At 39.9% G+C, this 72,089-nt stretch overlaps 1 protein-coding gene across 1 annotated transcript; it reads right to left on the bottom strand.

The window, feature by feature from the left end:
* Window positions 1-39,616: 39,616 nt before the first annotated feature.
* Window positions 39,617-70,919, bottom strand: SMIM13 (small integral membrane protein 13). Its single transcript, XM_043969965.1, has 2 exons — window positions 70,240-70,919; window positions 39,617-43,665 (listed from the first exon to the last, which is right to left on the bottom strand). Exons 1-2 carry the CDS (start codon window positions 70,313-70,315, stop codon window positions 43,469-43,471), a joined length of 273 nt encoding a protein of 90 aa, XP_043825900.1. The 5' UTR covers window positions 70,316-70,919; the 3' UTR covers window positions 39,617-43,468.
* Between the last annotated feature and the right edge of the window lie 1,170 nt (window positions 70,920-72,089).

The raw sequence follows: 72,089 nt of genomic DNA, 5'->3' as shown, positions 1-72,089 counted from the left end.
TCTAATTTCCTAATCCAAAAAAAATGAAGGTAATAATAGCACCTACCTCCCAAAGTTGTTGTGAGGATCAAATGAGATAATAATTGTAAAGCATTTAACACAGTTCCTAGCATGTAGTAAGCATTATGTAAATGTAAGCTATTATTGTTATTATATATTACATTGCTCTTGTTTGTCCTTCATACTCAAAGAGGACCATGATAACAGGGTGATAGAATGACTTGCACTGAATTGGATTTAAGTGAGGGAGGCCTCTGCAAAGTTACCAACCTCACTCTCTTCTCCAGAGCCATCTGGGTCCAGTGGTAAGATATATACATCAGGATGATTGGAGGTGGCCCTGGATGTTTGAGGCAATTGGGGTTAAGTGACTTGCCTGGGGTCACACAGCTGGTAACTATTAAGTGTCTGAGGTCATAGCTGAACTTAGGTCTTCCTGACTCTAGGGCCAGTGCTCTATCCGATATGCCACCTAGATGCCCCTATTATGTGTAGTATGTATTATTGTTGTTGTTGTTATTTGGGTGATGCTCGAACAAAGAGAACCAAAAAAGAGAGCAGCCAGACAAAATATGCAATGGATAGAATGCCAAGCCTGGAGTCAAGAAGACCTGAGTTCAAATCCAGCCTTAGACACTTACTAGCTTTGTGACCCTGGGCAAGTAATTTTTCCCTGTTTGCCTCAGTTTCCTCATCTGTAAAATGAGCCAGAGAAGGAAATGGCAAACCAATCCAGTATCTTTGCTAAGAAAACCCCAAATGGAATCATGAAGAATCAGAAAGGACTCAAACAAGTGAAGAACAAGATGAGTAAAAAGAACAAAGAGACTCATGAACATCCCCAATAATATGCAGCGAAAGGGGGTAGTCATCAGTGTTAAATGCTACAGAAAGCTTGAGAAAGAAGACTGAGAAAAAGCCATAGAACTTGCAAATTAGGTACATATCCAAGAACTCTCACTGGGCAGCCTCACTAGAGTATGAAATCATTTTGATTGTAAGAGATGAGAAGTGAGTGAGAGAGAAGAGGAAGTAGAAGTGATGGCATGAGGTCCTTCAGACTTTTGAATCTGTCCATTGCTCCACAGATAAGGCAATCCAGTCTCCTGAGAATTTAAAATTCAAATCTTATTGTTATTCTGCTCCTCATTCATTAGCATTGACCCTAATCCTCAACAAAAACAGGATTGTGTCTAATGGGTAAGATGATAAGGACAAAGTCAAGATCTAGGTCTCCTCTCAGTCAGCCATTATTATAATCCTACTATAGTAGTCCCAGGATCCTCTAAGGACCACACAACCTTCTGAAGGGAAGGAGCTGCAGTATATGGGATACTGAATATTATTGTTGCTGTTCGATCTTTCCAGGAGTGTCTGACTCTTCTTGACCCCATTTGGGGTTTTCTTGGCAAAGATAATAGTGATTTGCCATTTCCTTCTCCAGCTCATTTTACAGGTGAGGAAACTGAGGAAAATAGGGTGAAGTGACTTGCCCAGTGTCACGCAGCTAGTACTGAATATAGAAGTAAAGACCAAGAGGGAGGTAAATCTACAAATGAACTACAGTGCCTGCTGCCTAAAAAGCTGCTTTCAAGCCACCTCAATTCCTCACAGGCTCTTAACATGTGGATACAAGCTTCATCTTGTTGTTAGATGAAAGAGAAAAAATTGCAATAATTAGAGACTAGTCTACAAGGGAAAGAAGCTCTCTAACAGAGCAACTAAAACAACTGCACCCCATGGATTCATCATCTTTCATCTTGCCATTCCCAATTATTAGCCTCTAAAACAAACTCCTAATTCAGACTATGAAAAAACTTGACCTTACAAGATGACTTAAGGCACTTTCCAATAGCTGCATTTAAGTGGACTGTGCATTTACTGAAGCATTTGCTTCTTTGTGGACAGTTTTCCAAGGGGTAGCCAGTGATGATGTTATATAAAAATTTGCTTTCAGTTTTCTCTGGTATGACTGACTAACAGCCAGGTTACTGTCAACCATCAAACATCAGTGACTCCTCCCACAGAACTTAATATCCTAAACTATTTTATATGCCTCCTTTGTGATAGAGGGGATCCTATCATGGTTTCTTTAGAAAATCATCAGCTGTTATGACCCAAACCCCCATTAAAGGAATTTTACATTTTCCAGAACAACAGTCAGAACACTGAGGCCAACACCACCACCAATTTTCCCTGTCTTTAAGAGGCCCATCCAAGCTGATACCCCAATCCTAAAAGCCAAGGCAAATGGACACTGGGGATATGGAAGGATGTAAAAATAGAAATGGATGACTTGCTAGGCCTTCGGCGGGGTACATTCTAACTGTCTGTCTAGACACCTAGTCGACACACCAAAGAAGAGTCTAAAATTTGACAAAGGAAGGTTTTATGAGAGCCCCCTAATTGTGTTTGCAAAAGGAAAACCAACAAGGCCAGGCCACAGAACAGAGGACCTGCTATTGTCTCTGAGAAACAGTAAGAACAAACCTCATGGGGAGGGGGGTGGGGAGAGGCATGTTTTGAAGAGGAAATCATGTCCCTCTCTGCTAGGGAAGTGAATGAAGTGACTGCTGAGTATTTGTAGTTCCCAGGCCCTTGTGAGTCTTAGAAGGGGCCCTATAAGGTATTTTATTTTTATGTTATTTACCTGCCAAGCAGATGACCAAGAGGCAGAAAAGACTGCTCCTGGGGACCAGTGACCATGCACAGGTAACCCCTAGAATGCTCTGCTGGGGGTTTTTTGTTTGTTTTTATGTTTTTGTTTTTTACGGGGCAATGGGGGTTAAGTGACTTGCCCAGGGTCACACAGCTAGTAAGTGTCAAGTGTCTGAGGCCGGATTTGAACTCAGGTACTCCTAAATCCAGGGCCAGTGCTTTATCCACTGTGCCACCTAGCCGCCACCCCCCGCCACCCCCCCACCCCCCCCCCCACCCCCCCCCGTGCTCTGCTGGTTTTTGTTCGTGACTCTGGGACAGTGTGCAATGTGTAGAGGTCGTGAAACAGTTCCTTAGAATGGGAACAGGAAAACCTTCATGATCACCCCCAACCTACCTCCCCTTCCCTCTAAACTGTAATCTGGTGAAAAATGAAAAGGGATAAAAGTCAAGAAACCTAAGTTCTGGTGTCAAATTTGCCACTAATTTGCTGTGTGGTCACATGATCACAGAATGCTTAAAAAAAGGGGAGGAGGAAGAGGGAAGGAGAAAGAGGGAGGGAGTATTGAAAAATAATAACATTAATATCACACTTTAAGGTTTGCAAGACAATTTAAAAATATCTAATTTTATCTTTACAACAATCCTGGAAAACCAGCGCTATAATTATCCTCATTTTAGAGATGAGGCATAGAGGTTAAGTGACTTGCCCAGGATCATACATCTAGTATAGGAGGTAAGATGGGAACTTAGGTTTTCCTGACTCCAAGTGCACTGTTCTATCCACTGTGTCACCTTGCTATAACTATTAAGCATTTACTATGAAAGAAGTAATCTAGGCAGTCTGCCCTCAAGAAATTTCTCTTCTACTGGGGAATACAACATAAACATTTGTGTACATATATGCACACATGTATGTATATGTGCATGTGTGTGTCTATGAAGTGTTGTATATGTGTGCAATAAAGTATGTATACAGAAAAACACAGATAGCCATTGAGAGAAATTATTTCTCTCTTATATTAATAACCACTTATTAAATTAGGACTAAGGTTCGTTCCCTTTCTATTTCCTCATTCAGAAATAATCCCCTTGTCGGTTATTCAGCCAGCATCTGAAGGACATTGCTGATAATTATATCCGACTGTCTCCTCAATCTTGTTCAGACCCCACCCAAGTGGGCAAGATTAGTTTTGATTAAAGAATAAAAATGTTAATCTAAAGACTAACCTAAAGACTTTAATTAAAGACTAAAAAAATTAATCTAAGCGAATTCCTGCCCATTGTGTTCTACTCAGGCTTGGAGTGGGGAGGAGTAATTCCTTTGTCTAGATTGCCTGAGGCTGGGGGTGATCTGGAAGTAATATTGACATAATCAAAGTCACATTCTTCCAGCTCCTCACTAGAACAGGTGCACCTCTAGTTATAATATTCATCCTCTCATTAATTATTAACCAATAAGAGCTGATTGACACCTATAAAGAATACCCATTTTTCCAAGGGCATATAAGCTTCAGGAAGCCACCGTGATCAGTCTTTGGTTCATGAGAGATGGCCAAATGACCAATCATTTTATTATTTGCTAGCCATAATTAATGATTAATCACCCAGAAATTATGCCTCTTGATTTTTTCATTCATCACAGTATGTGTATAAAAATAAAAGATTCTCTTCATATCTCTTTGGGCTCTACTCCTGACTCTCTAACCTTTTCTGCCATGCCCCTGTAGGTCTTTCACCCTAGAAGTTCACTCTGTCCCTGTGGCCTCCTCACCTTCTCTGACCATCTCACACTAGGAGTACACTCTGCTCCTAGGTTCTCTTCCTCTGACTGGCCAGTTCCTTTCAGAATCTCCAGTTTAAGGAAAATGCCCAGGTCAGAAGGGGTTTATTTCTCTTAATTTCTCTCTTCATTCCTCTCCCAGCTCCCTTCCCACCTCTTCCAGTTTCCTGTTATATGTCGTCTTTACCCATTAGAATGTAAGTTCCTTGAGGTCAGAGACTGTCTTTCTGCTTGTATTTATATTCCCAGAACTCAGTACAGTGCTATTAAACATGTTTGATGTTCTTCAGTTGTTTTCGATTGTATTTGACTCTTTGTGACCCCATTTGGAGTTTTCTTGGCAAAGATACTGTAGTAGTTTACATTTCCTTCTCCAGCTCATTTTATAGATGAGGAAACTGAGACAGAGGTAAGTAACTTGCCCAGGGTCACACAGCTAAGTGTCTGAAGCTAGTTTTGAACTCAGGTCTTCCTGACAGCAGCCCCAGCACTCTATCCACTGTGCCCCCTAGCTGCCCATTAAGAACACGATAAACTTCTTTTTTTTTTTTTTTGGTGAGGCAATTAGGGTTTAGTGACTTGCCTACAGTCACACAGCTAGTAAATGTTAACTGTCTGAGGCCAAATTTGAACTCAGGAGCTCCTGACTCCAGGGCCGGTGCTCTATCCACTGCGCTGTCTAGCTGCCCCCCAATAAACTTTTAATGGATTCTTGTTGACTTGATATGGTATTTGACATGGGAAAGAACATTGACAATGGTCGGGAAGAGGAGAAAAACAAGTCTTCATGGAGGAAATGACATTTGAGATGACCCTTGAAGGAAGATAAGAATGCTGAGAGCAGAACTGAAAAGAGAATAAATGCCAGGCATGGGGGGAAAGATGATGTGAATGCACAGATATGATAGATACTATGTTGAATTCAGGGAACAAATAGTAAATCCAGTTCAGCTGCAACATAGAACCTAGGAAGGAAGTGATATGAGATAAGGCCAAAGGGTGTGTTGGAGTAATACTTTAGAGGACCATAAATGCCAGGCTAAATAGTTCGGGCTTTTTTTGTTTTGGTTTGTTTTGGTTTTTAGCAACAAACATTTATTTTATTTTTTCCAGTTACATGTAAGGGTAGTTTTCAACATTATTTTCATAAGATTTAGAGTTCCAAATTTTTCTCCCTCCCTCCCTCCCTTTCCTCCCCCCTCCACAAGATCACAACCAGGTTATATATGTACAATCCACAAGTGTTCTTTTTATCAGTTCTTTCTATGGGGGTACATAGTAAGCTTCCTCATTAGTTCCTTGGGATTGTCTTGGATCATTGCACTGCTGAGAGTAGCTAGTCATTCACAATTGCTCATTGAACAATACTGCTGTCACTATGCACAATGTCCTCCCAGCTCTCCTCACTTCACTGTACATCGATGTTCATTAGTCTTTCCAAGTTTTTTGGGGATCATCCTGTTTGTCATTTCCTTTAGCATAAGACCATTCCACTACAATCATATAGCATAGCTTTTTCCATCATTCCTCAGTTGATGGACATTTCCTTGATTCTCAATTCTTAGCTTTCACCAAGAGTTGCTATAAATATTTTTTGTACAATTTTTCCCCCTTTTCTCTTTTTCATGATTACTATTGTTAACTTTTTCTTCCATCTTATTCCCTTCCCCATGATATTTATTCTATTGTCCATCTTCTTTCATCCTATCACTCTTCAAAAGGGATTTGCTTCTGTCTGTCCCCTCCCCCACTCTGCTCTTCCTTCTTTTGCCCCTCACTCTTTATCCCCTTCCCCTCCTATTTTCCTGCAGGTTTAGAGGGATTACTCCACCCAAATGAGTGTGTACATTATTCCCTCCTTGAGCCAATTCTAATGAGATTGAGGTCTTTGAGACAATTCTGATGAGTGTTAGGCTCATTTTACAGCCCAGATTAAATAGATTACTCCACCCAGTTGGGTGTGTGTGTGGTAGTCCCTCTTTGAGGCAGCTCTGATGAGTTTAAGGTCTTTGAGCCTTTTCTGATGAGTGTAAAATTCATTTACTGCCCTGCTCCTCTCCCATCTCTTCCCCCACTCCATAAGCCTTTTTCTGTTACTTTCATGTAGGATTTTGCTTCTGCCCTTCCCCCTCCCCCAGTGCATTCCCTTCACCCCTCAATTTAACCCTAAAGATGTCATCACCTAGCTAGGTGACACAGTGGACAAAGCATCACCCCTGGACCCAGGGGGATCCCAGCCAAAACCCAGCCTCAGACACAAGACAGTCGCCCACTGTATGACCCCAGGTATGGCCCCCAGCTCCAATTTTTTATGGTTCTCTAGAATCTTGTATTTGAAAGTCAGATTTGCCATTCAGTTCAGGTCTTTTCATCACAAATATCTGAAAACCTTCTTTTACATTAAAGTCCCATTTTTTCCACTGAAAGATCATGCTGATTTTTGCTGCGTAGGTGATTCTTGGTTGTAATCCCATTTCCTTTGCCCTCTGGAATATCATATTCCATGCCCTCCGGTCCTTTATTGTAGAAGCTGCTAGATGTTGTGCTATCCTGACTGGGGCTACACAGTACTTGAATACTTTCTTTTTGGCAGCTTGCAATATTTTCTCCTTGACCTGAGAGCTCTGGAATTTGGCTATAATATTCCTAGGAGTTTTCCTTTTGGGATCTCTTTCTGGAGGTGATCAGTGGATTCTTTCAATTTCTATTTTAGCTTCTTCTTCTAGAATTTCAGGGAAATTTTTCCTGAGAATATCTTGGAAGATGATGGCTTTCAGGTAGACCAATAATTGTCAAATTATCTCTCCTGGACCTATTTTCCAGGTCAGCAGTTTTTCCCAGAAGATATTTCACATTGCCCTCTATTTTTTTATTCATTTGGATTTGCTTTATTGTGTCTTGGTTTCTCATAAAGTCACTGGCTTCCATTTGTTCAATCCTCATTCTTAGGCAATTATTTTCACCAGAGAGTTTTTGTACCTCCTTTTCCATTTGGCCAATTTGACTTTTCAAGCTGTTGACTTTTTCTCATGTCTTTCCTGCATCACCCTCATTTCTCTTTCCATTTTTTCCTCTTGTCTTCAAAGTCCTTTTTGAGCACCTCTATGGCCTGAGACCAATTTTTATTTTTCTTGGAAGCTTTAGATATAGGGGCCCTGTTGTTGACATCTTCCTCTGAGGGTGCCCCTTGGTCTTCCTTGTTACTGAAGAAACTTTCTATGGTCCTCACCTTTCTCTGTTGGCTGATCTTGCCTTTCTTTTACTAGACTTTTAGCTCCTTAAAGTGGGGCACTGTTTTCAGGCTGCAGTATCCCAAGCTTCAGAAGTCCCAGGTGGTATGATTTAAGGAGGATCAGGTTCTTCACTTGCCTGGCCTTTTCCCCAGTCAGTAGATGACTCCAGACCAACTTGCTAATCAACCAGTTTTGTGTGTTGTGGTTGTTAGCTCTGACAAGCCTGTGCCCCTCCCCAACCTGGGCCCCTGCTACTCAAGCCTACCTCCTGGTTCTCAGCAGCGTTGAAAAATCCAAGTTCTGCCTTAGCACCAACATAGACCCCTGTAGTCTCCCCCCTGCCCAGGGCTCAGCTCTGTCACCAGACTGTGAGCTTAGTTCCAGATGACACTGGTGCTTCAGCTGATTCAGAGGCTCTGGGGGTCTGATTCTCTGGTGAGGCCTTCCTGGGAGTGGATCTGTGTCAAGGTGACTGTGGGGTTGGGCTCGACTCCTGTATCAACACAGCAGCTCCCTCCTTCTGCCCTTCCAAGCCGTTCTTTGGCTAAATAGTTTTAATCTTTTCCTAAAGGCAAAAGAGACCCACTAAAGGTTTCTAAGTTAAGTAGTATTTCGGTGGTTTCATGTAGGCAATGAGTGTATGTAAAGGTGTATGCATGTGTGTGTGTGTGTGTGTGTGTGTGTGTGTGAGAGAGAGAGAGAGAGAGAGAGAGAGAGAGAGACTCATTAAGAGAAGGTGGGTCACTAAGATGGGTGGATGGATAGATGATAGATAGATAGATAGATAGATAGATAGATAGATAGATAGATAGATAGATAGATAGATAGATAGATAGACAGACAGATTAGTAACCAGCCTTCTGGTAATAAGCCTCTCTGAATTTAGTAAGACTATATTTCGAACAACACAGTCCATTTTCAAGCCTACTATATATGTGGGCAGCTAAGTGGCACAGTGGATAGAGTACTGGGCCTGGAGTTAGAAGGACCTGAGTTCAAATCTGAAATTAGATACTTTCTAGCTGTGTGACCCTGGGCAATTCATTTAACCTCTTTGCCTCATTTTCCTCATCTGTAAAATTAACTGGAGAAGGAAATAGCAATCCACTCCAGTATCTTAACCAAGAAAATCCCAAATGGGGTTCACAAAGAGTCAGACAGGGCCGAAAACAACATACTTGAAGCCTTCCCAGCCTGCTGAGGCCAGAGCTTACATTCTAGTAGTAGTTTTCAAAGACTCAAGGTCCCTATCGCATGCCACTCTGAGGCTTTGGGGGATGCTTTTAGTGGATGATAAACTTCAAAGAATGTTTTAAATATGTGAAAGAAATTGTCAACAATTTAAACTGGAGAAAGGACTGTGTTCCTGTGTGCTTGTATTCTATGAAAGCATTCTTTCACAAGAACAAAACCACCAAAAAAATGAAGGATTGCTGTGCTATGGTTTTTCATTGCTCAGTCATTTCAGTTATGTCCTGCTCTGAGTTACCCTATTTGAGGCTTTCTTGACAAAGATACTGGAGTGGTCAGCCACTTCCTTCTCCAGGCCAAGCAGACTTGCCCTGGGTCTCACAGCTAGGAAGTGTCTGAGGCCAGATTTGAACTCAGGAAAATGAGTCTTCCTGACTCAAGGCCAGGCACTCTATCCACTGCACCACCTAGCTGCCCTCCTAATTATTAGAACTGTCAAAATTAGAATAGGTTGCCTCATAAGATAATGAGTTCTGTAACACTGGAGGTCTTCAACCAGAACCTAGATAACCATTGATGTAGAGGACAGTAACAGCAACATTATGTGATGATCCACTGTAATAGACTTAGCTCTTCTCAGCAATACAATGATCCAAGACAATTTCAAAGGACTCGTGATGGTAAATGCTCTCCACATCTAGAGAAAGAACTGTGGAATCCGAATACAGAACAAAGCATACTATTTTCACTTTTGTTGTTGGTCTTTTGTTTCTTTTTTCTTGTGGTTTTTCCTTTTTGTTCTGATTCTTCTCTCACAACATGACTAATGTGGAAATATGTTTAACATGATTGTACTGTATAACCTATATCAGATCGCTTGCTGGCTTTGAGAGGAGAGAGGGAAGGGAGGAAGGGAGAAAATTTTGGAACTCAAAATCTTACAAAAATGAATGTTGAAAATTATCTTTATATATAAATGGGAAAAATATTAAAATGATATTTTTTAAAAAGAGAATGATGTAAATAGAATATATCTGTTCAGGTATGTGTTAGACTAGAGAACTTTTGAGATCTCTTCCAACATTGAGATTCTATGTAGAATTATTAAAGTGGCCCTTCTTTTTCCAAAATGACCCACTTTGTATTGGTTCTTGGATTGTGTCTAGCCTCCAGCTTTGAGATTCAAATGTTATCTTTTTCTCTTTTCTCAAAAAGATCATCTGCCCTCTGGGTATGGTTTCCACTTCAACACCAAAATCTTGGTTTGTGTTACAGCCCATTTCCCTAAAGTTGTGCTCTCAAGGAAAATGGACAACTGGGCAAAGGCCAAATTAGAGTATCTGTAAACTGATCATGAGTCTCTCTCCCTTACCTCATGAGCAGCTTGCAAATTAGAGCCCAGGTGAACAATTTTGTACCTGATCTTCCTTTCCACCCTAGCCTTGAAATTCCCCAAAGAAGAAAGTTCTGACAGGTAACACAGTTTTGTTTTACCCTTCAATCTGATACCAAGAATGTAAAAGTTGGGACTTTTGTTTGTTTTTGCTTTGATCCTATAGTGTTTGCATATTATCTAAATTTCATGAGATTCTCAGGAAAGAAAGTTGGCCCCACAGTCCCTGATAAGAACTCACATGTCGAGATTTACAAAGCATTTTCCCTGTAAGAACTCTATGACATGGCCAGTATAAGTATCAGCGTCCCCATTTTACAGATGAGGAAATTGAGACTTGGAAAAGTTAAGACTCACATAGATAGCAAGTTTTAGCACTAGAATTTGAGCCCAGGTCCTTTGACTCCATGTCCAGTGTTTCGTCCACTATACCATAATAACTCACTTAACTCCTCTGCCCATTCCTCTATCCCTAAGTTAAAGACAAAAATCAAAACCAAAAGTTGCTAAAGTATAAACAACTCCTCCCCCAACCAAAATTTGCCAAATTAACCAAAATTTACTACCTTATCTCCTATGTACCTCTGATAGGAAAAAAAAAATCCCCAAAGCATCCACTGACTTTCTGGTCAAGAAAAAGAAAAGGAAAAGAAAAACACCAAAGGTAATAATATCGAAATTTTGTTAAATATTTGAAGTTTCTTTTAAACTTCTAGGCCCCCAAACTATTTTTAAGCAATTATTCCTTAACACTGACATACTAAAGTCAGGTGAGCTGGTTCACACTATTCTGCATTCTATTTTCACATAGGTCTTTATGCACAAACAGGCCCTAACATACCAAAGATTTTATCAACACAGTAAAGAGACTAATTCCATGGGGCACCAACCATAAAGTCTTGGTTCATCACCTTATACTTACTCCTCTACAGTTATGTCTACCCTATGTCTTTGGAAACTCACCTTTTGGCCCAGAAAATGTTACTCCTCTCCCCAGAAATCATCCAGTCATTCTCTAATTATAGCATATGACCTTTCGGCATGTCATCAGAAGATCTTTCCTTATAGTCATGCTTTTTTTAACCAACCTAAGTTTTCTAGGTTTCTGATGGACAAAAGAAAATTCTTAGCATCCTTACCTCTCTCCCCAACTACTGTAACATAATTCCAAACCAGACTGCTCCCTCTCCCCTCACCTTCTATCCCAAGTATCATATAAACTTGGGAGGTTTTATCATTCTGGTGTCTCAGCCCAACCTTTTTCACACACACAGAGGGTATAGACTTAGTGTGGACTTCATAGGCTTGCCAAAGAATGACATTAAAAATTGGGTTTACTATTCTTGTTCTAGTTAAAAAGCTCCAAACTAGTTATTTTTCTTCCTTTTTAAATTTCTTGTTACAAAGGATGATACACTTGGCCTAATATAGAAAAGTGCCTAATATATTCAGAAATAAAGATGAGATAGAACAAAAGATAGTAAGAAATGTATTAAAATTAAAAAGCAACAAGAAGAAGGTTGTGAAGCATTTGTACAGAACTTTTGTGCAGAGCCTGATGCTCGGTATATCTTGGCTGTACTGAGACAGACCAGAGTTGGAGTTGGTACACTTCAGAGGTATTGGGTGTGCTGTAAGTTTGTTAGATAGTTATTATCTTATTTTTGTTTTGTTTGTTTTGTTTTGGTTTGAAATACATTATGGTTGATTCTACTAATAATGCTCTAAATTCAGTTTTTTTAAGTTTCCAGGCCACAAAGCTGGTCAAATGTAAGCTCCGTTTTTTTGTTGTTGTAGAGCTTTCTTCAGTCACATTGGACTCTTTGAGATACCATTTGGGGTTTTCTCGGCAAAGATACTAGAGTGTTTTGCCATTGCCTTCTCCAGCTCATTTTACAGATGAAGAAACTAAGGCAAACAGGGTGAAGTGACTTGCCCAGGGTCACAAAGCTAGTAAGTATCTGAGGTTGGATTTGGTTTGGTTTGTTTTTTGTTGTTTTTTTTTTTTAATGGTGAGGCAATTGGGGTGAAGTGACTTGCCCAGGGTCACAAAGCTAGTAAGTATCTGAGGTTGGATTTGGTTTGGTTTGTTTTTTTTTTTTTTTTTTTAATGGTGAGGCAATTGGGGTTAAGTGACTTGCCCAAGGTCACACAGCTAGTACGTGTCAAGTGTCTGAGGCTGGATTTGAACTCAGGTACTCCTGACTCCAAGCCTAACACCCTTCAATGCACCACCTACCTTCTCCAATGACATAGTGCAAGAGGTCTTATCAAACAAAGCTGGAAGTGACCAACCCCCTCATCTTATTAGATGAGAGAATGGGGGCCTAGAATACCCAAAGTCACAGCTAGTTAGGGCAGACCTTAAATACAAATCTTCTGAAACTCTATCACAGCATACCACACTCCCTCTAAGAGAAGCAATCCTCACATCCAAAACAAATGATAAAGATAATCCTTCTCATAACTTGAGTGTCAACCTGGGTTGTTTGCTCAAAGCCGAAAACTTCACTAAAATTTGGAGATAACCCTATAAACTCTACCTGATGGCTGTGTTTCTCTGTCCTTTAATGACCCCATCCATTCCCATGACTTCAGTCAGCATCTTGACCCAGATGTTTCCAAAATCTATTCATACCATCTGAACCCTGGTGTAGCATCCCCTGCTGTTCACATCTCAAGCTCAACGACATGACTTGAGCCGAATTCATCATCTTTCTTCTTAAACGTAGTCCTCCTCAAAACCTCCCTATTTCTGTTTGGTTTGGAATTATCTTTGACTCTCCCTCTCCCTCACCCCCTTTATGCAATCAGTTGCCAAGTCCTGTGAATCAGTGGTTCATTCATACTGTGAATTGTACCTCCACTACAATTGTTCAGATCTGACTCCCTTCCAGCCATTTCTACAACCACTCTCTAGCTCAGATCCTCATTGCTTCTCACCTGGACTACTGTCAGAGCCCCTTATTTGGTCTTACCTGCTTACAACTTTTCCCCTCTCTTAGCTGTCCTGCATACAGCTGCCAAAATGATATTACCATAGAAAAATCCCAACTACGTGACTCTGCTCTTCAAAACCCTAAAGCGGCTCCCTACTAATTCTCAGATAACATACAAACTTGGTCTGGCATTTAGGTTCTTCCACTATTTGGCTTCAGTCTTATCTCACATTATTGCCCTTCATGCCCTCTATGTTCCTGCCAAAATAGACTGCTAGCTGTTCTATGAACCTGACATTCCATCCTTTGGCACCCAACCTGTCCTGCATGCCTGAAATATATTCTCCCATCTCCTCTTTAGAGGGTTTATCTTTCTTCAAGACTCAACTTCTGCTTCATTTCCACTATGAAGCTTTCCATGAATCAATCTCTCTCTCTTTCTCTCCCTCTAGCTGTTTTGTTTTTGTTTTTGCAGGGCAATGAGGGTTAAATGACATCTTTTCCTGAGTTCAAATCTGATGTCAGACACTTACTATCTGCATGACCCTGGGCAAGTCACTTTACCTTGTTCATCTCAGTTTCCTCATCTGTAAAATAAGCTGGAGAAGGAAATGGCAAACCACTCCAGTATCTTTGCCAAGAAAACCCCCCAAAAAGCAATCACAAAGAATTGGACATGACTAAAAAAATGACCCCAAAAGTGCCTAGCCCAGTATCTGTACATAAAAGGCACCTAATAAATGTTTGTTGAACTAGAATGGTAGCCATCTGGAGGGGGGTGGGGGTGGGGAGAGATAGGGATAAAAGAGAAGAGAGAAGAAAAAAGGAAATTTACATGATAACTTTATTATTTATTTAAAAGGAATAGCAAGTTGTATGTAACATATTTGCAGTTTCATGTACAATCACCTTTTTAGTATACTCTGTTATGGAAATGCTTGTTTTAGTCTATAAATTAAAAATTAAACAGTTTTTTAAAAGAAACAGAAAAAAAGGAAATGTTTGCCTGGTACCTAAGATGCATTTTTAGACATGGCCAATGTGGAAGTTTGTTTGACTATGCATATTTATTACAAGAGTTTTCTTTTTCTTTTTTTTTTGGGGGGGGGGGAGGCCTGTGGAAGGAAGAGAAAATAAATGCTTATTAGTTGAAAAAAAATAAACTTTCAAGCCACAAAAAGCAAAGAAAATATTTTCCTGGTATAGTAGAAAGGAACCAGAAAGAATCAAGAGACTTGGGCTTGAATCTTGGCTCTAACAATTATTAACAGTGTTACCGGGGCAGCTAGATGGAGCAATGGATAGAGCACCGGCCCTGGAGTCAGGAGTACCTGAGTTCAAATCCGGCCTCAGACACTTAACACTTACTAGCTGTGTGACCCTGGGCAAGTCACTTAACCCCAATTGCCTCACTAAAAACAAAACAAAACAAAAAAAACAGTGTTACCAGGGGGGGCAGCTAGGTGGTGCAGTGGATAAAGCACAGGCCCTGATTCAGGAGTACCTGAGTTCAAATCCGGCCTCAGACACTTGACTCTTACTAGCTGTGTGATCCTGGGCAAGTCACTTAACCCCCCTTACCCCCACCAAAAAAAAAAACACACACACAAAAACAATGTTACCAGGGCCCAATTGCTTAAGCTCTGGGGTGCTCAGTTTCTGCTTCTATAAAATGGGATAACAGTTGTGCTAGGTATCTCATGTGAAGAAAGCTCCTTGTAAACCATATTTTGTTATAGGAATAGAAGTTACTAACCCAGTGAAACAGTAAACTAATATATAACATCTGGAAATTTCCATCTGTGAATCTCACTGCATTTCAACCTTACCTTGGAATGAATATTATTATCCCTATCTGACAGGTGGAGTAATTATCAAACAAATAAATTTACCCAAAGTTCTATCACAAGACTAGAACTAAGGACCCCTAGCTCTGACCTCTCCAGATATAGCTTCCTAGCAACAATTAATGAATAAATCTCAGTTCCTGGAAGAGGGAGGTCAGGAATGTAATTCTTCAATAATTGAAACCTCCTCCCTCTCCCCCCTCCTGGCCTTCCACCATCCTCCACACCCACAGCTCCAGACATCTCAGCTTTGGCAGAGTAGGCTTCGAGGGTACCAGCCTGACACAATTCACTGCCTGTAAGGTTAATTTTTGGTCTGGGATGTTTTTGCTTTCTGGAAACAATGAAAGTATTATAATTTCTGTGGCTCACAACAGCCAGTTTTCCAGATTTTCCATCCTTTCCATCCATTTAAAGAAGCTCCACATGAGAACTCGAATATAAAATAAAGGTCATTTCATGAAATCCAGAGACTCTCATGTTGCTAAAACTTCTTCTTCTTCTTTTGAAAAAAAAAAATCATTGTGGAGTTGTATAAAGTGTCTGTGCTCTGTGTTATTCAGGATATAGAAATCCAACTTAATTAAACTCAGGTTTAGTCTTCATAATACTAATAACTTACATTGATGTAGTACATTTACTAAATTACTTCCCCCTAATAACCGTGTGAGACTAGCAGTGGGTTTGTGTGTGTGTGTGTGTGTGTGTGTGTGTGTGTGTGTGTTTTTAATCCGGGGCTCTAATTTTATTAATCTAGGGAAAGCCCAGTGAAGAATTTGCTCTATGAATGAAGGTAAGCACCTGCTTAGAACTATATCATCTCAGAGAGTAGCTCCGGGCAACTGAAGGCTAAGTGGCTTACTCAGAATCACAGGGTCAGTATGTATCAAAGGCAGAGTAGGACTAGAACCCAGATCATCCTAACTACGTCTTGTAGGTATTTTGTGTTGTCATTTTCATTCTTGTCTGACTCTTTGGGACCCCATTTGGGGTTTTCTTGGCAAAGATCTAGAAAGATTTTCCCTTTCTTTCTTCAGCTTTGACAGATGAAAAAACTGAGGCACATAGGATGAAGTGACTTGCCCAGGGTCACACAGCTAGGAAGTGTCTGAGGCCAGCTTTGAACTCAGGAAGATGACTCTTCCTGACTCCAGGCTGGGTTCTCTATCCATTACAGCATCACCTAGCTGTCCTTTATTGTAAGTATTATTATTCTCATTTGACAGATGAGGGAACCAGAGTGAAAAAAGTTAGCAAATGCTCCTCTCTGTATCTGCTTCCCAGCCTGGTATTTTCAGCTCTACAGAACAAGGCACTCCTCCCACTTTAAACTAATCTCAGCCCCCTGCTGCTAACTCAAGCCTCCTATGATCAGAGGGTTGGAGGGAGGAGTACTAAACTCCTCCAAATGAGAAGGGTTAGAAACTGGACTCTGGGCCCCCTGCATTTTGCAACTGATTTTTTCAACTTCACAGAATAAGATGCCCCCAGCCAAATACCATCTGGTACCCCTCCCCCACTTTCCTACCTCCTTTTGTCTCCCCCAATTAGATTATAAGCTCCTTGAGGGTAGGAACTGTCTTTCTGTTTATTCTTTGTATCCTCAGTGTACCTGTGTGCATCTGCACAGTCCCTGGTACACAGTAGACTTAATAAATGTTTATTGGATTAGACAGTTGTAAAAATAGTGAAAGGGGATCTAGAGAGACAAAGAGGAATTCTGACCTATTTCTAGAGGCTAGGATAATGATAATAATAACAATAATAGCTAGTATTTACATAATACTTTAAGGTTTGCATAGTTATATACATTTGTTATCTCATTTGATCCTCACAAAAAGTCTGGGAAATAGATGCTTCTATTATCCTTGTTTTGCAGCTGACGATGAGAAAGGGCGGGTGATTTGCTTAGAGCCCCACAATTAGGAATGGTCTGAGGCTAGATTTGAACTCAGTTCTTCCTTTCTCATTATACTACCTAACTGCCATGGAGCTGGAATAGAGAAAAATATTTCAAAGAGGTGAAAGGGAAGAAGAAAGATGGAATATTTTGAGATAAGCATACAGATATGAAGTTCTTCCTAAAAGTGGTTGTGGGCGGGGGAGGGGGGGCAGGGGGGCAGGTAGGCAGTAAAGTGGATGGAGCACCAGGCCTGGAGCCAGAAAGACTCCTTCCTGTTCCTGAGTTCAATCTGGCCTCAGACACTTGCTAGCTATGTGATGCTGGGCAAGTCACCCTGTTTGCTTCAGTTTCTTCATCTGTAAAATGAGATGGGGAAGGAAATGGTAAATCATTCCTTTATCTGCCAAGAAACCCCCAAATTGGGGTCAAAAAGAGTCAGCCAGGACTGAAATAACTGAACTGTAAGAGAAGGGAGCTGAGACCTTTGAGGGCATAATGATGTGAATCCACAGATGCTTCTGGGAGATAAATTATCCAATCAGAGGAACAAGAGTGGGTGGTTGGTAATTACCTGTTGAGAGGTACTGAGGCCATTTTTTAACTTGAGAATATATATAGAAAGGTCAGTTGTTTTCCATGGAAATGACTGGAAACTTTACAGAATTTGTCAAACTTTATGGGTACTACTCATTTCTGGTGATTCATGTAAGTACAAATAATACTGACAGAAGTAACCTCTAATTTATAGTTAAAGACAATGAAGTGTTGAGCAAGAAACTAAAGACCTCAGGGTCACAATTAATATTTTCATTTCTGCTGTCAATGGAAATCAAGGCCTTCAGGAGAAGAAAGCAGAGCTCAGAAGCAGACAAGGGGGAAGGTGGAGACAAGATGGAGGAGGAAAGGAATTAAATGCTCAGAGCTCATGACACAATTACTCCAAAAAACAGCTCTAAGACAATCCCTGGAGCAGCAGAACCCACAAAAAGATGGGCTGAGATTATTTTTCAGCCAAAGTGGAGTCCAACCCCGAAATCTTGCTGACAAGATACAGCCCCAGGCAGGCCTCACCAGAGAAACTTACCCTCAAGCCTCTAAATCAGCTGCAGAGCTGGCGTCTTCTGAATCTAAGGGTGAACGGCTGGCCAGGGGAAAAATACAGGGGTGTCTGCAGGACCTAAGGAGGAATTTGGTAGTCCTACCCCAACTAGGAACCAGGAAGACATCTTGAGCATAGAGGCCCAGGTATGGCAGGGGCACAGACTCATCCAGAGCTAACAACCACAGCACACAAAGTTTTGCTGCCTGGTTAATCAGCAAATTGGCTTGAGGTTATCTTCCCACCAGAGAACAGGCCAGGTGAGTGAAAAACCTGCTTTCCTTAAACCAAAACACCTGGGACCCTCTGAAGGTTGGAACAGTATAGCTTGGAAGTAGGACCCCACTGTAAGAGGGAGTTATAAGTCAAGTAAAAGATGAGCAAGATAAGCAAGCAGAGAAAGTTGAGAACCATAGAAAGTTTCTTTAGCAACAAGGAAGATCGAGATGCAGCCTCAGAAGAGGATAGCAACATCAGGACTCCAACATCCAAAGCTTCTAAGAAAGATATGAATTGGTCTCAGGCCATAGAGGCAATCAAAAAGGACTTTGAAGACAAAGTAAGAGAGATAGAGGGAAAAAATGGAAAGAGAAATTAGAGTGATGCAGGAAATTAATGAGAAAAAAGTCAGCAGCTTGAAAAGCCAAATGAAAAAGGAGATACAAAAGCTCTCTGAAGAAAATGATTGCCAAAGAATTAGAATTGAACAAATGGAAGTTAGTGACTTCATTAGAAACCAAGACACAATAAAGCAAATCCAAATGAATAAAAAAGTAGAGGGCAATGTGAAATATCTCCTTGGAAAAACTGCTGACCTGGAAAATAGATCCAGGAGAGAGAATTTGAAAACTATTGAATGAGGGGCAGCTAGGTGGTACAGTGTATAAAGCACTGGCACTGGATTAAGGAGGACCTGAGTTCAAATCTGGATTCAGACACTTGACACTTATTAGCACTTTGACCCTGGGCAAGTCACTTAATGCCAATTGCCTCACCAAAAAGAAAAAAAGAGGGGAAAAAAAGGAAAACTATTGGATCACCTAAAAGCCATGATCAAAATAAAAGTTTAGACATCATCTTCAAAGAGATTGTCAGGGAAAATTGCCCTCATATTCTAGAAGCAGAAGGTAAAATAGAAATTGAAAGAATCCACCAATCACCTCCTGAAAGAGATCCCAGAAATAGACAAGCGGTTAATAAGATGGCACCTGAGAATGGGATTTGTATTCAGGAACCATAACTTAAAAGACAGCAATCACTGACTTCTGGCCAGAGATAGAGTAAAGGCTGATATGAATGAAATCCCATGAGACCAAGCACAATTCCAAGGAACTGATGATGAAGCATGCTAACCACCTCCTTTGACAAAGATCTATCTGCCAGCTAAACATGAATTAGTAATATGATTGTTGTTTAGTCATGTCTGACTCTTCATGACCCCATGGACCAGAGCATGCCAATAGTGGCCATGGGGTTTCCTTGGCAAAGTGGTTTGCCATTTCCTTGTCTAGCTCATTTTATAGATGAGGAAACTGAGGTAAACAGAGGTTAATTGACTTGCCTGGGGTCACACAGCTAGGAAGTGTCTGAGGTCGCATTTGAACTCGGGTCTTCCTCACTTCAAGCCCAGGGCTCTATCCACTGAGCCACCTAGTTGTATGATCCAACATCCCCCAAAGTTAGTGTGTTCTTAGGCTACCTTAGGAGAAAAAAAAAGTGTCTAATAATAGTTGTGGGAGAAAATTCCAATGTACTCCACCCAGGTGAGACCACATTTGGAGTACTGTGTTCAGTTGTGGACACATTCTATGAAAAATTCTGATATGTAGGGGAGTGTCACCAGGACAGGGAAAGGCCAAGATGATCTAGTGATAATGCCATTGATTACTGGATGAAGTAACTGTGGATATTTGGCCTGGGATGAAAGATCCTCTGGAAAGGTGAGTGTAGTATGAGTATCTTTAAGTAACTGAAGGGCTTTTTCCTTGGAAGAGGATTAGATTTATTCCCTTCAGAGGCAGAACTAGAAACAACAGGTGAATGTTACCAAAAAAAAGAGGTGGGGGGGGGAAGCTAGGTGGTGCAGTGGATAAAGCACTGGCCCTGGATTCAGGAAGACCTGAGGTCAAATCGGGCCTCAGTCACTTAACACTTACTAGCTGTGTGACCCTGGGCAAGTCACTTAACCCACATTTGCTCTGCAAAACAAACAAACAAACAAACTGGGGGGGGGGGGCGTGTGGATTTAGCCTTGACTTAAGAAATACATCCTAAATAGAGTGATGCAGAAGGAAGAGTCTGCCCAGGGAGGGAGGATCACCCCTCATGGAGGCCATAGAGAGGGAGGAAAAGAGCTTTGTTCAGGGATTGGTTAGACTAGATAGCTTCTAAGATCCCTTCCAATGCTGAAACTCTGAACATGTGACTTGCCCAAGGCCATAAAATAAAGGAGCATTTCAGTGTCAGGATTAGAACCGAGGACTTATGGCTCCAATTTCATTTCCCTTTGCACTATGCTAAGATAAAATCATCACCTTACACATAAGAAAGGAGGCCTTTAATAAATTACTCAGTCTGTAAATAAGCATTTGTTTATCACCAAGTGTACTATGTGCCAGGCACTGTACTAAGCACTGGGGATGCCAAGGAAGGCAAAAGATAATCCCAGCCCTCGAAGACATCACAGTCCAATAGAAGGAACGTACAAATTTCAGGTATCACTCACAGGAAATCCTCTCCCCTTTAAATGACCTGTTATGGTAGCATGGAAAGGATACTGGATCTGGACTCTAAAACACCTGGATTTGAATCTTGGCTTTATTGCTTGGACAAGTGCCTCAGTCATCTCATCAATAAAATGGGGATATGCCTATCTCAGTGTTTTTCTGAAGATCAAACGAAATACCTTAAACGCTTTATAAATTTATATAAATGTAATCTATAATAATGATAATTATTACTAATAATAGTATAAGGGCAGCTAGCAGGCACAGTAGATAGAATGCTGGATCTGGAGTCAGGAAAACCTGGGTTTAAATTCAGTCTCAAACACTTCCTAGTTGGGTCACCCTAGGCAGGTCACTTAACCTGTTTGCCTCAGTTTCCTCATCTATAAAATGAACTAAAGAAGGAAATAGCAAACCACTCCAGTATCTTTTTTTTTTTTTTGCAGGGCAATGAGGGTTAAGTGACTTGTCTAGGGTCACACAGCTAGTAAGTGGCAAGTGTCTGAGGCTGAATTTGAACTCAGGTCCTCCTGAATCCAGGGCCGGTGCTTTACCCACTATGCCATCTCGCTGCCCACACCACTCTTAAAAAAAACAAAAGGCATCACAGAGTCAACTATGACTGAAAATGACTAAGCAACAATCACAGTGTGTATATATATATTATTCTATTATCATATATATTTTATGTATTATTTATTATTAACTAATGATAATATTTTCCTACCCTATTTGTTGGGGGCTGAGCATTATGCCACGTGATACAGTATGATGTTGATACCTTAAACAAAAAGAAAAATTGCACTTACTCCCTATCAGGTATAAAGAAGATGGTTCAATTTTATTATCTTTATTATCTCCCTCCCTCTCCCTTACTTGGAAGTACTCCTCAAATTTCTTCATCTTAGGAACCTGCCACTAGTCCTGGATATATAAAAAGCAAAAGTTGAAATAAACCCTGTTAAATCCTCTGTGCGTCATCTCATGGGTCCTCCCCTTCACCAGCTGTTCAGAATCTTTCAACCCTTGTCCCTGGAGCCTTCCAGAAGCCACCAGGGCTTGTTCCAAATCCTCATTCAGATGCTTATTGCCTTATAGTCATTCCTCTAGGAGAGAAATGAGCACAAAGTCCATTGCCATCCAATCTTCAGCCTTTTCCCAAACCAGGCACAAGGGGGAAAGCCCAGGTCACAAGAATCACTATTCTTGAAACTCAGCATCTGGACCTGTTGGAAGTTATTTTTTGTCATTCATTTTCTGGAACAGATTCAAGTCCTAGTATAGGAGGTAAAGTGTAGAATCACATAATGACAAGATGTCAGAACAGGAAGGAACCTTAGAGGTCATCCAGTCTATCTCCCTCTTTTGATAGATGATAAAACCATTAAAATCTGCATGTCGATATTTTAAAAATCCAAATGAAGCAATGTGGTATAGTGAGAAAACCCATCAGACTTTTAATGTGAGGACCTAGTTGTTTTAATTCCAGTTCTACTTAATAGCTCTCTGGCCTCCCATTCTCTGTGCCTCTGTTTTTCTCAGTCATAAAGTGCACTAGCTTGGAATTGAGAAGACCTGAGTTCAATTCTTGCCTTTGCCAGTTATAATCTGTATGACTTTGAGTAGGTCACTTAACTTTTCTGGGTCTTGTTTTCCTCATCCATAAAATGAAGAGGTTGGACTAGATCACATCTAAGGTCCCTTCAAGTTCTAAATCTATGATCTTATGATGCCTTTGAACTCTAAATCCTGTGATCCTAGAAACTGAGAGCTACGGAGATGAACTATTTTGTCCAAACTTACATAAATGCTATTTGTCCTTCATTTTCAAAGACCAATGGCTTGATTTGCATGTGAACTGGATTTAAGTGAGACAGAGTTTCCCAAAGTCATTAGCCTCACTCTCTCTTTTAGAGTTATCAAAATCCAGTGGCAAGACAAAAGTCAGGCTGACTGGTGATGCCTTGGGATGCACTGGATGACCTTGGGGTCTTCAATGTCAGACCAAGCTCTAAGCTCTCCAGGGAAGCTGCTTCAGCTGCCTTCGTGGCTGCTGGAGCAAATTGTTCTCACCTGCTCATTCTGTGGGAGGAGGGGGAAGAGGGGAGAGGGGGAGGTCTTCACATTCTTGGGGTAGACATCCCCTAACTTACCAACAAATTATTCAAGGCCTACTGGTTACCCTCCACCTTGTTTAGCCTGTCTTACTGGAGTGTGGTCACTGCATGTGCTAAAGCTTCTTGGGGACACAGGTAAGAGTTGGGGGACAGGTGGACACCAAAGGCAGATGAGCAACCCTGAAAAGGGCTCAGCTGCCCTCACAACAGAGGTGCTAGTCCTCTCTGAACAGTCCACACACCCCAATAGAAAGTGGCAGAACCAACACCCCAACTCAAGTTTTGTTTTTGTTTTTGTTTTTTATTATAAGTCTGGCAGTCTATTATGCCATGCTGCCAATACCATTTATGAGAGATCTCTATGTGTAACTCCCAAATCTTACTTAGTCCAGGTGACCTGAAACTAAGATTTCCCCTCATTAGAATATGAAAATATTTAAAAAGCTGTATTACAAGTTTTATAATTGAATTTGAACCCCATTATAAAATACTATAGTTAGAAACGCTATCTTCCGGCTCGAGTTCTTCAAATCCTGGAAAAAAGGAATCGTTAAAACAACTAATGATGTCAAGTGAACCAGGGTGACCCACCCACAATGTCTAATACTGTGTCTACCTGCCTTGATAAAAATAGCAGCCGCTATACCAGTTAAAATCTTGAAACCTGATGCCACCTAGTGGTCAAAAGTCACTGTCGCACAGTATGGTGAAAACAAATACTTGGAAAACAGAACATTGGGATAATGTGATGGACTTGCTCTAAATGATTTAGGGAACCTGGCCTGCTCACTCAAGCATTGGTTGGATGCACAACGAGACAGGAAACTGCCTACAGACACACACACACACACACCATTTGATTTCATTTTTTCAGGTTAGGAAAGACCTCAAATGGCTGTGTTTCTCTGTCCACATCCAAGTGATTTCAAAAAACATTGTCCAGACTTTGCATACCTTTCATTGGAGTATGTCGATGTAAGAAATTTACATATAGAGATTAAATCTCCCAGCAGAATCATGCAGAAGAAACAAATAGTCTATAACTATCCCTTTTATTGTTAGGTAGAATTAAAGGCAGGACAAGGAACAGAAAAAAAAAATCTCCCTACTTCCAAAACAGTGGGCCTGATTCCATTCGCATTCTTCTGACTCAGGCTGGTGACAACATATTCATCCTAGGAAATAATGAGGGGGAAGGTGAAGTGGCTATTCTAATTTTATGTGCCGAGTAGGGAGGTGGCAAAAATAACTGGGGGCTTTTCCTGTGTCTGGCATTAGGAATGATCTCTGCACACATTTAGTTTGCCAAGGCATTCATTAAATTCTTGGTGATGACTTGAGCAGAGTTCTCCTTTATCTAGAGGTCTACAGAAAATCTCATCGTCATTATTATGCCTTTGGACAACCCTCATGACTAGAATGCTCTCCTTCATCTCTGCCTTGGAACCCCTATCTCTCCCCAAGGCTTGACTCAAGTTATACCTCCTATTCCCTTTCCCAATGGTAGAGCTCCTTGAAAAGGGGCTTTGTATTTTGTATATATTTATTTTTTGTTACCCACCTCCCCTACTCTATCCATACACACGATAGATTATAAACTCCCTAAGGCCAGGGATTATTTTTTTTGGTCTTTTGTATTCCCATTGTTGTTCAATTGTGTCCACTCTTCATGACCTCATTTGGGTTGTTGGGTTGTTTTTGTTTTTTTTTTTGGCAAAGATACTGGAATAGTTTATCATTTCCTTCTCCTCTCAGTTTACAAAAGAGAAAACTGAGGCAAACAGGGTTAAGTGACTTACCCAGGGTCACACAGCTAGTAATTGTCTGAGTTGAGATTTGAACTCATGAAAATGGGTCTTCCTGACTCCAGGTCTAGTGCTCTATCCACTGACTTCCTACTATTTAGTGATAAATGTCCACTGCCTAGATTAAAACGTATTTGGATGGACAAAGATGGAAAAGTTGGGCCCAGAATGGATTTAGGGAATTTGCAAATTAAATGACATTAACTTCCAGTGAAAACAAAGATTCATCTTTTTAATATGAAACTTCTACTAGTGTTACTATATAACAAGAAAACATGAAATACAACTGTTTCCAAGAGATTAAAAATTAATATCATGTGGAGAGTGATGGAAAAGTGAATAGTGGGTATGTATGGGTTGTAAAATAAAACCAATGAAGAACAGGAGTAAAGGATGTGATTGAAGAATTATATAGTGGGGGCAGCTAGATGGCGTAGTGGATAAAGCACCGGCCCTGGATTCAGGAGTACCTGAGTTCAGATCTGGCCTCAGACACTTGACACTTACTAGCTGTGTGACCTTGGGCAAGTCACTTAATCCCCATTGCCCCACAAAATAAAAAATTAAATTAAAAAAAAAATCCAAACAAACAAGAAATCTGTGCCTACAAAAGAATTATATAGTAGGGAAGAGGGAAGGAAAACATATATCTATATACATATACATACACACATATACACGTATATACATACATACACACATATAGCACCTACTATGTGCCAGGCACTGTGCTAAGTGCTTTACAAATCTTATCTCATTTGATACTCAAAACAACCCTGTGATGAAGGTGGCTATTATTCCCATTTTATAGTTTAGGATGCTGAAGTAAATAAAGATTAAATGACTCACCCAAAGTCACATAGCTAGTAAGTGTCTGAGGCCAGCTTTGAACTAAGGTCTTCCTTACTTCAGGCCCAAAACGCTATCTGCTGTGCCACTAGCTACCCCAAGGGTAGGAAGAGAAGTCAGGCTGGTCATATGGCAAAAGAGGAGGCTGACAAGTGAATAGCCAGAGTGCTCCCCTGATAGTTTCTCAATATTAGGAGAAGGTAAACCCCCCAGCACACTGGATGGACTTCCTATGGTGAATTTAAACAAGGATATGGACAAGAGTGACTCAGGTTAGGCAAGCATTGAGGGGTAATGATGTGCATCATTGACTTGGGAACCATGGATTCATTTCAATTGTTGAGGATCCTGAATACCTGCTGCCTAGAACATAGTAGCTGCTTGATAAATGCCTGTTGAATTGAACTGAATTTTTAATTTTCTGTTGAGTCATGGATGAGGATCACACAGAATGAGTAGATACATTATAATCTGTACAGTGAAGTAAATGATCACAAAGAAGAAATTATTGATCCACTGATCAAAGTATAATTATTTAATAATCTACTTATATATTGAATATTTAAATAATTAGATCAAGTCACAGAAATTTTTCTGGAGCAGAAGGTTATGCTGAGAAGTAGTAGAGAATAAGTGGGGGTGAAAATGTATTCCTTTATTTGTCTTTTCATCAAATATTTAGTGAGCACCCTCCCCCATATGCACTGTGTAAGGCACCATGAGAGAGATACAAAAATATATGACATAGCCACTGTCTTGAAGAGTTGACTAGGCAAAGCAGGGCCAAATTGTGTGGAGTCTTGATGCCCAATTAAAAAATTTTGATGTATTCTTTTAGTTAACAATGATAAAAGTAGTGTTTCTGGGAGATTAATTTAACAGTGGTACGCAGGATACCTCATCCTATTTAACTTAAGGCCTTGTCCATTGTTCCTCCATAGTACCTACGTGAGATGGATGTCATGGAGTAACAAAGTTGCCTCTCCAGCTGCAAATCATAACAGGACAATATGTTTTTCATTCACTTTGTGGGTGTCAAGGCTGTTCTGTTTGAGTAATCACAGAGCTCAATGAGAAGCCACTGTGGGGATTTCTGAGTCATGTGATCAACAAGATGGAGGACAAGACATTTCTCTGATTCCTGTGATGTCTCAAGCCTCTCCAAAGGAAGGAAGGAAGGAAGGAAGGAAGGAAGGAAGGAAGGAAGGAAGGAAGGAAGGAAGGAAGGAAGGAAGGAAGGAAGGAAGGAAGGAAGGAAGGAAGGAAGGAAGGAAGGAAGGGAGGAAGGGAGGAAAGGAGGAAGGGAGGGAGGGAGGGAGGGAGGGAGGGAGGGAGGGAGGGAGGGAGGGAGGGAGGGTAACGATTGGAAAGACGCTACCTGCTGGAGACTTACTGTAGAAAAGCTCTGCCATGAAAGGAAGGTCTTTGAGGGCAAGGTCATGCGGCTTTTCTTTGGCATCAGGAAGTGACATTTGCTGGTGGAAGGAGGAAGGGGCGTTCTCTCTCGCTCTCTTTCCCTTGGACTCTGGTGGAGAGCGGAGCTAGAAATGTGCTCTCCCTTTAATAGATAGGAATCTAGGCCTTTTCTTCTCTCTTTACCAAATTCTTATTCTCCTTAATAAATGCTTAAAAGCCTAACTCTTGCTAAAGCTTATAATTTATTGGCGACCACTCATTATATATTTCAGACAGTTTAGCTAGAATTTTAGCCCTTAACAGAAGGAAGGAAGGAAGAGAGGGAGGAAGGGAGGGAAGGAAGGAAGGAGGGAAGGGAAGACAGATAGCAAGCTCACTCAGGACCCACTTCCTCACTGTCCATGTGAATGGCAGGGAGGCTGCACTAGCCAACACAAGGACCTGATACATGGGCTTACAACAAAACCCATTTTCATACCCTGGTACCCGCTCCTTCTTTCCAGTGCTGTGGAGATCTGGGCTCCAGGCTGTGGTAGCTTGCCGGTACCATGATAGTCTGATGGCACCTCAGCAGCAGCATTCAGTTTAGCAAAAGATCTCTGTAGGGGAGCATCAGAACAGTGAAAAAGAGCAAGATGAATACATACTTGTCTGAGTTTGAAATCGAGCTCAATGGCACTCCTTACTTCATCCCTTCCTCCCACAGCCTCAGAGACCCAAATTACAGAAATCAACCTTTAACACCAGTGTGGCAGCTCTGGCTGGGCCAGAGAACAGAGGAACAGAGGAACAGAGGAACAGAGGAAGTAGGACAGAACACTAAGTGGGGTGGGGGATGGGGGTGAATATTTAGCACTGCTAGACTAAGCTTGAGGGAAAAGCTCAGTATCCAACTGGGGCCAGTTCTGTTCCCTCCAAAAATCACATAGGAAAGAGACTGACATGCTCTGAGATCCAGCTCCCAAGGAAACCACCATCAGTGAACAATAAGGGAAAATAAAGGGAAGAAAAAGACTGGAATTACCAAAGATCTTAGGGAAAAAAAATTCAAAGACTTTGAACAGAAGCAGATAAATGATAAGCAGAGGAAACATTAATAGAAGGAAATATGACCTCTAGATCTAGTAAAACTTTGTGCAACCATAACATTACAAAAGGGCTTCCATGACTAAATACTATAAAACAAAGGAAAACAATGCAATACTTAAGGAGGTAAAGGACCCTCTGGAATTTGAGAAAAAATATGCTGTTCTTGAGTGGTTTAAAAGAGAAATGAGAAATAATGAGCAGAATAGAAAAACTTGGTGATGGCAAGTTTCACCAAAAATCAAGAGAGAACAACAGATTGGGAATGCAAGTACACAAAAGTGAAGGACAATCCAGAAGAAGAGATGCAAAAAACAATGACATTAAAAGAAAATATGTTCACCATGCAAGCAAAACATATTGATCTTAAAAGATGTGCATGCACATAGATAACCTAAGGATAATAAGTACTCCAAAAGAATACAAGACAAAAAAGTCTGAATGCCACAATGAAGGCAATATTACAAGAATACTCCCCAGAACTTCTGAACATAGTGTAAAGGGGGGGAAATGGGGTACAGGGTAGGATTGGGGTTCTTAGGAATTCCTCTTTAAAGAATTACACCCTCTTGCATGCAAAAAGTAGTTAGAATAAGGTGGTAGTTTATTTAGGAGCAAGGGAAGGGAAGGGTGGAGGGAGGGAAACCATGACAGAAATCCTTGGACTTCTCATGGGGAGATAAGTACAAAGCACGTGGCTCAGAGGTACCAGTCTCCTCGAACAGGAGAATGGAAGGTACATTTATAGAGGACTGATGGGGGTGGACCATCTGCCTGTGAAAAGTTCCTTTAGTGAGGGAGGACCATCCCCCACTGTGGGTAGCTGGGGGAACTGGGTGAGGAGTGGAGGACCATCCCCCACTGGGAGTGACTAGAGGAATTCGGTGAGGGGTGGCTCTCTCTTCAGGACACAAAGGCCACAGCCACACCCAAGGGAGACCAGAATGAAGGGTGGGAATGCAAAGCTAGCTCAGTCCGATTTGGTTCAGCTTATCTCTCTAGGTGTTATCTGTCCTCTGGTTTAGTTTCTCAAGAAGAAGATTCCTTGATGTGCCCCAGAGAAATTCTGGGGTGCTCTGTACCCCATGACAATAGAAAATGAATACCAATTGGAAGATTTCATAGATCATCTCCCAGGGAAAAAAAAATCAACACTTTCCAATACACATAATGGTTGACTTGAACTCCCAAACAAGTTCAGCAAGAGACTAGGGAAAAGACATTTAAATACAAAGAAAAGGAAATTCAAATAACTATTCTTCACTCACCACAAAAAGCAGGAGGGAATGGCATGATGCCAGAGCAATGAAGCTCAAGATGCAAATCTGAGTTTAAGTATAAAATGAAAAAAAAATGAATCTTCAGTAATAAAGAGGCATTTAAAACTCTTAGAAAGAAAACCAGATTTGAAGAGATTACTTGCTCTTTGAACACCCCAGACAATTTAAATGCAGGAACCAAGGACATAAATAGCAACAGAGTTAACAGCAGAGAGATCATGGTATCAGGGAACTCTTTCTAAATATACACAAGGAGACAAGGATGAAGGCAGATGTCAGGTGGAGGTTAACAGTGAAGAGAGGCTTGGGATAGAACCTGATGGCATCCTGTCTACAAATGAATCAGTGTTTTTTGGTTGGGTTGTTTTTTTTTTGTGGAACTTCAATACAAAATAAGCCATTGCATGAAATGGGAAGAGGAGAGGAATAGAGGCATTGAGGGGAATCTGTAATGAGGCCAAGGAAGGTGACCTTTGTGAACTCTCAGGAATAGAAAAGCCTATAAGAGACTTGGGGTGGGGCTGAGGGATGAAAAGGAGTTAGAAAGGAGCAGGGCCTGGCTTTGGTGGTGGGAGCAGGCCAGTGAATAACTGCTGTACTTCTAGCCTAAGTGAGACAGGGAGCCTAGGGCTTCCCTCTGCAACCACCCTAAAAATGGCAATGAGAAAACAATTATGAATTCAGGCAGAGTATAACATTAACAATGAGACTTAAATGTGAGAAATGGAATAAGAATCATAAAGGACAGTGACAACTAAAAAAGGAGTTGAGTCAGTCATATAGTGAAGGAACATCCCTCACTAAAGATACATTTTTTGTGCTTGGTGAAAGCACCATAAATTGTGTCCAGATCAAAAACATCATGAAAGGTGCCTCCAGTTTGCATGGGAGGAAAAGATAAGTTTGGAAAAGAAGAAACCCTAGGACACTGGCACAAGGCTACTGCTAGGAAAACAGGACAGGGAGGAAGTAAGGATGAACAGGCTAGGAGTTCACCTTACCTCACCAAAGGACTGCAATGTGTCCTCTAAACTCAGTACCCTGGGGCAATGGCTTAGGCATCCTGTTCTAGTCATAGCTTTCCTCTACAGTGGGTAGCAGGAAGAGCCTGATGTGACAGAATAGGTAGAGAATGGAAGAGAGGTAGGAAAACAAGGTTATAGTGTTACAGAAGCCACACATGTTTTGTGGAGATGATCCATGATTGAGATAGCAGTTTCAGTAATATAAGAACTAAAGTCCTATTTCAGAGAACTAAGAAATGAGTGATAGATTTGCTACTTCTCCTGAAGTGGTACTTTGTAAGGTAGATCAAATCTGAACTCAACTCCATCTTCAGGTCCGATTCAGAAGTAGAGCTAGGTACCATTAGTGTGCATAATGAATCCCCTGAAGGGGTTGTAATTATTCAAATTCAAACTATATTTCCCTAGATCTGAAACACATAACTATATTTTACATAGTTATAACTTTGAGTAGTGTAAATGTAAATACATGCTACCACTTTGGGGGATTCATTATTCCTTGTCCTTGGGACCTGGCTGTAATTTCCAATTTGGTAGAAACATTTTTAAAACTACCAATCCAATAAGGCACTGTTCTGAAAACAATGTAATCCAATTAGTAATCTAAATACTGACTTGCTAGTTGACTGAGGTCTTTTGTAATGATATAATCCCTGAGTTAGAAGGGATTTCAGAGGCTATCAAATTCAATTCATATATAAGCAGAAGTTACCTCTTCTACATCTAAGTGGTTATCTGATTGAAGACACTATTACCTTTTTTGTTGTTGTTCAACAAACATTTATTTTATTTTCCATTTACATGGAAGGGTAGTTTTCAACATTCATTTTCATAAGATTTACAATTCCAAATTTTCCTCCCTCCCTCCCTCCTTTTCCTGCCCCCTCCACAAGATCACAACCAGGTTATATATGTACAATCCACAAGTGTTCTTTTTATCAGTTCTTTCTATGGGGGTGCATAGTAAGCTTCCTCATTAGTTCCTTTAGGATTGTCTTGGATCATTGCACTGCTGAGAGTAGTTAAGTCATTCACAATTGCTCATTGAACAATACTGCTGTCACTACGCACAATGTCCTCCCAGCTCTGCTCACTTCACTGTACATCGATGTTCATTAGTCTTTCCAAGTTTTTTGGGGATCATCCTGTTTGTCATTTCCTTTAGCACAAGACCATTCCACTACAATCATATAGCATAGCTTTTTCCATCATTCCTCAGTTGATGGACATTTCCTTGATTCTCAATTCTTAGCTTCCACCAAGAGTTGCTATATTTTTTTGTACAATTTTTCCCCCTTTTCTCTTTTTCATGATTACTATTGTTAACTGTTTCCCTTCCATCCTATTCCCTTCCCCATGTTATTTATTCTATTATCTATCTTCTTTCATCCTATCACTCTTCAATAGGGATTTGCTTCTGTCTGTCCCCTCCCCCACTCTGCTCTTCCTTCTTTTGCCCCTCTCTCTTTATCCCTTTCCCCTCCTATTTTCCTGCAGGTTTAGAGAGATTAATCTAATGTGTACATTATTCCCTCCTTGAGCCAATTCTAATGAGATTGAGGTCTTTGAGCCAATTTTGTTGAGTGTTAGGCTCATTTACTGCCCAGATTAAATAGATTACTCCACCCAGTTGGGTGTGTGTGTTAGTCCCTCCTTGAGGCAGCTCTGATGAGTTTAAGGTCTTTGAGTCTTTTCTGATGAGTGTAAAATTCATTTACTGCCCTGCTCCTCTCCCATCTCTTCCCCCACTCCATAAGCCTTTTCCTGTTTCTTTCATGTAGGATTTCACCTCTGCCCTTCCCCCTCCCCCAGTGAATTCCCTTCACCCCTCAATTTAACCCTAAAGATGTTATCATCTAGCTAAGTGACACAGTGGACAAATCATCACCCCTGGACCCAGAGGGATCCCAGCCAAAACCCGGCCTCAGACACAAGACAGTTGCCCACTGTATGACCCCAGGTATGTCCCCCAGCTCCATTTTTTTTTTTATGGTTCTCTAGGGTCTTGTATTTGAAAGTCAAATTTGCCATTCAGTTCAGGTCTTTTCATCACAAATATCTGAAAGCCTTCTTTTTCATTAAAGTCCCATTTTTTCTGCTGAAAGATAATGCTGAGTTTTGCTGGGTAGGTGATTCTTGGTTGTAATCCCATTTCCTTTGCCCTCTGGAATATCATATTCCATGCCCTCCAGTCCTTTAATGTAGAAGCTGCTAGATCTTGTGCTATCCTGACTGGGGCTCCACAGTACTTGAATTCTTTCTTTTTATCAGCTTGCAATATTTTCTCCTTGACTTGAGAGCCCTGGAATTTGGCTATAATATTCCTAGGAGTTTTCCTTTTGGGATCTTTGTCTGGAGGTGATCGGTGGATTCTTTCAATTTCTATTTTAGCTTCTTCTTCTAGAATTTCAGGGCAATTTTCCCTGAGAATATCTTGGAAGATGGTGTCTAAGCTCTTTCCTTGATCATGGTTTTCAGGTAGACCAATAATTTTCAAATTATCTCTCCTGGACCTATTTTCCGGGTCAGCAGTTTTTCCCAAAAGATATTTCACACTGCCCTCTATTGTTGTATTCATTTGGATTTGCTTTATTGTGTCTTGGTTTCTCATAAAGTCACTGGCTTCTATTTGTTCAATCCTCATTCTTAGGCAATTATTTTCATCAGAGAGCTTTTGTACCTCCTTTTCCATTTGACTTTTCAAGCTGTTGACTTTTTTCTCATGTCTTTCCTGCACCCTCATTTCTCTTTCCATTTTTTCCTCTATGTCTCTAACTTTGTCTTCAAAGTCCTTTTTGAGCACCTCTATGGCCTGAGACCAATTCATATTTTTTCTTGCAAGCTTTAGATATAGGGGCCCTGATGTTGACATCTCCCTCTCAGTGTGCCCCTTGGTCTTCCTTGTTACTGAAGAAACTTTCTATGGTCCTCACCTTTCTCTGTTGGCTGATCTTGCCTTTCTTTTACTAGACTTTTAGCTCCTTAAAGTGGGGCACTGTTTCCAGGCTGCAGTATCCCAAGCTTAAGAAGTCCCAGGTGGTATGATTTAAGGAGAATCGGGTTCTTCCCTCGCCGGGCCTGTTTCCTGGTCCTAGATGACCCCAGACCAACTTGCCAATCAACCAGCTTTGTGTGTTGTGGTTGTTAGCTCTGATGAGCCTGTGCCCCTCCCCAACCTGGGCCACTTCTACTGGAGCCTACCACCTGGTTCTCAGTAGGGGTGTAAAATCCAAGTTCTGCCTTAGCACCAGCATAGACCCCTGTAGTCTCTCCCCTGCCCAGGGCTCAGCCCACTCACCAGACTGTGAGCTTAGTTCCAGATGACACTGGTGCTGCAGCTGATTCAGAGGCTCTGGGGGTCTCCTTCTCTGGTGAGGACTTCCTGAGACTGGATCTGAGTCAGGGTGACTGTGGGGTTGGGCCCAACTCCTGTAACAGCACAGCAGCTCCCTCCTTCTGACCTTCCAAGCCGTTCTTGGTTAGAAGATGATTTCAGCACATTCTTCTGTGAGTCTTGCTGCTCCAGGCATTGTCCTGTGGCGTTATTTGGATGTTTTATGGAGCGATCATGTCATGAGTTTGGGAGCTCACTGCCTTTCCTCCACCATCTTGGCTCCACCCCAGAAGTCCTCCACTATCACCTTTTAAGACAGCTGATTCCAACTTTTTTTTGGGGGGGGGGGAGGGGCAGGGCAATGAGGGTTAAGTGACTTGCCCAGGGTCACATAGCTAGTAAGTGTTTAGTGTCTGAGGCCGCATTTGAACTCAGGTCCTCCTGAATTCAGGGCCAGTGCTTATCCACTGCGTCACCTAGATGCTCCTGGCCTATTCCAATTTTAGTCTTAGATTATTTAGATAATTATTGGGAAGTTTTTTCCTCGCACAGAGCCTAAATCTGTCTCCCAAATTTCCACATATTACCACTAGTTCTGATCTCTGGGGTCCACCATTAACAGGTCCTTTTTCCTCACGTCACTAATGCCAAATGGTAAAGAAAAATCAAGATAGGATGGATGGGGGTGAAAAAAGACAGTAATGGAGATCACTGGATACCCTGAAAAGAAATGGTTCTTAAGAGGTTAGGCCAGAAGCTAGATTGAAAAAACCTGCAGTGAGTGGGTAGTGAGCAAATATTTGAAGACTACTATCTAGTCTCAACTACATTTTTACTTCTCCTCCCTAAATTTACCTAGTTCCTTCAGTCAAACCATTTATGGTGGCATGGTTTGGAGTTGCCTGACCATCCATGTCACCTTCTAAATGTATTTGATTGTCAATGTCCTTCCTAAAAAAGTGGTATCCAGAACTGACCCAGTACTCCCATATGTGTTCTTTCCAAGGCAGAGTACAGTGAGACTATAGTCTTTCTCACTCTGTACACTTCACACTTCCATTAACACAGCTTAAAATTGCCATTAGCTCTTTTGGCTATAAGAGAAACAGAAAGTGGTACAGTCAGGAGGACCTGAATTTAAATCCAGCCTCAATCATTCAGGAGCTGTGGGACCAAGTCATTTATTTAACTTCTCTCTGCTTGGGTTTCCTCATGTGTAAAAATAGGGATAACAATAGCACCTATTTCCTAGAGTTGTTCTGAAAATGAGATATTTGTAAAATATTTTGCCAAACTTCCAACACGATATAAAAGCTAGCTATCATTATTGATCAGACTGTTGACCCCTAAAAGTAGCTCACATTTATGTAGCAATCAATATTGGAAAGTTCTCACCTTTTTTCCCCCTCTCTGCCACTCCTGACTTGGGTTCAGAAGTTCAAGGAAACACGTGAAGTATGTATTTGTTGTTGCTGTTCAGTTATTTCAGTTGTGCCCAACTCTTTGTGATCCAATTTGGGGTTTTCTTGGCAAGGATACAGGAATGGTTTACCATTTCTTTCTCCAGCTCATTTTACAGATGAAGAAACAGAGGCAAATAGGGTTAAGTGACTTGCCTGGGGTTATACAGCTAGCAAATGTCTATGACCACATTTGAACTCAGAAGGATGAGTCTTCCTAGCTTCAGGCCCAGCAATCTATTCACTGTGCCACCATTATGTATACAGTATGGCAAAAATAGATTACATTTTTTTATTAGGCCCAAGGCCCAAGCACCAATCAAAGGAATTCAGGGACTCACTTTCCCAGAGGACTGGCACTGATTGGGGAAGAGACTATTAGGAAAGCAGAGGATCCCATGAAAGGCCAAAGAAGAAAGGAAAAGCAATAACCAGCTGACACAGTGGTGTCAGCAAGGGTTCTTGGTGTCAGACCAGAAGTTCTTGAGTTGAGCAGAGTCAGTTGAGGAGACATCCTGGTTGTGGCAAGTTGCAGACAACCTAAGTTGAGATAATGATACTGTCTTCACAGATGTTTCTATCACACCCTCTCTGCCCAGAGACTTAGCCAAGTTTCCTTCTGCTGGAATTGTGAATGTTTGGAGACTTAATACTACTCTGGTGAAAAGGATATGCAGTTTAAAAATATTTTCTGATACTTTTCACTATCGTTTCCTGTTCTGAATAAGTGTTCTTTGTTTCTAATTTTATTGGTACTTTTCATTTACTAACCAGCTGAATATCCTAGACACAAATTCCTAGAGTTACATCTGGGTGGGAGGCAAAGCAAGCCAGAAATATTCTTAATCTATGATATCCATATGGTGAACTCACCATCTATTATAGGACGAGTGCTGAAACACTGGATCACATTTATATTGCACGCTGTTGTTATTGAGTTGTTTCAGTTATGTCTGATTCTTTGTGACCCTATCTGGGGTTTTCTTGGCAAAGATCCTGGAATGGTTTGTCATTTCCTTCTCCAGCTCATTTTATAGATGAGGAAAAGCAAACAGGGTTAAGTGATTTGCTCAGGGTCATACGGCTAGCATCTGAGGCCAGATCTGAACTCAGGAAGATGAGCCTTCCTGACTCCAGGTCCAAAACTCTATCCACTGCAGAACCACCTAGCTGCCCCATAGTACATTGTAGAGGCTACACTGTGCCATTCTCATAACAATCCTAAGAGATTGATTATCCTCTTGTTTTATTGTTTGGGGGGAAAGGGGTTGCAGATGGGAAACCGAGTTTCAAAGATGTTGAATGACTTGCCCAGGTGGGATAGTGGAAGGAGCTATACTGGGAATCAGAGGTGCTTGGTTCATATCCTGGTTCTGATGTTTCCATAGGCAAGTTAAACCTCTCTGGGCCTGTTTTCTCCCTTGTAAAGTTAAGGGGGTTGGACTAGATTATGTCCGAGGTCCCTCCCATGTCTAAATCTTATGAACTATGAATAGTACCAGCAAAGGCCAGAGCTAAGAATGGAAATCAAGTCTTTCCTGTTTCCAAGTCCAGTGCTTTTTCTTTTTTTTTTATAATAACATGCAGCCTGTATTCCAATATAACTCTCCGGTATCAGTTAATTTTTTAACATAGGTATAGGACTAACTGTGCTAAAGCTATGAACTCGTTTGTAACTTCTGGTACATGGCCTTCGTTTTCTTCTATGACCTTTTGCTCATTTAATCAGGCTTGGATTAATACCTATCACCTTCATACTTGAAATAACTTCCTTCCTTTAGGACACCATCTCAGGTGCCACTTGCTCCCCCACTTCAAATGAAGGTCTCCCTCTCTCCTCCAATTCCTCATAACATTTTATTGGACTTTTCCTTTGAACTCTCCCTATATTATTATTATTACATATATCTACCCATCTGTGTATGGAAATCTTAATTCTTGCATTAGGATAACATTTTACTTTCTAAAGTACTTCCACTGACATAATCTATAGCTCACAATTATGATTATAGAACATTGTTTTCTAGTGCTAAGACTAGAAACCATGGGAAGGGAGAAGTGATCAGAGACTAGACAGCTCAGGATCTAGCCTTGATGCCAAGATAGAGAACATGAGGAAGAAGATCAAACCAGAATTGAATTGACACTTTCATTAAAGAAATCAGTTTCCAGAATATCATATCATGCTGGGTGTGTGTGTGTGTGTGTGTGTGTGTGTGTGTGTGTGTGTGTGTGTGTGTGTGTGTGTACCTAAGTTCTTTCTGGCTTTGCAAAAGAGGCTTTCAGCTCCTTGAAGCCCTCTCACCTCCCTCTTCATTTATTTATACTACAAAACCACCACCATATTTTCATAGTGCTTTATCTCTCTGCTATACACTTATATTCTGATAGCATTTTTTGCACATGTCTTATCTTCCCTATTAGAAAATATTCTAAGCTCTTTCGAGGGGCCATGAACCACCAGACATTCTTGTCTCACCTCTGTATCCTCCACAGCACCTAAAAATAGTAAGTTTTCCTATTTTCTTTTCTTATACTCATTAGTATATTTGAAGTGTTATCTAGTATAATTCAAAAATTTTAGTAATTTAGGCATTTAAATTTTTTAAATTGAATTTTAGTCCCATGAAATATTTCTTGTTGCCTTTAGGTATATGATAAAACCAACTACGAATTCTGTTATGTGTCTTCAAGAAGAAGAAATCTGTGAACCATCCTTTCATTTAATAGCAATTTCCTTTTGTCTTCCTCTATACAACTAGAGTGGCAATATTGATTTGATTCAGTTTCTCTTGTAATGGGGTGACTGGATGTTCATTATATAACTCAAATTTAGAGGACTTATAACTAGCTTAGTACTCATAGATATAAAAAGTGACTTACTTTTAGAACCTTTGGCACTTTTCACCATCACTAGAGAAGTGGGACACATAAGACTGAAGGTCATATGGAACTTCAGTGTTGATATGAGGATCAAAAGATAATATATGTGGGGCAGCTAGATGGCGCAGGGGATAGAGCACTGGCCCTGGAGTCAGAAGGACCTGAGTTCAAATCTGACCTCAGACACTAGACACTTACTAGCTGTGTAACCCTGGGCAAGTCACTTAACCCCAATTTCCTCACTCCCCCACAACCCCCCATACCCCGCCCGCTCCCCACAGCAAAAAAAAAAGAAAAAAAAAAAGATAATATATGTAAAGGACTTTACAAACATTAAATCATGTGTGTCTCTGTATGTATATGAATGATTAATTCAAAGCAGTCCACAAAAGAAGTATGTACACTCATGTATGTGTGTAATATATGTGCATGTATGTGCATGTGCACAATTATCTTTGTTTCATGGATTGCTTTGAATTCATCCCCCAGTTATGGGCCTGCTGATGAGACTACATATGAGATCAGGCTAATTCAGCATCACAATCTTGTTGAGCATAGATTTGAACCTTTTCAAAATGACAGAAGCTGCCAGAGACTTTGTGCTGCTGGCATAATTTTTGAAAACCCTGGGTCACCTTTGTTACAAAGGGAAGCATTGGTACAGATATTCTCAACAAGAGTTTTGCTGTTTTACTAAGATGCACAATATTAAAAATCACAAAATTAAAAATACACACATTGTGTATTACTTCTTAATTTTATAAGTCAATAGTTTTGTAAACTCGGACAAGTCATCTAATCCTCCTACTATGCTATGCTCAAATGTAAAGTGACTTGGGTGTTAGGATAGATCCTGACTGATAAGATGTGGAAGGCTTAAGAATTTTAATGAAATATTTTTGCCTAACTGGTGAGCATACATCCAATGGCTTGGAGGCTGGCAGGTCTTAATTACCTGCCCATCACCACCACTACTGTCCTGTGTCATGTTAGATAGAAAGTATCAATGAGGAATTGAAGCCAAGTCATCTGAAACTAATACCCCAAAGTTCTTACCAATAAAGTTAGGATAACATCTGCCTTAATTACCATGCAGGTCAACTATGATGAATGAGAAAACATAAATAAACCTCAATGGATAAAATGATGTGCCATATAATTATCATCTAGAACAAAATTTGGATTCCGTGTGTTTGTATTTGTGTGTGTGTGTGTGTGTTTTCTGTTGTCAGGCTGCTACCTTTTACCTGAAAGTAACTGCCTACTTCAGAAATTCAGAGAGTCAAAGGTCACTAAATATATTAGAAGACTCACTAGTAAACAATAAAGCATTATACTGACAAAGTATATTCTCCTATAGTTGAGTGATGTGGTAGGCTAGACTACTCTGGGTTTTGTTCTGGTTTTTTGGGCTTACCAAGAACTATTAGGTTAGCTATCACTAGACTAGTGCAAACTGATAAACTGATTAAACTAAAAGCAACTTTTAGATAATTCCAGGACCAAGAACCAAGCCTTCAAATTATTCCAGGACCAATGAATAAACCCACCATTTATTCATTGTACCTTAAGGATTTTAGACATTTACATTATTTTGTTGCTTTCCATTTTTATTTATTTTATGTAAAGTCAGTTTAAAATGAAACATTTGAAAGAAACATGATGATAAAGACAAAACCACAAAAGCATCAAGTACAATATCTAACAGTTATCACTTGGAACACTGAAGAAGCAAAATAACCACATACACATTCCTCAACATCTCCAAAAGATATGATATATCTTTGTACAAAAAAGTACTATAATAACACAAGTCTAATTCAATGTAAACCTAACATCAAGCAGCAAGTTGACAATGTTTTGCAGCACATCACACAGTATTTACTGTAAGTAGCCACAGCAGCAGTATTTGGTGAATGAGCTGCATAGAATTAAGCTTTTGGATATATGTTAAACATTCACCATAAAATAAAAGTCAGCAAGTGCTTGTTAGCAGATTTTTCAAAACCCTCTACTAAAAGTTTTAAAAGAGAATTAAACTCTTTATGTTTTCTAGGTTCAAAACCATAATTTATCTATTCACTGAAAGCAGACAGTACCCAGTGTTTAGTCTAGACCTCATAGCAAAGACCTATTCCAATAACTGCTTTGTATAGTATGTATAGTGATTGCTGTTCACTTTATTAAGAGGCAACTTCAAATAAAGAAATGTTCGAAGTCTGGCAAACAAAAACCTAAAGTTACATTCACTAAATGGGTATGATACTAAGGCATACTTTTTTTAAAGACAAATGCCACTTTTAAAAGATTACATCAACGATTTAAATGATTTGTGTTTGAGATTTTTCTTTTGTTAAAAATAAAAAGATGAAGTATGTTTTTGCATTTTACAAAATGTATTTTGATAAAAATGTCAAAATATTCCAAAAGCATAATATGTTCTTCAGAACTCAGACCTCATGTAGTTCTACATTTTTATGAAAACAGAACCTTGACATGTTTTTGTGAACTTACAGAGCAGTCTGTAACAGTTAAGTATCATAGGACGCTGGCCAAAAGTCTCTGAACTGGTTCTCTCTCATATTCCGGTAACCCATTTACATCTTCATTATCAAATTCATTAGAAAGATTTCAAACTCTATGAATACTAACATTAGTTTACTCTAAAGATCAAGGTCATCATTTAACAGTGTTATTCAAAGGATTAGTGTTATTGGCATCTAGTTCACAGCATTGCAACTGATTTGGCTAATCTTCATTCAAATAACTACCTAATCTACAAAGTTACATATATCCTCTTATGTAGAAGGAAGAGGAGTATTTGAGAATAGAGTCGGGGAAAGACAAACACAATTTGAGTTCTGAACTACAGAATGACTCTCCATAGTACTATACACTTGATTAAAATAAGTATTCAGTCCTAGAATCAGCATCTGCTTTCTCATAAAATTGAAGTTTGCTTCAAGGTCACCATCACGCTAAGAATTCAACTAATGAAAAAATGTTATAGTCTGATTTACATATTTTACAGTCACAAAACAAACTTGAAAATGATTATGGGCTATTTCTACTGCTCTTCTTAAAAGACTAGAAAATACAGTAAAGGGGGTACATTATTCATATTTAAAAAAGAATTGCCAAAAGAATAATAAAGTAGAAATTAATACTCCACTAAGCATATACGATTTGCCATCCATTTCTCTTTTCATTCCATTTAAGTAAATGGCTAGAAATATGTATTCTGAATGACAAGGCTATGATATGATATAATATGGAAGTATGCCGCTTCCTTTAAAAATGGATAGCCCTGGGGGCAGCTAGGTAGCACAGTGGATAGAGCACCGGCCCTGGAGTCAGGAGTACCTGAGTTCAAATCCGGCCTCAGACACTTAACACTTACTAGCCGTGTGACTCTGGGCAAGTCACTTAACCCAATTGCCTCACTTAAAAAAAAAAAATGGATAGCCCTGGAGAGAAAAGGTTCACTTATTATGAAAAAAAAAAAGACAAAAAACCTAGGAAGACTTGATTAAGCTACACATACTGTGACCTCAGAAATGTGGGAATCTCACATCTTGAATTAACAAACCAATCAATGTCAGTTTACAGCTAGAGGAATTTTATATTACCAATATCAGTAATTCCTTTCACACAAAATTATATTGACAGACTAGGTACTGGCTAACTGAAGGATAAGCCTCCTAATAACAGAGCTGGCCCAAAAGTAGAACAGGTAGCCTTAGGAGGTAGTGGGGTCAATTCAAGATTCTATGACAACGAGTGGGAAAAGGGTTGTGCGTTCCCTCCTAACCCAATACAAATTAAGTACATAAAATTTCCTGAAAATTATAACCCTGCAAAAACAAAGCACAGTCACAGCATAGGTTTCAGAACATAGTGCCATTCCTTATTCCTTCTCCTCTTCCCTGACCAAAAATACCTGATATATGGAAGCGATTATTTTGGAATGATCATTCTATAATTTTCAGGGAAGAGTCAAGACATTCATTCTACAATAATACTGGCACAAAAGGAAGGCTACTAGCTATTTAGTGTTTCTCAGGTAAGTATGGTCAGCATAGGCTCTAATGTAGAACCTAATTATTATAATTTAACTATAAAATTTTCAATCTAATCATTTTTTCTCAGAACTAAGGATCTATTCAGGTGATTATTTTACTGTTTCCCTTGTGATTTACACAAGTCACCCCACAAAAATCCTAGATTAATGATTTGTATGTTTAACCTGTTCAGAAACAGTATTTTGAGACCAGTAACACAAAAAAAAAATCAACTATAAGGGATTATCTAAAGAAGCAAGATAGATTGTCCCAAAATATAAATTCTAATGTTTATCTTTCCCTTAAGTGTGGGGCAAAAAAGGGGGCGGGGGGAAAAAGGGGATTATGGTATTTGGATCAATCTTTTTTCAGAATTCCTGAATAGCCACATTAAAACATTTAATCAGTTACATTGACAAAAACTTGTGTGCAATAGGAATAATTCAGGAAATAAGAAATGCACCATTAAACAAATATACTACCACCAAGAAATATGAACAACCAAAAATGATAATACTATAAAAGAATAAAGTGGGGTGCACACAGTTTTGTTTGAGAGGAACAAGAAAAAGTGTATTTGGTACCATATATATAATGTTAAAAATGCTTAGACATTATATAGTGGGTGGATATGTGAATGAGGCAAATAACAATTGAGGAAAATAAACAGCAAAGATAATTAACTCATAAACCTTTTCATCTCTGATAAACACAATATCTGAAGTTCTTCTAAGACAAACATAGAAGTCTAGCAACAATCGTACATGTATGCAAGTTTTAACCCTTTCTACCATTATCTAACCCCCTTTTCTCTCAAAAATAAAAAGGACCTTTGCAATCATCTCCTGGTATTTTAAGGACTACTATCTCCACAACTAACTAATTTAGCATGAAGTCCTTCTATATAAGAATAACAAAACCTCTTTCTAAAGTTGGAATTGAAGAAATATCTTTCAGGTGATCATGGGTTTTGAACATATCACATAGAAACAAATATATTTTTAAAAGAAAAATCAGTAAAGGGTCAAACTAAGTGTGTTAATAAATATTTTTGTGCTATAAAGAAAACTGCTTTATGTCTTTTACATTTACTATAGTCAGACCAGTAGAAAAAAATAAATCAAAGAACCAGGAAGTGGTACACATGGCTACTTTTTTAAGATGGAAAAACTTGCAATGGTCTAGTTTGTTTTTTATTCCCTTTATTTCTATATGGCTTTCATGCAAACTTCTTCTAAATGCCTAAAGCAGTTATGCATTTAAAATTCAAGAATACAAGTTTTTTAGTCAGAATCTCAGGAAATCCTAAAACCATTGAGTCACACATAAGCAACCACCTTTCATCACTTCTTAAGGAGAAATGCCTGAGGTGCTGCTATATCAGGTTGAGGTTTCTTCTACAGGTGGCCTCCGATGCCAGACTGTTTTGGGTCTGATCCTTTGGGGAGTAGGTGGAGACTCCGGCTCTGCTTCTGACTCTGAAGGTTCATTATCTCCCTGTTGGGATCCTGTGTCTCCTATCAGCTCTCTGAGGAACTTGAATTTAGACAAAAACAGATGCCAAACGACATACCAACCTGCAGAAATAAACATTTTAAAAAATTATTTCATGGGATAACATCAATTTAGAATAGAATGATTTCTGAAATTTTGATAGGGACCCTTTAACTTCAAATAAGCAAGCTAATCTAAAAAACAATGGAAGATTAAAATAACTAAGCACATATTAGTCCTAAATTTTTTGAAAGTATGGTGCTAGGAAAAGATTCCCAAATCCCCAGCCCCCAAAATTCAGTGTGAAGACATGTTTTTTGTCCTTATACTAAGCTTGCAAACTAATTTTGAATTTGAAAAAATTCAAAGGAATCTAATTTAGCACAATATAAAACATTTCAGATCCTCACCCCAGCCCCAGCTAAATTTAGAAGTATTTAAGAGTTTCCATGCTAAGAAAATATATACAGGATATATTAACAAAGCTAGAATACTTGAATCTTCAGCAATTTCATTTAAAAATTACTTCAAAATTCTAGTGAAACTGCTATCAAAACACTGCACAGAGACCAAAGTTTTGCTGAAAGTACTTATTATGTAGCTTAGGACAATGAACAATGCTGTAAAACTATTGTGAGGAGGATTTTTCCTCTTCATTTTTATTGTCTAATTTACTTTCATAGTGTTAACGGTTTTGTTAAATGTTACTCTAGAGCTGGTTAATAGTTTTTAAAAATCAGACAATATAGCACATGGCTAAGATATCTTAAATCCCCTTGGTTGCCCTGAAACTTAGGAGGACAAAGTAAACAAAAGCTTCCAGGAGTTTTTTTCTTGCTGTCATTTCTTTGATCTTGTTTACTTCACAATATCCAATTTCACATAAAAGCTCTGGACTACTGCATGGTTCGATAATTAGTACTTGTGTAAGAAATCTGAGTAGCACCCAGATTTTCCCCATATGGTCTTTAAACACATCTGCAAGGACACTGATATAAATGGCGATTGTTGATATAGTCAGTGCTTCTAATATCAGGTGCTTCACACATGCACCTGTTTTATAATTATCTCCCAAACAAAGAATTAACAGGAATACCACGATGCCAAAGTACTACTGAAATGTCAGTCCTAAATCTTATACACTACTCAAAATTATCTTCGAGTTTTCATAATTAATATTAACCAAACTATACTCTATGCTAATGATTCTTGGATCTTATCCAGCCCTGTAATCACTCTTTTAACCTTCAATTTTGCATCTTCAACAGCCTATTGTATATCTCAAACTGAAGTCCAATAGACATCTAAAAAATGGCCAAAACTGGTCTCTTTATCTTTCCCTCCAAACTGTCAAGTACATTGCCATCCTCTCAGACTCCCAGATGGGCAACTTAGGTTGCAAGTCCTCTCTCTCTTATTCCACCCCAATATCCAGTCTATTGCCAACGCCTCTTGATTTTACCTCTGTAATATTCTTCAAATATACTTCTTTCTCCTTTTTGACACTGTCACCATTCTGGGTACAGGGTCTCCTCTTCTCATATCTGGACTACTACAATATCTCACTGGTTGGTCTTCATGCCACAAATTTCTCCCCACTCTACAATCCATTGCTGTCAACTTAATCTTTAGAAAGCACAGATCTAACCAGATCACCTCCCTATTCAATAAATTGCAGACATCCTTTACAACTTTCCAGTTTTATTACCCCTACATCTCATTCCCTCTCCACTCTCCCACACTTTACAAAACTTAAAGAAACTCTATGGTAGCTACTACAAATGAGGAAACAGACTCAGAGGGTAAATGACTTGCCCATGGTCACAAAGCCACAAAGTATTAAAACTGGGACTTAAAACCCAAGCTTCCGCCAAATTCAACACTCCTTCAAAATCAGACTATGTCCAACTAGTTAGAGGCAGGAAGTAAAGTAAGTATACTCTGCTACTGTGGCTTTTTATTCTATACATGATTTACACTGTGGTTTAGTTAATTATATAATTCTTTCATATGTCAAAATTCCATGGTTCTACTGATTCAGATCACAATCTTTACACCTTGAGCAGCCAGCGATATAAAAAAATTCCCATATGGAGGTGAGCTCTCTGACCATGGATAATTTGTCCATCAGATGATCAGACAAATCCCAGTCCAGCTCTATAAGACCCACCAGAACTTACACTGAATAAGCGCAGGCCAAGGATGCCATGCCATGATAAGTTACCAAAGGTTTTGAAGGAGAAAAGATGTGTATAGGGACCATTAGAAGTTACTGGGATAGATGGAAGAGGAAAGGCAGTGAGCTCTTGAACTCATGACATGATCGCTCCAAAAAACATCCAAATAATGCCATAAGACAATTCCTGGAGCAGCAAAACCCACAGAAGAATGTGCTGAAATCATCTTCTAACCAAGAACGACTTGGAAAGTCAGAAGGAGGGAGTTGCTGTGCTGATACAGGAGTTGGGCCCAACCCCACAGTCACCCTGACACAGATCCAGTCCAAGGAAGGCCTCACCAGAGAAGGAGACCCCCACCAGAGCCTCTGAATCAGCTGCAGCACCAGTGTTGTCTGGAACTAAGCTCACAGTCTGGTGAGAGGGCTGAGCCCTTGGCAGGGGAGGACTACAGGAAGGAGATTACAGGGGTCTCTGCTGGTGCTGAGGTGGAACTTGGGTTTTTCACCCCTGCTGGGAACCAGGAGGTAGGCTTGAGTAGCAGTGGCCTGGATGGAGGAGGAGCTAACAACCACAACACAAAAAGCTGGTTGATTAGCAAGTTGGTCTGGGGTCATCTACGGACCAGAGAACAGGCCAGGCGAGTGAAGAAACTGCTCCTCCTTAAATCATACCACCTGGGACTTCTGAAGCTTGGGATACTGCAGCTTGGAAACAGTGCCCCACTTTAAGAAGCTAAAAGTATAGTAAAAGAAAGGCAAGATCAGCTGACAGAGAAAGGTGAGGACCATAGAAAGTTTCTTCAGTAACAAGGAAGACCAAGGGGCACACTCAGAGGAAGATGTCAACATCAGGGCCCCTATATCTAAAACTTCCAAGAAAAATATGAATTGGTCTCAGGCCATAGAGGTGCTCAAAAAGGACTTTGAAGATAAAGTTAAAGAGGTAGAAAAAAATGGAAAGATAAAGGAGGGTGATGCAGGAAAGACATGAGAAAAAAGTCAACAGCTTGAAAAGCTAAATGGAAAAGTTCTCTGACAAAAAATAATTGCCTAAGATTGAACAAATGGAAGCTAGTGACTTTATGAGAAACCAAGACACAATAAAGCAAATCCAAATGAATAAAAAAATAGAAGGCAATGTGATATATCTTCATGAAAAAACTACTGACCTGGAAAATAGGTCCAGGAGAGATAATTTGAAAATTATTGGTCTACCTGAAAACCATGATCAAGGAAAGACCTTAGACATCATTTTTCAAGAAACTGTCAAGGAAAATTGCCCTGACATTCTAGAAGCAGAAGCTAAAATAGAAATTGAAAGAATCCACCGATCACCTCCAGAAAGAGATCCCAAAAGGAAAACTCCCAGGAATATTATAGCCAAATTACAGAGCTCCCAAGTCAAGGAGAAAATATTGCAACCTGACAAAAAGAAAGAATTCAAGTACTATGGAGCCCCAGTCAGGACAGCACAAGATCTAGCAGCTTCTACAATAAAGGGCATGGAATATGATATTCCAAAGGGCAAAGGAATTGGGATGACAACCAAGAATCACCTACCCAGCAAAAATGTGTATAAACTTTCAGAAGAAAAAAATGGGACTTTAATGAAAAAGAGGACTTTCAGGTATTTGTGATGAAAAGACCTGAACTGAATGGAAAATTTGACTTTCAAATACAAGACCCTAGAGAACCATAAAAAAATTGGAGTTAGGGGACATACCTGGGGTCGTGCAGTGGGTGACTGTCTTGTGTCTGAGGCCGGGTTTTGGCTGGGGTCTCCGTGGGTCTGGGGTGGATGCTTTGTCCACTGTGTCATCTAGCTGCCCCATGATGACATCTTTAGGGTAAAATTGAAGGGTGAGAGGAATGCACTGGGGTAGGGGGAAGGACAGAGGTAGCAAGGGGTGAAATCCCACATGAAAGAAACAGCAAAGGTCTTATGGAGTGGGGGAAGAGATAGAGGAGCAGGGAAGTAAATGAACTTTCCACTCATCAGAATTGGCTCAAGGAGAGAATAACATACACATTCAATTGGGTGGAGAAATCTATCTAACCCTGCAGAAAAATAGGAAGGGAAGGGGATAAAGAGAGAGGGACAAAAGAAGGAAGAGCAGATTGGGGGAGGGGATACACAGAAGCAAGTCCCTTTTGAAAAGGGATAGGGTAAAAGAAGAGAGATAATAGAGTAAATATCATGGGGAAGGGAATAGGATGGAGGAAAATAATTAACAATAGTAATCATGAAAAAGAGAAAAGGGAGAAAAATTGTACAAAAAATATTTATAGCAACTCTTGGTGGTGGCTAAGAATTGGGAATCAAGGGAATGTCCATCAATTGAGGAATGACTGAAGAAGCTGTGGTATATGATTGTAGTAGAATGGCATTGTGCTATAGGAAATGACAAACAGGATGATCCTAGAAAAACCTGGAAAGACTCATATGAACAGATGTATAGTGAAGTGAGCAGAACTGGGAGAACATTGACCATAGTGACAGCAGTATTGTTCTATGAGCAATTGTGAATGATTTAACTACTCTCAGCAATACAATGATCTAAGACAATCCCAAGGGACTAATGATGAAGCATACTATCTACTCCCATGGAAAGAACTGATAAAAAGAGCACTTGTGGATTGTACAAATATAATCTAAATCAGATTGGTTGCTGTCTTGTGGAGGGGAGAAGAAAGGGAGGGAGGGAGAAAAATTTGGAACTCTAAATCTTATGAAAATGAATGTTGAAAAGTACCCTTACATGTAACTGGAAAAAATAAAATAAATGTTTGTTGCCAGGTTCAAACCTGGCCTCAGATACCTACTAAAAAAAAGTTGTTACTGGAATGTTGCTCCACAACAAGCAAACATTTTTGTTAAGGAAGCATTCAGCAAATAATTTATCATTTCACAAATGCAAAGAGCAATGGAGAGATATACAAAATGTTACTCTTCAATTGAACCATGTCATATCAATTTATTCCCTGTTACACCAAGACCCCAGTCTAGAATGCTCTTCCAGAATCATAGTCTCAGTTCTCTCTGGTTTTTATTCCCCCTACAAACCTAATATAGCCACAAATGCATGGACTATGCTACCTAAACTTTTATTCATCCAATATTTAGCCCTCTGATTAATTTCAAATAAGATAAACATGGGCAGGTTTGGGAGGCTTTACAAGGAAAGGGCATTCTCTAGCTATTCTTTATAAATTCAGGAGGTGCAGAGCCCATGGAACAAAACTTTAATTTTTAACTTTAGGGCAAGAACTATCATTTTTCCCCAAAGAAAGCTCTCTGGTGAGTTCTCCAATTTTCTTACCTCCGAAGCAGTGGTACAAAAAGGAAGTCAGATTTCCTGAGGAGGGTTCATGTTGGAAGACAAGTTATGATGCAGATTTACTGTGCTGAGGACAGGTAGACCACTGTGAACCATTTATCATCTATGATTTCTCAGTTACTCTGGAGTCTCCTTCTGGGTTCAAAAGAACTGTTCCTCAGGGCAGCTAGGTGTCACAGTGGATAAAGCACTGGCCCTAGATTCAGGAGGACCTGAGTTCAAAACCGGCCCAATTGCCTCACCAAAAAATTAAAAAAATAAAGAACTGTTCCTCGTCCTCCTATATCAAACTGAAAATCTGGAGATGCAAAGGGGGCTTATGCTTTGAAATAAGAGAAAGACAGTCAGTCCGTCCTGAATATTGAGAGAATCTTATGCAAGTGAAGCATAGGGGTGCTATGGAGGAATCATCAAGGACCAAGTAGAAAGAAACCAGAACTGACAAAAATGTCAAGGTAAAAGAGAACTGAATTTCTTAGAAAGAAAGAACACTTTTTAATCAAAGGCTACTACATAAGCATTTACATACATACATAGTGCTTTAAAGTTTCCAACACACTTTACAAATATAATCTCATTTTATCTTACAACAACCCTGGGAGGTAAGACATATTATCACAATCTTACAGATAAGGAAACTGAGGCAGAAGTTAAGTGACTTGTTTAGAGTCACAGAGCTAATAAGGGTCTAAAACCACATTTGGACTCAAGTCTTTGTGCTTCCATGTCCAGCATTCTATCCACTGCACCACCTGGCTTAGACAAGTGATTCATAAAGAGAAACAGCAAAACTCTTCAAAACTCTAAAGGCATCTCACCATCACTTCATATTTCTGGAAACTCATACACAGCAGTTGTATCAAGCATAGGAAGGGATGCCTAGAATACAATTCTAATCACAATAACATATTAATGCTTGTTAACAGTTCTACGGACCAATGGCTTAACAAAGAACTACTTCCTATTCAAATTTCTCAGAGCACGTTGTCTACAGCAATCCTTTACTCTTTTCTGATCTATTTTATTACATGTCTTCAATCCACAGATATCAAGGTCAAGCTCCTAAAACAGTACAGTTGGTATAAACATTTGCTAAGTGCCTACTATGTGTCAAGCACTATGCTAAGCACTGAGGATACAAATATAAGGAAGAGAGTCCCCTTGGCTTCAAGAAGCTTACAATCTAATGAAGAAAGGCAACACACAAAAGGAAGCTGAAAAGCTGGGAAAAGAAGGAGTGAGGGGAGGGAAAAGGTATCCAACAAAGAAAATGATGGACATATTCAAAGGAGTACAACCATGTGGGAAATGAAGAGATGGCTGGTCTGGGTCCCCTCCTTCTTACAGAGGTTTTGACAGCTCTTCTCTCCTTCCGATCAGAGGGGTCCTAGGGCCAGAGAATACTAAGCAGGTCTAAGTCCCAAGGCTGACACAATATTGCTAGGTGATGAGGTTCTTTATGACGAGGTTTCTAAGGGCATGATGAAGAAGTAAAAGGAAAGCATGTCTGGATGAAAAATATAGGAATTATTTGGCTAAGAATCCTTAGTGAGGGTTGTCCTGGACACTTGGAAGGGAGAACCTCCACCTTACAACACCATATGTAGTATTACAAAAATTATAAGGAAGGTATCCCATGAAATCCTCCATCTTCTAACCTCCCTTTTGTTCAGTCCTCCCCCTCAAATTCTTCCTTCCACTTCTAAAAAGACACACAAAAACCCTGGAGAGCCCAGGAAGCAATGGGGGGGGGGGGAGAGAGGATGGAGTGGTGTGTGTGTGTGTGTGTGTGTGTGTGTGTGTGTGAGTGAAGAATAGTCAGGGATGCATACTCCTCCTCATCCTGTGATGCACGTGCACTTCATGTGTACTTATCACATTCTTCAGCATTTGTAATTTGATTTAGGCCTCCACATCAAAAGTTAGATTTTATGATGAGCAGGCTGATTTCAGAGAAACCTGGAAGGACTTACATGAACTGATGCTGAGTGGGATGAGCAGAACCAGGAGAACACTGTACGTAGTATCAACATCGTGTGTTGATCAACTGTTATAGTCTTGACTCTTATCAGCAATACAATGGTCCAAGACAGTTCCAAAGGACTCATGATGGAAAATGCTTTCCAAATCCAGAAAAAAAGAACTGTGGAATCTAGATGCAAATTGAACCATACTATTTCTACTTTTTTTGTTTTTTCTTTTTTGAGGTTTTTCCCTTTTGCTCTGATTCTTCTTTCACAATATGACTAATGCAGAAATGTTTAATGTGATTGTACATATACAACCTATATTGGATTGCTTGCTGTCTTGGGGAGGGGGGGAGGGAGAAAAATCTGAAACTAGAAATCTTATAAAAACAAATATTGAAAAGTATGTCCACGTGTAACTAGAAAATAACAAAATACTTTTAAGATTAAAAAAAAAAATCTGCTGTACTTGACAATGCTACCCACCCTCTCTGCCTGGATTTTTGTGATGCTCTTCTGGCCTACTTCCTTCGCAATGTCTTTTGTTGGCTCATTATCAGCTTCACACTTGAAATTGTGGGTATTCCCCAAAGTTCTCTTCTCCCCCCCTACACTGTCCTTGGTAACTTTATCAGTACCCAATATCATATTTATACAGATAATTCTCAGATTTTTATTTCCAGCCCATCTCTCCCCTAAGTTTTAGTCTTGCATCACCAACTGCCTATTGGATATTTCAAAATGAAAGTCATGGAAATATCTCAAAATCAATATTTCTAAAATAGAACTCAATACCTTTTTCCCCAAACCCTCCCCTCTTCTAAACTTCCCTGTTTCTGTCAAAGGCTAGACACAGCCCATCTTTCCATTCTTCCAGCATTACCAACTCAACTCATTACTCTCCCTCACTTCCACCGTTTTGAAATCCTGCTATTCCTATCTACTTCCATAATACTCTTCCACATTTCTCTTAGGTTTGTGATCCCAGCATTATTCTGTACTTCAAAGCATGAAGCCATTCTTGATCACCCATGGCAGTGCCTTTCCTTTCTAACTACCCAGTATTTAACTACTTTGTATATATTTGGATTTACTAATTTCATATTTATGCCATATATATTTATATGTACTTATTATCTTCTTCATTAGAACATAAACTTTGTATTTGTATCCACAGTGCCTAAAGAAGTGCTTGCTTCAAAGTAGGCAGTTAAAAAATAATTAATTGGTTGACTTTGGACAATTACTTCTGTTGGTGTCTGTGTCCTCATTCAAAAAATGAGGAGTTTAGATAGATGATCCTAACATTCCTTTTGGTTCTTTCTAATAATTCAAAACAGACATAGCAATATAATGGTAATAGTTTTCAATCCTACATATGTAAATTTCCATCTTCATAGTAGATTTAGTCTGTAAATCCTGAGAATGGGAATTCAAAAGTTTTAATTTTGGGCCATGAAGCTAATTACAACGTAGGAATTCCATAATTTCAACCATGTGCTTTAATTCCTTTCCTTTTTGTTTTTCACAGCATACAAAGTTTCTCACTTCAATGATACAAAATATCTTAATGAGGTGTTTTAAGTATCTGTGATTTTATGTGAATGGTGGGTAGTTTCCTTCTGTCACTTGGAACTGTAAGACCCTTCACCCAACTTATTAAGAATACCTGGATGGGGCAGCTAGGTGGCGCAGTGGATAGAGCACCGGCCCTGGAGTCAGGAGGACCTGAGCTCAAATCCAGCCTCAGACACTTTACACACTTACTAGCTGGGTGACCCTGGGAAAGTCACTTAACCCCAATTGCCTCACTAAAAAAAAAAAAAAAAAAGAATACCTGGAGACAAAAATTTTATCCCTTTGTGGCAAATCTAGTGATAAGCTAACATCTTTGACTTAGCTAGACAGGCTCTAAGAAGGTACACATACTGAAAGTTTTTCCAGACTGCTAGACCAGCCAGAAAATGCTTACATCTTGATGAAGCAACAAAGTAGAGTCTTAGTGAAGATATTGATGATACAAGTATCATCAATAATAATAATAACTTAAGTTGCAGCTTTTAAAGGTCTGATTGTGACATTTGTTTTAAACTAACAGCCTGAACAAATCTGAGTTAAAAACTAATACTATATCAGTCAACGATTATTCATTAAGCACCTTCAATGGGCAAGCATTACACTCTATGGCTACATGTACAAAGAAAGAAAGAATACCTAATTGAAAAGAGTTTACATTCTAATGAGACAAATACAAATATAAATATGTTCAGTGTAAATATAAAGTGAATAGGAATATATACAAACTACTTAAATGTCAGGCAATTTCAGAGGAAGGGTGCTAGCAGTTGGTAGGGTCAAGAAAGGATCCATGCAGAAGATGTAAAATGAAGAAAGGGACTCTGAAGTGGATAACTTGGGAGTATTTGAAGGCCATAGAGAAAGAGCCAGTAGACAGGGAGAGGTTGATGATTGAAGATTTGGGGGGGGGGGAGGGTGAGGAAGGCAAATGATTGTGGATCTAACCTGGCAAAAAAGTATAGGAGGGGAGGGGATCAAGTGTACATACATGCAGGAGTTACACCCTTGGCAAGAAAGATCACTTCTTTGCCAGACACTAGGGAAAAGACAGAATGACAGACATCTTTGAGGGGTCTTGAGATGAAGAGAATGAAAGGAGAGCTCATTTCTAATGAACTCAATTTTTCATTAAAGTAAAAGAGACAGAATTAAACAGCTAATTGGTTTTATTTTCATGTGTGTAATGTTTGAATAAATCAGAATAAGACTTCAATAAAATTAGATAAACTTGAATATTTAAATTATTGAAACAAAAGGGATCATTTACTTTAAGACTCAGGTCGTTAGAAACTTGCTCACTGAAAAGTCTCTGTAATTTGATCTATTTTTAAAAAATATTTTATTCATTTTAATCAGATCTTCCTTTTATCCTCCCACTTTAACATTACCTCCCCCTCTCAAATTGAGAACAAGAAAAACAAAACTCATTAAAAATATGTATAGTCAATCCAAACAATTTCCACATTGGCCATCTCCAAAAATCTTTTTTTCTGCATTCTACATCATTCACCTATCAGGAAGTGGGTAGCATGTTTCCTCATTAGTCCTCTGGAACTTAGTTGGTCATTATATCCTGAATAATAGTTCATCATATTTCTATACCATAACTTGCTCATTCACTCCCCAATTTATGGACCACTGCTCAAATTACCAGTTTTTTACCTTCTCAGAAAGAGTTACTTTTTTTTTTTGTACAGCTTTAATTTGAGTTTGTTTGGTTAGAAATAATCTCTTCCTTCATCTATCCTCCCTCTAATTTCTCCCCCACTTCTTCCCTTTCTCTTTTTTCCCTGTTGAGGGAAATGTATTTCTGTACCCAATTGTGTGTATCTTTTCTTTCTTTTTTTTTTTTAACAGTTCAGATGAGAGTTTGATTCACGTTATCAGCCATTCATCTTCCATGCCTGTGTACATATCACTCTGATGTGAGACCGTTTTCCCTAAACTTCCTTTCTCTTTCACCCTACTGTGTTGTTCTTCTCTTTTCCATTCTTAAGATCATGAAGAAAAAACAGAACCATGCCCAAGGTCTTTTGTAATCAGACTTCCTCTATGAACCTTGATGATGGTAGGGGAAAGAAGACATGTTTCATCTCAGATTAGAAGGTAAACCGTTTATCTTTATTCAGTCCTTTATCATTGTTCATTAATATTTATCTTTTGGGGCAGCTGGGTGGCACAGTGGATAAAGCACCAACCCTGAATTCAGGAAGATCTAAGTTCAAATCCGGCCTCAGACCCTTGCCACTTACTGACTGTGTGACCCTGAGCAAGTCACTTAACCCCAACTGCCTCAACCCCCAAAATACTTAATCTTTTTACGTTTTTATGTTTAAACTTCAAAGTTTCTACATAGCTCTGGTCTTTTGATCAGGAACGCTTGGAAGCTATTTCATTAAAGAACAATTTTCCTCCTATAATATCATACTCAATTTTGCTGGGTAAATTACACTCAGCCATAAGCCCATATCCTTTGCCTTCTGGAATACATACTCCAGTCTTTCGTCTCCTTCTCAGTGACAGCTGCCAAAATGTGTGTGATACTTAATAGGGGTCCTTGAATTCTTTCTTTTGGGACATTTGTGGTATTTTTTCTTTCACTTGGTTGCTCTAGATTTGGGCTATGATGTTCCTGGTAATTTTCATTTTGGGTTTTCTTTCAGGAGGTGATCAGTGGGTTCTTTCTATTTTCACATTGCCCTCCAGTTCTGAAAGATCCGGGCAGGTTTCTTTTGATATTTCCTGAAATATGATGTCTAGGCTTTTGTGGAGTGGGGAAGGTTGGGGGCGGTGAGAATATTCAGAAAGTCCAATGATTCTGCAACTTTGCTGAAGTTGTTTCAACTATTTTTTTAATTGATTCTCTAGGGTTCTATAAGTATACCATCACATCATCTACAAAAGAGTGATAGTTTTATTTCCTCGTTGCCTTATTGCTATAGCACTTCTAGTACAATACTGACTAACAGTGGTGATAATGGACATCCTAGCTACACCCCTGATCTTACTGGGAAGGCTCCTGATTTATCCCCATTACAGATAATGCTTGCTTTTGGTTTTAGGTAGATACTTGTCATTCTAGGAAAGGCTTAATTGATTCCTATGCTTTTAGTGTTTTTCACAGGAAGGGGGAGTTATATTTTGTTAAAAAGTTTTTTCTAGGGGGCAGCTAGGTGGTGCAGTGGATAAAACACTGGCCCTGGATTCAGGAGGACTTGAGTTCAAATCCAGCCTCAGATACTTGATACTTAGCTATGTGACCCTGGGCAAGTCACTTAACTCTCATTGCCCTGCCCCCACCCCCCAAACAACAATCTTTTTCTACATCTATTAATACAATCTAATGATATTTGTTTTTATATATAGATATGGTCACTTATGCTTATAATTCTTCCCAATATTGAATCAGAAGAATATTGAATCAGGCCTGCACTTCGGGTATAAATCCCACTTAGTCATAGTGCGTGATCTATGTGAAATAGTGCTATAATCTCCTTGCTAGTATTTTAATTTAAGTTTCTGCATCAATATTCATGAGGGAAACTGACCTATAATTTTCCTTTCTCTGTTCTTAGTCTCCCTGGTTTAGGTATCAAAATCATAGAGAATTTGGCAGGACTCCTTTCATTACCTATTTTTTTCAAATGGTTTATATAGTATTAGGATAAACTTCCTTAAAAAGCCATCTAGATGGTCATGGGGATTATTAGGGAGCTCACTTATGGCTCATTCAATTTTTTTCTAAGACATGCATTATATATTATATATGTTATGTATAACACATATTATATTCATACATATTATTTCTAAGAGTTATTTCTCCTATCAATCTATGCAATGAATATTTTTGTAAATATTCACCATTTTACTTAGACTGTTAGTTGTCTCATTGTTATCATTCTCTTTAATAAAATTATTGATTGTTTCTATGGTTTTTTTCTTTGATCCACTCATTCTTTAGGATTAGCTTCCAAACAGGTTTTAATGTTTGCTTCTACAGCTCTTTATTAAATGTAATTTTTATTGCATTATGGGCTGAAAATGCTTTTCTGCATTTTCTGCATTTTGCAATATATACATGGTGAATTTTTGTGAAGGTACCATATATAGCTCAAAAAAAGGGTATAATCCTTTCTTTTCCCATTCAGTTTTCTTCAGAGATCTATCATATCTAACTTTTCTAAAATTCTATTCATCTTCTTAACTTCTTTCTTATTTACTTTATGGTTAGATTTTTCTGGCTGAGAGGGTAGAGTTGAGGTCCCCCACTAGTAAGTAGCTTTACTATATCTTCCTGCAGTTCATTTGACTTTTTCTTTTAGAATTTGGATGCTATCGGGGCAGCTAGGTGGTGCAATGGATAAAAAGCACTGGCCCTGGATTCAGGAGGACCTGAGTTCAAATCCGGCCTTAGATACTTGACACTTACTAGCTGTGTGACCCTGGGCAAGTCACTTAACCCTCATTGCCCCCCCCCCAAAAAAACAATTTGGATGCTATTCCATTTGGTGCATATATGTTTAGTACTGATGTTACTTCATTGTCTATGGTTCTTTTTAGTAAGGTATAGTTTCCCTCCCTATCCCTTTTAGTTAGGTCTATTTTTACTTTTCCTTCTTGTAACATTCAGTTACAGTTACTGTTTATTTCCTTCTACTTCCTTCTGTTTATCCTTCTTTCTTTTTCCCCAATTGCTCTTCAAAAGTCTGTTTTACTTCTGACCACTGCCTCCCTTAATTCACCCTCCTCTTTTAAACACCCCACTCCTTCTTCTTGTCTCCTTCTCCTCCTATTTCCCTGTTGGGTAAAACAGATTCTTATATGCGATTGAATGAGTGTGTTTATATATGTACACACACATGCATATACATATATACACAAACACACACATGTGCATATACAATATAGTCTTTCTTCTTTGAAAAAAATTTAGAGAGAAGTTTAAACATTGCCTACCTCCCCACCATTTACCCCTCTACTACAAAAGCTCTTTCTTGGCACCTCTTATATGTGAGATAATTTTCCTTATTTTTCCTCTCCCTTCTCTTTCTCACCATCCATTTTTTTTTAGATGATCCCAAATAACTCAATCCTGTGCATTCTGTCTGAGGAAGGAGTCCTTCTAACTACCCTAATAGTGAAGTTCTTAGGAGTCACATGTAAACAGTTTAAATTTGAGTCCCTTATGATTTCTCTTTCATGTTTACCCTTTATGCTTCTCTTGAGTCTTATATTTCAAAGTCATATTTTCTTTTCTACTATAGTCTTTTCATCAGGAATGCTTGGAATTCCTCTTTCACTAAATATCCATTTTCCCCCTGAAGGAGAATACTCAGTTTTGCTGAGAAGGTCATTCTTGGTTGTAATCCTGGCTCCTTTATCATCGGGAATGTCAAATTCCAAGCCCTTCCCTCCTTTAAAATGGTAGGTGCTAAATCTTGTATGATCCTGACTGTACAAAATGGTATTTGAATGGTCTCTTTCTGGTTGCTTGAAGTATTTTCTCTTTGAACTGGGAGCTCTGGAATTTGGCATAAAATTCCTGGGATTTTTCATTTTGGGATCTCTTTCAGGAGGTGATCTATGGATTCTTTCAATTTCTATTTTACCTTCTGGTTCTAGAATATGATGCTAAGGGTCTTTATTTTCATGGGTTTCAGGTAGTTCAATAATTCTTAAAAGAGCTCTCCTCAATCTATTTTCCAAGTCAGTTTTTCTCATGAGATATTTCATATTTTCTTCTATCTTGTCATTATTTTTATTTTGTTTTATTATTTCTTGATGTCTCATGGAACCATTAGCTTCCATTTACCCAATTCTTATTTTTAAGTAATTATTTTCTTCACTAAGGTTTTATGTCTTTTTCCATTTGGCTAATTCTGCTTAAGGAGTTATTTTCATCTGTGAAGTTTTATAGCTCTTTTACCATTTAGCCAGTTGTTTTTTAAGGTGTTACTTTTATCAGTACCTTTTTGTGCCTCTTTTATACTGAGCTGTTGTCATTTCATAATTTTCTGACATCACTCATTTCTTTTCTCAGTTTTTCCTATGCCACTCATAATTGATTTTTAAAATAATGTTTTAGCTTTTTCACAAATTCTTGTTGGGCTTGTGTCCAATTCACAATTTTTTCCTTTGAGGCTTTGCTTGTAACTACTTTGACATTGCAATCTGAGTTTTTGTCTTGATCTTTTCTGTCACAATGATAGATCTTTATGGTCAGGTTGTTGTTAGCTCATTTTCCAGCCTATTTTATGACTTTGAACTTTATGCTAAAGTTGGGTTCTGTTTCTGGGGGGTGGGAGGAGTTGGGGTGGAGATGGTCCCATGTTTCAGGCTTTTTCACTCTGCTGTTTTCAAAGATAGTTCTGGGGGTTTGGAAATTTTTACTGTTTCCAAGGTAACGTGATCCAGAGAGAGGTGTAGTAACTGCTCTCCTGATCTGTGCTTTGCTCTTTAAGCAAGACAGGCCTCTGATCCCTTGTAACTGCAAGTGATAATGCTCCACAGGGTTTCTGCTCCCTTGGGCAAGTGATACAGCTCCTCAAGGCCCCTAGAACAGGGCGAGGGGGGCCTGCAGATTCATTCTGACCAGTTGTCAGATCCCCTGGCCATCTCTGGCCTGAGAGCTTCTGAAGCTGCTGCTGCTATTGCCTCTTCCAAGGCTTACAGTTGGTCTTGCTTCCACGCAGGCTCTGGGCCAGCCTCCACCCCAGTATTAGAGACCTCTTCTTCCAACTTCCTAAATTGTCTTGAGCTGAAAAAATGTCTCAACCCTATCCTTTGTAGGCTCTGCTGCTCCAGAATTCTACTTGAGGTGTTATTTTAAAATTGTTTGGGGGCAGCTAGGTGGCACAGTGGATAAAGCACTGGCCCTGGATTCAGGAGGGCCTGAGTTCAAATCTGGCCTCAAACACTTGACACTTACTATCTGTGTGACCCTAGGCAAGTCACTTAACCCTCATTGCCCTGCTAATAAAATAATAATAATAATGATGATGATGATGATGATTGTTTGGACTATGCTGTTGGGAGAATTCAGCTGTAGTACTTCCTCTACTCTGCCAACTTGGGTCCACCCCAAGAAGTCCGAATTCTCCTATTTGTTTTGAAGGCACCATCCTTCCAGTCAGCCTAGTATACAACACTGAACTTACTGTTGTATATAGGAGGTGAGAAAGAAGGGAAGAGGTCATCAGTTGCCAAGCCTTATTAATTCTATCCTCACAACATGTCTTCACCTCTTCTCTATTAACATAGCCAACAACCCTCACTAAGTTCCTCTTCACCTTCACTATTGTGACAGTCCTAACTGTTCTGTTTCCAAGATCTACCCTGAATAAAACATTTCCCACATCGCTCCAAAATATATAATCCTAAAATAAAACTGACCAAGTCACTCCTTTATTCCCCTGGCCCCAAAAGTCTTCAATGGCTTCCTATTAAGTCTAAGTCTTAACTAAAATATGAAATCCTCAGCCTAGCATCTAAAGCTGAACACACTCTAGCTCCTATATACCTTTCCAGCTTTATTTCATCAACTTCTTTCATACACATTCTATCCTAGAGAAACTGGCCTGTTTTACCATTCATACAGGACTCTCTAAGTACCGCATGTATGCCTTTTCACAAGTGGTACCCCACATTTAGGACACACTTCATCCCCACTTCCAATTTACAGAATCCCTAGCTTCCTTTGAAACCCCCTTCAAAGGCCTTTCCTGACCAATCCTTCTTCCCCAGCGTTTAGTACTGTTTAATTCCTTAGTATTTATCAGTGCGTATGTTTGCTTGTGTGTGTGTGTACACAACTGATTCCAAAGTTCTTCAGTGACCTTAAGAGTATCCTTGTATAGCTTCTTCTGACCTCCATGTGAATGTTTACTTTGTATGCGTTCTCCATAAAGAAGTCTTTTAGGCAAACATACATTTGTCATTAAAACAACATGGCCAGCCTATCAGAATTGTACTCTGCAGTAGAGTTCGAATGCTTCACCGTTCAGTATGAGAAAGGACCTCAGTGTCTAGTACCTCATCTTGCCAGGTGATCTTCAGAATTTTCCCAACATAATTCAAATGGAAGCAATTCAGTTTCCTGACATGGCTCTGGTATATTGTCCAGGTTTCACAGGAATACAAGAAGGAGGTCAGCACAACAGTTCTGTAAACCATCAACTTGGTAGGCAACCTAATAACTTCTCTCCCACACTTTCCTTCTGAGCCTCCCAAACCTGACTTTTCTTGGTGTTGATTATCAGGCCAAAATTAGCCGAGAATCAATCTATAATCAGTTGCATCTCAGCGTCAGAGGTTTCACTGAGTACACAATCATCTGAACAAAAAGCTGTACACCAACTCCCCACTTTAGTCTTGGCTTAGTCTTTTCATGTTAAACAATTTGCCATCAGTGTGGTAGCAGACCTTGAGGTAGTTTTTGTCTTCACTGAAGGCATCTGATGATATCACTGAAAACATCAGAGCATGCTTTTTAGCAAGCACTCAGCTCTACTTCACTCCACGAGTGACTAGGAAAACAGAGCATTATTCATAATCCAAAACCTGTTGCAAGCATGCCATCATGAATCTGACGTATAATACTGATGAACTTCGCCAAGCAACCAAAGTTTGCCATGATCTTCCACAAGCCCTCAAGGCTGACAGTATTAAAGACCTCTATTCTTTTCCTGGCATTTCTTCTGGAGTTGTTGAACATTAAACATCATATCAACTGTTCTTCAGCCCATTAAGAAGCCACACTAGCTCTTGGATAGATGGCCATCTTCCAGGTGAAGGATTAGCCAATTAAGGAGGACTCTGAAAAGAACCTTGCCAGCAATGACTAAGAGAGAGACACCCCCACCCACCTAGTGATTGTCACAGGGCAACCTATTTCCTTTTCCTTTGTACAAATGGACAATGAAGATATCCTTAAATTCCTCAAGGATAACCTCCTCTTGCTATACAACCCAGATTTTGGTCAGCTTTTATAGGCCTTGTAAATCTCAGCTGGAATAGAATCAACACCAGAAGTTTTGCCACATAAGAGGGGCCTAATGGCATTCAAAAACTCTCCTTTAGTTAGAAGTTGAGCTAGAGAGGGACTGACTTCAACCTAAGGTAAAGTCAATTGCTTCAGCATTGGTTGATGCCGGTCTGTTGAGAACACTACGCAGGTGTTTATCCCATCTCCTTTTCCATGTCCTTTTCACTAATTAATGTGGCTCAGTCAGTGTTGAGTACTTGGTCCATAAATAGCCTTCAGGGTATCATAAATGTGCTTTGGATTGTTACTATGTGTTTTCCTACTCAGTGAAGAATCCTGCATCTCTCTCTAAGCTTCATTTGTGCTTGACTTTTGAAGGAGTTAAACACTGCTTTCTTAAGAGACAGATGAGCTATCCTGTTATTAAACCCTGCGGAGTTCTTGTTTTTTGTTTAGCAGCTTATAAGTTTCCCCATTGTTTTCATCAAACCAATCTGAATATTTATGAAAGTTCTGGCCCAGATGAGTAAATACAGTGCTATACACCAAATCTCTTAAAGTTGCCCACTCCTTTTCTGCTCCACTATTGCCAACCATGTGTTGGCTCAGCTTTCCCTCCAAGTTAGCAACGAACTGTTCCCTGCTCAGAGAACAATCTAATTTGTTGACATTAAGTCTTCTGGTAGTCATCTTGACATAAGAGTGTTTAGCCTGAATAATATGTCAATGTTCTTTGCAGCACTCTGCACCACACATCACCTTCATCACTCTCACATCCCATCTTTTCTCCTTACAAAGATACATACACACACACATACACACACACACACATACACATACACACACACACACACACACACACATACACACGCGCGCGTATTAAATGCCAATATTTGCTGCTAGAGTGCATCGGCAAAGTTTTAGTGAGTTTAGGTAAATGTAAAACAGTGTTGGTGACGAGGTCATAAGATGCATAGGGCTTTAGGAGTGACTGTTGATGTTTCTGACTCCATTCCTCCCAAGGACTCCCTGCCACGTCTGATTGTGCCTACTTGGCTGTTCAAGTCACCCAGAATGACAAGCTTGTCCTCTTTTGACACATTGATGATGAGGGTCTCCAGATCTTCATAACCTTTTTGACCTCATCAGAGTCATCATGGTGGAAACACACACACTTATGATGATGGCATGGTGTTTTCTTGCAAGTGGCAATCACATTGCCATGAACTTTACTGTTCACTCCTTTTGGGAGGCATACAAACTTGCTGATTAGATTAGTTTTGATTTTGAAAACTACTTCACTGTACTCTCTGTCGCTGTGGTCAGCTCCAGCTTTGGTAAACTGGTCTTCATTTGCCACTCGTGTTTCACTCAGGAATGCTATTTGGATGTAATAATACCTGTTGAACTCTCTTGTAACAAGAGTTGTTTGTCTTTCAAGTCTACTGGACTTCTTGTGTTTATGTGGGTTATATCTATTGAGATTTACTGTATTAGTAATTAAAACTGATAACTTTTTATAATATATTAACTCATTTAAAAACAAACTTATTACCTGTTAACATAAATAACATTTTATGAAAAATACTGATTTTCCAAATAAAAAAATTAGTGACAAAATGATATTATTTTACATATTTTTGCACATCTCTTTTAAAGTATGGCTTAATAGAAGATAACTGGATTCTCATATCTGTTTCTACATTCAATCTACTTCAATATGTTGTTTTGGATGAAGTATATGAAGCAACCCCAGCCTCACACAAATACATAGCTGGAAAAGAGATAAATATTTTAATAAGTAAACAACATTTTAGTATATTTATAAAAATAATTTTGACCTCACAGACTCCAATTTGAAAGAGTAAGTACAAAGCTAAATACACATTAAAATACATATGCAATGAATAGGCTTATGTAAAGCTAAAAACAAGAAAACACTTTATAGTGTGTAAAGTTCTGCATGCACTGAATTTACATTGAAATTGATCTACTGCACCATATTAAACGCACAGGAAAGATAGAAATGAAATAAACCCACCTGCATGCATGCAAAATTAAATCTAACCTTCATAAATTGTGCATGTCAAATCAATATAAAGTAGTCACCTAATTCTGCATTATCTTATACTGGTCAGTAATACAAGCTGATTCAAGAAAGGAAAAAAAAGATCACTCTTAGAGGCCCTTTTCCACCCCCTTATATAAAAGGAAACCAAATCAAGAGTCTAACCTGTCTTCTGGGATCCTGGCAGAGAGAACAGCATTAACTGATGGGCACTAATAATGCAAACCTTTCATACCACCTAAATATCATATTCAGCTGTATTAATAATCCATTCCTAAATCAAACATTTTTAAGCACTATAGATGGCTTTAAACTCTTCAACAGCACTAACTATAAACTTTATTCAGCATGAAAGCATAAGAAAAAGCTATCAAAGATAAGGTCCTCGAACAGAACCTATTATAGTAATTGGAAATTAAAGTGGTAAAGCATCAAGGTTGCTAAGTTTTTCTCCACTTCCTCACCAAGTCAGGCATTTATCAAGAGCTTACTAAGTATTAAAAACTTGACTAGGAATTTGATGATATAATTGAAATAGTCTTTCCCTCAGCTGGAATCCTGATGCTTACTTTATACAGAATGTAAATGGAATGTATTTATTTGGGGGTGGGGGTGGGAATGGCTCATATTGCCCATCTGACTAAAAGCCAGTCTGAATTCTCCTTCCAATAGAAGAACCTATTTAGAAACCAAATTGAGATCAAAATGAGAATCAGCAAGGAATTCACGAGGGGACTAATTTGGGCCCAGTCAGCCAAAGATGATCATATATCTCTATAAACTACCCCTTTTCTGCATATCAGTCTACCCTTTCAATTATTCTTATTATATCATCATTTTCATCATTGAATTCTTTAAAGAGAGTAACATTCAATTATCTTTTACACCCAGTCTTTGTCCCTTATTGCTTTCATTGAAAAGGGTGAGTCTCCAAGCACCAGTTCTTAGTGTTTCAGTAAGCAAGGTGTAGCGAAGAGGATGTTCAATTGAAAATAGAAAAGCTATTCAGTTTATAATTTAAGTAGTGTTATTTCCAAAAAGGAAAGCCAGCCTATTTGAAGAACAGAGTAAATGCAATAAATACTTGTTAAGAGAATGCAATGCCTCTATGTATGTATGTATATATTTTTAAAAATCACAACAGAAAGGCATGCCATGAACTCTAGAAAAACACTATTAAATAAACTTTTTCTCTTAAGTAACTCCCAGAACCATTTTCACATGTGACTGTAGGAAGGCCTAATTGTTTTTGTACTGGCATTTTCAGCCACATGCATATTCTCTCAGGTAGCATAATCTTTAAATGCAAAATACATAGAGAAAATGCAGCTAGATGGGCAAGTGGATAGAGTGGTGGGCCTGGAGTCAGAAGACCCTTCTTTCTGAGTTCAAATTTGGACTCAAACCCTTAAAAGCTGGGTGACCCTGGGCAAATCACTTAACTCTGTTTGCCTCAGTTTCCTCACTTATAAAAATGAGCTAGAGAAGGAAATGGCAAACCACTCCAGTATCTTTGCTAAGAAATCCTCAAATGTGGTCATGAAGAATAAGACATAACTGAAAAATGACTGAATTTAGAGGAAACAAAGTCCCCTCCCCCCCCCAAATCATGGTAACTCCGTCATCTTTATTCTAAAAATTCTAATTATTCCCAATCTATGTAAACCTCAGCTTGAAGATAAGTACACAATTCAAATTCCCAAGCATTTATTAGATGCTTACTATGTGCCAAATATTCAGGAAAAAAAATCAAACCACCCCTTAAATGGGAGCTTAAATGGGTGAGATGGAGAAGTAGGAGCACAATATCTTTTTAGAAAAATGTAATATTTAAAATATATACAAAGTAATGGGGAGGTGAGGGTTGAACTAGCACCTGAGGAGAATCAGAACAGGTTTTCTGTAGGGGGTGGCACTTGAGTTGAGTTACAGATTCTGAGGCAGAGGAGTAGACTTGTCCAAAGGCATTCCCTGATAGGAACAGCAATAGGCCAGCTTGGCTGGAATTTGAAAAGGTTGTGAAGGAGAGTAATATTTAAAGAGCCTAGAATAGTAGTCTAGAACCCAAGCAAGAAAGGTTTTAAAAGTCAAATCAAGGCGTGTACATATATTTTTTAGAAACAAGAGGGAACTATTGAAGCTTCATAAGCTCCAATTTAGGACTGTGCTTTAGGAATATCAACTTGACAGCTGTGTGGAGGAGGGTTATGAGAGGAGGCAGACTGTAGGCAGAAAAAACAACTAGGAGGATTTTCCAGTAGTCTAAAGGAAATGATGAAGACATAAACGAGGCTGATAGCCATATGACATGAGCTGATACAAATGACACTGAGGAGGACAAAATGCCAAGATAATTTCTAGGTCTGACGTGGTAAATGGAAGGATAGCTGCATTCTAGGAAGAAGGCAGGACTTTAGGGGGTAAAGAATTAATCTGCTTTAGACATGATGTATGCTTTATGTATGACTTGTTAAATATGTAGTTGGAGGGGTCCAATGAATGGGCAGTTTGTGAAGAGAGTTCAGAAAATGAGGCTAAATATAGAAGATCTGGGAATTTTCATAGAGGTGATCACTGAACTCATTCCAGTTGATAAGATTACAGAGCAGGAGGTGACAGCCAGGTGTCGTAGTGGATAAAGCACTGGCCCTGGATTCAGGAGGACCTGAGTTCAAATCCGACCTGAGACACTTGACATTTACTAGTTGTGTGACCCTGGGCAAGTAACTTAACCCTCAAAAAAAAAATTACAAAGCAGGAGTTACTAACCTGGGAGCTGTGAACTTGCTTACTATTTTGATAACTGTATCAATACAACTGATTTCCTCTGTAATCCTACATATTTTATTTTGTTCATTGAAAATATTAATGCTGAGAAGAGGTCCAGATAGCCAAAAGGTCTTGACAAAAAGAGGTTAAGAACACCTCTCTCAGAGAGATAAGAGGATCAAGGACAAGACACAGGAAAGAAGATGCTGACCCTTCAAAGGAAGCTATGAAATAGCAGCTAACAGTAGCAATAGAACTAGAAGAAGGCACTGTGATCAGGGGAAAAAAATAAGAAGATGAACCTGAGTAAAACCTGATAGCAACCTCAGTTTAGTTCAGGCATACCTCCCTTTCCTGCAGTTTGCAGCTATGGCTCATATTGTATCTCTGTATCACATTCTGGAAATTCTCACAGTATCTCAAATGTTTTCATTATTCTATCTGTTATGGTGATCTAAGATCATTGAGCTTTGATGTCACTATTCTAATTGTTTGGGTCACCACAAACCCATAGAAGAGACAATAATATGGAAATTAGTCCAATTAATAACCCTACAATGGCCTCTAAGTATTCAAGTAAAAGGATAGGTGCAGCAAATTTCAGTGTTGTCTGATTTAAGAAATTGCCACGACCACCCCAACCTTCAGCAACCACCACCCTGTTCAGTCAGCAGCCATTAACATCGAGGCAAGACCTTCCACCAATAAAAAGATTACCACTAGATGAAGGCTCAGATAATGGTTAGCATTTGGGGGGGGGGGCAATAAAGTATTTCTTAATTAAAGTAAGTACATTTTTTAGACATAATACTATATTGCACACTTAGTAGACTACAATATAGTATAAACATAATTTTTATATGCATTAGGAAACAAAAAAAAAGTATGACTCACTTTACTGCAATATTTGCTATGTTGTGGTGGTCTGGAATTGAACCTGAAATATCTCTGAGGCATGCCTATACTCAGAAATTTATTTTTCAATTATCAAAAAGGCTTTAGATTCAGAAACTTCAACTTCATCTTATGGTTTTGTTCATCTGTCTTACACACCATCTTTTTTAAAGGCACAGCTCCAAACTTAAACTTCTTAAAATAATTTAAAAAAAACCAGGGAGGTAAGGAATAGAGCAATTAAATTCCTTTTGTATATGCAGGTATGCCTGAAGGATTATTAATTGGCCTAATTTCTTTTTTTTTTCTTTCTTTTCTTTTTTTTTTTGCGGGGCAATGGGGGTTAAGTGACTTGCCCAGGGTCACACAGCCAGTAAGTGTCAAGTGTCTGAGGCCGGATTGGGAACTCCTGAATCCAGGGCCTGCTTTATCCACTGCACCACCTAGCCGCCCCCAATTGGCCTAATTTCAATAGTTTTGTCTCAGAGAAAGAGAAGCCCTATTTGAGGAAGACACAGGAATGGCTGGCAGGTGGGGCTGTGTCAGAACACCCATAACATTAAAGTTTGCCATGCTCAGTTTGTGGTACCCCAAGACTATTAGAATAGTAACATCAAAGATCACTAATCATGGATCACCATAACAGATAAAACTACAATGAAAACGTTTGAAATATTGCAAGAATTACCAAAAAGTCACACAGACATGATGTGAGCACTTGCAATGGGAAAAATGGAACCAATGGACTTTCTTGAGGCAGGGTTGACACAAAAAATAAAGCTCAGTGCAACATAAAGAGGTGTGCCTGTACCATTTTTAGTTCCTATTTTAAATTTTTAGCCATGAATTTTACTCAACACAATCCAATTACTACATAAATTTTGAATTTATACTCTATTGTCTTTCAAATATTCATTTATAAGCAATCACTAGAGACCTATGTTATGCAATCCATTTCCTAATTTTCACTATCATTCAGGAACTTTTCTAGGAGACCAAAGTCATTTTGTTAATATTAGGTTTCAATATCAAGGTGTCAAAAGATCCTTAAATTGTGCTAATACTTTACCAAGAACAAAATTTAGCCCAGCTTCTGAAGAAAAACATCAGCACAAACATCATTATCACCAGACCTATGCTGGATTTTCTGACCTTCATATTCAAAGCACTTTACAATGCAATTTAATATGAGCTACATTTTCAATTATCTTTGTAAAACATGAAGATTCATTTGGAGTCCTATGTGGGGTTCAAACTGAAGTTAACAGTATGATTTTTAATTCACAACTCCTGTTACTACTACTTATTAAAGGAAAATAAAGGTCATCCACATTACAATCCTACCAAAAACACTTTTATTACCTCCTTATAAAAGGAATGAGGAAACAAATCACTTCACTTTCAAGTAAGGCAAGGGTTAAAAAAATAAAATAAAACAAGACATGACCATTTCTTTGGCTTGACTGTACTAATTTGTCAAAAAGAAAGGTTCCAATTAGAAAATGGGAGAAGGAGAAATCAGAAACGGCTGGTGTATAAATTTTTTAAAGCATCAATGACACATTTTAAATAATCTAGATTAAAATAAGATTGAGTGAACACTCCCACCACCCCAAACTAGATATTCAGCTAGAGCAGGGCTTCTTCAACTTTTTTCCACTGGCGACCCCTTTTCACTAGACCTCGGGTATACAGGTATATAAAAATGTATACATGATCTTTTACTGTTGCCAAATTTTCCCCGACCCCCACATTTGGGGTCTCGACCCTGTTTAAGAAACTTTGAGCTAGAGGGCCTGCGTCTGCCGTTTTATGGCTTGTGTAACTGGGCAAGTTCTCTAAAGGCCTCAGTTTCTTCATTTCTAAATCAATCAACCTGCACTCATCTAGTTAATTAGACACCTTTCGTGTGCCAGACCGACCACAAGGGTGGTGGGGCTACAAAGACAAAACAGTCCCTACCCTCTAAGAGCTTACGTTTTATAAAATAGGTCAAGCTACAAAATAAGTCCAAGGAATTTGGGAAGGGGGTGGGGTGTTAGGATGAATCGGGAAAGTAGAATGGTTAGGGCAGATTTGAAGGGAACAGGGAATGGGGAGTGAGGGGCATTAGTGACTTGGGGGAATGGAGAAAGTAGAAGCTCTAGAGCAGACACGGGAAGGGTACGGGGTACTCTAAGGTGGGGGAGGGGCATTAGTGTCGGGGCAATCGGGAAAGTAGAAGAGTTGGAGCAGATGTGAATGGAACAGAGAACTCTAACAAGCTGAGGGCATTACAGACATCAGTGGCAGCCCGTGCAGAAAATGACAAAGCTGGGACAGCTGACCGCTCTAAAGCCGGGCTGCGCAGGTGAAGTCCAGTCCGCAGGCTACCCTCTGTAACCCCAAGTTCGAGGCGTCAGAGGATTCTCCAGCTCCCCTGCCAACTCAGGAGGAGGGTGAGCCATGGCGAGGATCTCCGGCCCCTTCCAACAACACCGCCCCCCCCCCCCCGCAATCCTTCCCCCTTCCCCCCTCCCCGCAATCCTTCCCCCCTGGGGGTCTGCAGCATCGTAGACTTTGCTTGGACGCTATGCCATGCCATGCTATGCCATGCCATGCTATGCCATGCCACTTTGCCGGTCAAAATATATCTGCATGTCCCCCCCACACCTTCCCCATTAAACTGGGGGCTCCTCGAGGGTAGAGACCATGTTTTCGCCTCTTTGCAGCGCAGTGCCCGGCACGCAGGAGACGCTTAATTGTTGCCAAGTCAGAACAAACATGTCCAAAGTAGCTGACGCTCTCAGGGAGGCGTCAGCGATAATGCGGGGGTGAGAGTGGATGGCAGCCCAGGCCCTCGGCCGCCCCCCCGCCCCCCTGGGCCGCGCGTCACACTCACCGCACAGCATGAAGAGCAGGACGCAGAGCAGCGTGGACACGATCACCAGCAGGGTCAGCCCCACGCTCTGCCACATTTTGGAGAGCGAGGCCGGGAAACGCGCACAGCTGGAGGCGGGGTGCAAGAGGGGGCGGCGGGAGGACGAGCCCAAATCTCAAGTCTCTTCGCCTTTCTCAGAGGCTCCTGCTCCTCCGCATGGAGCCTCGAGATGGCATGAAGACCAACAGCTCCCTCAGCAGCGCCCCCTATGGGGCGGGGCAGCGACCGCGGAGAGGCCGGGCTGGAGGCGGAGGGGGAGGGCGAAAATGACCGAGGCTGGAGGGAGGGGTGGGAGGGGGTGGTCCGCAGTAGAGGAGGGAGTGTGGAGTAGCAGGGCAGGAGGGCGAGAGGGAGGTAGTGTAGCGCCCCCTAGTCCCTCATCGCTTCGGCGAGTCCCGGACCCCGCGCCGCAGGGGGTCACCGGCCTGACGCGCCTCCATAGCCGCGGGGTTTAGGCACTAAGGTTAGCGGCCGGCTTGCCCGGAATGGGAGATGGAAAGGGACCCAAAGCAAAGGAAGCGACAGCGGCCGTTACCCGCCGCCCTGCAGCTGCTCGGGCAGCTCCGGATCCTCCGGGCGCTGCCGTAGCTTTTCAGCTCCGCTCCCCCTCGCGGCGGCTCGGGACAGCGTCAGAGCGCTTCCCTTACCCCCTTCCACTTCGCACAGACAGCTGGGAGTTGCAGTTCGAGTGCGGGTGGAGAAAGGGTGGCCACGACATACGGAAGACTACAACTCCCAGAGGGTACCATGGGGTTCATAGCTCCCCCCCTCATCGCAACTCCCTCCCCTCCCGCCCCACCAGCTGCGTCTGGGTGTCCTACGTCTGTCGCTCTCCGGTAGACTCCTGGTGCTTTCTGAAGGCTAAGATCTGTGCGTGGTCTAGTGCCCTGCATGTCCTCCGTGACCAGACCCATACTTAACCCTCTGAGTCTGATAAATACTCCCAATACCCAACACAATGCGTCGTGATTGGGGAGAAAAACGAGCTACACCTACTTCGGGGGCGGAAGTTAAGTTCTAAGCTTCAGAGAGGATTTGCACCCACGTCCCTGCCAACTGGAAAGTTTGTTAATAGCAGGGAATGTCCCCTCCTCGCCTGGGAACAGGTGGAATGTAGTTTGTTATTCACAGATGGTGTATTTCGGTAGTCGGTGCCTATGGGTGAATTGAGGACAAGGAGGTATTTGTGGTGTGCTCTAAATTCACCTCCTATGAGCTGTCCTAAGGTCCTGCCGGCTGCTCAGCGCTTTTCTGGGACACAGACCAGAATTAAAAAAAAAAAAAATCCTCTAGTTGGGTAACGGCTTCTAAGACCATCTAATCCAACCTGTCCCTGAGTAAGAATCCTCTCTATGACAAGGGGTCATTCAACTTGCACTTGAAGACGTTTAAGTAAGTTCACTACTTCCCAAGGCAGCCTGTTCCACTTTTGGATCAGATTGCTAGAGAATTTTTTCTTTCTTTCTAGATACCAAATCTAAATTGACATATGCAACTTACACTCACTAATAGTTTTGCCTTCTAGGGTCAAGGAGGATAAATTTCTTTTATCTGACAACTTTTTCAGTATTTGAAGTACATTAAAGAAGTGCTATATGATGTCTGGCAAAGGATCAGGAAAAGCTATTTGGTATTTGACCTTTCTCTTAGGATGATTAGGATTTTGAAAGATAGGGGTGATAAAGAGTACTTTTCAAGTATAGGGAAGCAAAAAGAAGGGGGAAACCTGCATATAGTGTATACAGTGGGCTTCAAATAGTCAATTTATCTTGAATGAAGGGAGGGAGAAAGGAAGGAAGGCTGGACAAGTA

Source organism: Dromiciops gliroides, chromosome 1 (assembly GCF_019393635.1).
Source record: "Dromiciops gliroides isolate mDroGli1 chromosome 1, mDroGli1.pri, whole genome shotgun sequence".
In the NCBI taxonomy this organism is placed as follows: Eukaryota; Metazoa; Chordata; class Mammalia; order Microbiotheria; family Microbiotheriidae; genus Dromiciops; species Dromiciops gliroides.
The sequence above is the reverse complement of the archived record's forward strand: the minus strand, read 5'-3'. Positions and strand labels throughout refer to the sequence as shown.

What these genes read in the sequence shown, in the direction of transcription:
- SMIM13 (XM_043969965.1), bottom strand. Translation starts at nt 70,315, where the DNA reads ATGTGGCAGAGCGTGGGGCTGACCCTGCTGGTGATCGTGTCCACGCTG. An exon ending in CCTGCTCTTCATGCTGTGCG is followed by an intron (nt 43,666 to 70,239) that starts GTGAGTGTGACG and finishes TTATTTCTGCAG; the next exon opens with GTTGGTATGTCGTTTGGCAT.